This window comes from Syzygium oleosum, unplaced genomic scaffold (genome assembly GCF_021117445.2).
Source record: "Syzygium oleosum isolate NSW1041296 unplaced genomic scaffold, Sole_v2.1 Sole_v2.11, whole genome shotgun sequence".
Classification (NCBI taxonomy): Eukaryota; Viridiplantae; Streptophyta; class Magnoliopsida; order Myrtales; family Myrtaceae; genus Syzygium; species Syzygium oleosum.
Window position 1 is genome coordinate 7907547 of NW_026607495.1, and position 72089 is coordinate 7979635.

General features: G+C 41.1%; 1 protein-coding gene and 2 pseudogenes across 1 annotated transcript; 1 reads left to right on the top strand and 2 right to left on the bottom strand.

The window, feature by feature from the left end:
• Positions 1-18315: 18315 nt before the first annotated feature.
• LOC130139232 (putative F-box/LRR-repeat protein At3g18150) lies at positions 18316-26561 on the bottom strand (annotated as a pseudogene).
• A 5135-nt stretch (positions 26562-31696) lies between these two features.
• Positions 31697-36007, top strand: LOC115663528 (G-type lectin S-receptor-like serine/threonine-protein kinase B120). The gene is made up of 7 exons (XM_056315758.1): positions 31697-33376; positions 33961-34071; positions 34150-34379; positions 34458-34668; positions 34774-35011; positions 35115-35262; positions 35558-36007. Exons 1-7 carry the CDS (start codon positions 32017-32019, stop codon positions 35864-35866), a joined length of 2607 nt encoding a protein of 868 aa, XP_056171733.1. The 5' UTR covers positions 31697-32016; the 3' UTR covers positions 35867-36007.
• Positions 36008-39198: 3191 nt separating this feature from the next.
• On the bottom strand, positions 39199-47665 carry LOC115686672 (kinesin-like protein KIN-14B; annotated as a pseudogene).
• Between the last annotated feature and the right edge of the window lie 24424 nt (positions 47666-72089).

Sequence of the window (72089 nt, forward strand, 5' to 3'; positions counted from 1 at the left end):
CGGAGGATTGCCTCCCGTGAGGGGTATTGAGTATCAAATTGACTTGCTCCTGGGTGCTCCACTCCCCAACAAGGCTATTTATCGGTGTAATCCAGAAGAAACCAAAGAGTTGCAAAGGCAAGTGGATGAACTTATTGCTAGAGGATATGTAAGGGAAAGCATGAGCCCTTGTTCTGTTCCAGCTCTACTTGTGCCAAAGAAGGATGGTTCTTTTAGAAAGTGTATGGATAGTCGAGCCATCAACAACATAACCATTAAGTATAGGTACCATATACCTAGACTTGATGACATGCTTGATGAGCTCTATGGCTCCATAGTGTTCTCAAAGATTGATTTAAGGAGCGGTTACCATCAAATCAGAATGAGAGAAGGGAACGAATGGTAGACAGCATTCAAAACCAAAGGAAGCCTCTACGAGTGGTTAGTGATGCCATTCAGCCTATCTAATGATCCAAGCACTTTCATGAGACTTATAAATGAAGTACTTCGTCCATTTATTGGCCACTTTGTAGTTGTCTACTTTGATGATATTCTTGTGTATAGCAAGAGCAAGAATGAACATTTATCTAATTTAAGACAAGTCTTCGAAGTCTTGAGAAAATAGAAGCTCTATGCCAAGATGGAAAAGTGTGAGTTCTTCTCTACAAGCATCATATTCCTTGGTTATGTGATTTCCAAGGATGGGATTTCCCTAGATCAATCCAAAGTGGAGGCAAAGAAGACGTGGCCAACCCCTAAATCCATTTATGATGTACGGAGTTTTCATGGTTTCGCCTCTTTTTACCGGCGATTTGTGAAGAACTTTAGCACCATTATGACTCCCATTACTAAATGCATGAAGAAGGGATCATTTAAGTGGACCATAACTGCCCACAATGCCTATGAAGTCATCAAATAAAAGCCTTGTGAGTCTCCTATTCTTGCCATTCCAGATTTTGATAATGTATTTGAAGTTGAATGCAATGCTAGTGGAGTTGGCATCGGTGCTATTCTCATCCAAGCCCAAAGACCTTTGGCTTATTTCAGCGAGAAGTTATCAGAATCAAGGAAGAATTATTTCACTTATGATAAAGAGTTCTATGCCATTGTAAAGGCTCTTGATCATTGGAGTCATTATTTGAGGCCTAAACAGTTTGTTCTTCATTCTGATCATGAAGCCCTCAAGTATATTAGTTGCCAACATAAACTCAATTCGAGGCATGCCAAATGGGTGGAATTTCTTTAATCCTTATCTTTTGTCTTGAAATATAAACCTAGTCACACTAACATTGTAGCAAATGAATTCTCAAGAAGATATTCCATGCTTGCCATCCTTGATTCACGAGTTCTTGGCTTCAATTTGATGAAATAACTCTATTATGAAGATTTGGAGTTCTCATCCATTATCTCTAAATGTAAACATAGCACTCATGGTGTTTACTCAGTCCAAGATGGATTCCTCTTTAAAGGTGATGTAGCTAGCAAGGATCACCTAGAGGGGGGTGAATAGGTGATCTAAAACAATTTTAATAATTTATGCGGAAACAAAATAAATCACAGAAGAGTCTGAATAAAATTCAGATTCAAGACAGATTATATAGACGGTGCTCTTGATGTGCAGAATGTAAAGTAAGAGATAAGGGATAGAGAATCTGCACACAAGTTTATAGTGGTTCGGCTTATAGTAAGCCTACGTCCACTCTCCCACGCTTACAGCCTACTGGCTGGATTTCACTATGTAATCAAGAGGAATTACAACTTCTGAGTGTTAACACTCTTGTGTATGATAGGACTCTCTATCTCACACAATCACTCTTACAAAGTGTCCCTCAAGATCTTAATGTTTTGCTCAGAACGACAAGAGAAATGATTGGAGTATGCTCAGACTTTGGACTTGTTGATTCTTGATTCTGTGTACCTTCTGCTGCTCGTTGACCTCCTTAAATACTCCTCTACTTCCAAAACTAGCCGTTTGGACAGCATTCAGAGGATCATCTTCCAATCTTCACTTTGGACAGATTTATATATAAAGGATTGAGTAGCCGTTGGATGACAGATTCTGAATCCCGCTGATTCTGGTCGCCCATACAATCAGAATCTTGGTTTCCATAAGTAGAGCTTTGTCCGTTGTAATGCATTCCTGTCGTGATGTTTGATTGTCAATCAATTTGATTTAGATTGAGACAATCAGAACATTCCTTCTGTGAAATCCATGCTAGATTACTTGCTGTTGTGTTACGTTCTGAATTCTGCGTCTGCATCTGAAGAGCTTCTGCGTCTGCGTCTGAATAATTTCTTCGTCTGCATCTGCATCTGAATAACTTCTGCTTCTGCATTTGCATCTGAATAACTTCTGAGTTTGAATTTCAGAACTTTGATTTATGTGGGTCTTCATAACCATACTTGACAGATTGTAAAGTCTGAATAACTTTCTTCTTATCTTCCAGAATATACAGTCCTGGAATAAAATTGTTCAGAATAAGTATCAGATTTACAATAACATAGAAGGTTTTGTCATCTTCAAAATCAATAGGAGTTTTCCTCAACAATCTCCCCCTTTTTGATGGTGACAAAACTTTCTTGCAGTTTGAATTATTTTGAAAATGAATAAACATATTAAGCTCATGAAACACAGATTGAAAGAGCAAACTCTGTTGATATCTGTGTCTTTCTTTCCTTTTGAATATAACCTGCAAATCTGCATATAATTTCTCTCCCTTTTTGTCATCAACAAAAAGAATAATAATAGATAGAATAATGCACTGAGATTAAGTAATCAACCAATCTAACAAAAAGTATGAGATATATTACCGACCAATTTAAAAAAATTGAGAGAAAAGTTGAAAAACAGGCTATTTCTTAGGAGTACGAATCAGTTGAAAATTTTCCAATATTGAGACAGCCTCCTCAATCTTTGAACTGCATTGACTTATGGCCTTATCCATGTTGGATGAGCACATAGTAATGGTTCAGGAACATGTTCTGACCCTCCTGTTGCAAAGTGTTCAGCTTCTGCTTCATCATTTTCATCTTGCAAAAGAATTTTACGCTTTTTGCTATACACTTTTATTGGGGTAGGAGAATCAGGCTGCTTGCTGGCTGAACTTGTTCTTTTCCTTTGCTCATTTTCTTTCTGAACTTTCTTGCCAACAGATTTTGCCTCTGACTTCTCAGCCTCTTTTCCTTTTACTCTTTCCCTTACATCTTCAAAGTTCTTCATTTTGGAGAGCATTCGTTCTCCAACAAACATACGAGGAAGCATAGTTTCTTGCAACTCACCAGGAATAGATAGATTGAGAAACATGAAGATTCGAGAGATTAAAGCTCCATATGGCAAATGACCCTTATCCTTCTGTAGTGCCCTGTACATATGGAATATGATGAGGTGAGGGAGAGAGAAAGATTGACCTGTCAAGATAGCCCAAATAAGCTTGATCTCTGATTTTGATAGGTCAGTTTTTGAGGCATCTTTTGGCTTCAAACAGTTTATTATGATCTTATGCAAGATCACAGATCGTTTTGATAAGTCAGAATAGGAGAGATGACGCTTTGATCCTTGAGCAAAATTCGGATTTTCAGAAGCCACCTGAGAAGCCTCTTCAAGATTTACTGCCAATGGAGTAAAAGTGGAGTGTGTGGCTCCAATTATCCTTGCCAACTCATGCGCCTTTAAATCAACCTTCTTGTCACCAACAGTAAACTGTATCCAATTTGGTGACAGAATTGAAAGATTGGAATAAAAGTAGGCAGTTAATTCAGCATAAGTATGGGCAGATTGAAGACAAAATTCATAAATCCCCAACTTCTCAAACAGGTGCTGTACAGAAATGCCAGCCTTATTCAGATATTCGAAATCCACAGTTCTATTGTTCATTACTCCTCTAGCAAGTAACAACTTGTAGTACATTTGATGCGCAGTGCTTCTGAACAAACTTCCTGTTTCAGGCAAGCCAGATGCTATTCCCACTTTTATCTCAAAAGTCTCAAAAAATCGTGCATCATCGTCAGGATTAACAAATTTTGAAGCACTAGATGACTTAGGGCTTACTTGAACCGATTTCTTTTCAGAAGAAGTTGAAGCTTCTCCAACTTTTTCTTTGCCCTTTCGTGAGGAAGTCTCTTGTGGGGTAGAACGAGTTGGAACTTGTCCAGATTTAGTGCAGTAATCAGTATAAGTTTTCACAATGTGAGTTTCAGAGCGAAGATCGTTGTCTTTTAGACAAGCACGAAGAGCCGACTCAGAGGCATTATACTTTTTCAACCTTCGATAATGTTCCCACACACGTTTAATGCTTCTGAACCGAAAATCAGTTTTACCAGATGATTTTGGTGGAGACGATCGCTGAGGTGTGGACGCTTCAGAAGGGTCTGCAGGATGATCGGATTCTGAGTCTGAAACTTCCAAATATTCCGCCGATGCAGTAGGTTTCGAGTCTTGATTAAGAATACAAGAAGATCTTCTACGGGCCACCATCTTGACCGGCATTATGATCACCTTTGGAGACGAAAGTTTCGATCTTTGGAGGAAGAAGAGGAGACTCTCTGAATATCGGAAGGGTTTTGAGATAGAAAGGTCGTACTGATAGGGTTTTGAAAAGAGAAGGACGGATTTAAAAAGGATGTGGATAATTTTTGGAAGGAAAAGTTACTTTTAGAAAATAAAAAGATATCCCAAGCAAGTAGGAAGAAAAAAAAAATACTCTTGGAAGCTTAACAAAACAGGATGATATCATAACAATATATTAAGCACAATTTATCAGATAAATTAGAATACATACCTGATTTGCTTCCAAAAGTAACGATTATGAAAATATCATGCTAGACATGCCAAAAATATACCCGCCAAAATTTGAATAAGGAACGTACCTTTCTTTGTGAGTCTGAAAAATGTTCAGACTTAGAATACTTGAGTCTGAAAAAATTCCTGTCTATCAAACACTTCAAGAAAATGGATAAGTGATGCACAGTTTGTCTCTTATGAACTCAAATGAAGATTTGTCAAGAGGTTTTGTAAATATATCAGCTAATTGATTCTTAGAATCAATAAATTGAATATTTACATCACCATTTTGAACATGATCTCGAATAAAGTGATGCTTGATTTCAATATGCTTAGCTCGAGAATGAAGAATCGGGTTCTTTGTCAAATTGATTGCACTTGTGTTGTCACATTTGATTGCAACACTTGATTCTTCAATATCAAAGTCTTGTAATTCTTGCTTCATCAACGTAATCGCACAAGCAACTTCCCAATGCTACATATTCTCGCTTGTAGAAAGTGCAACCGTATTACGCTTCTTTGAGTACCGGGATACCAACATATTCCCAAGCAGTTGACATGTACCGAAGTACTTTTCCTGTCCACTTTACATCCAGCTAAATCAGCATCAGAATATCCAGTAAGAGTAAAATCTGAATCTTTGGAATACCAAAGACCTAACATTGGATATGTTCCAATGTATTTTACTGCAGAAAAATGAGATTCCCTTGGGTCTGATTGAAATCTCGCACACATACAGACACTAAAAAGAATGTCAGGTCTAGATGCAGTTAGATACAATAATGAACCTATCATGCTTCTATATACCTTCTGATCAACCTTTTTACCATTTTCATCTTTGTCCAGTTTGGATGAATGAGACATGAGAATGTCTGTCTTCTTGCAATTCTGTAATCCAAACTTCTTGATAATTTCCTTTGCATACTTCTCTTGGCAAATGAATGTACCATCTTTGGTTTGTTTCACTTGAAGGCCAAGAAAGAATGATAATTCTCCCATCATACTCATCTCGAACTCGTTCTGCATATTCTTTGAGAATTCCTTGCAAAGCAATTCGTTAGGGGATCCAAAGATTATATCATCAACATAAATTTGAACAAGTAGGAAATCCTTATCCTTTTTCTTAACAAATAAAGTTGTATCAACCTTACCTTTGGTAAAACCATTTTGCAGAAGGAAATTACTTAACCTTTCGTACCAAGCTCTGGGTGCTTGTTTCAGACCGTAAAGAGCCTTCTTGAGTCTGTAGACATAGTCAGTCTTTCTAGGTTCTTCGAAACCTGGTGGTTGTTCCACATATACTTCTTCTTTGATATATCCGTTTAGAAAAGCACTTTTCACGTCCATCTGAAACAATTTAAAGTTATGGAAACAAGCATAAGCTAATAGTAGCCGAATAGCCTCTAACCTTGCAACTGGTGCATAAGTTTCATCATAATCTATGCCTTCTTCTTGAGAATAGCCTTTTGCAACCAGTCTTGCTTTGTTTCTTGTAACATTCCCTTTGTCATCCAGTTTGTTTCTGAATACCCATTTTGTTCCAATGACTGGATAATTTTTGGGTCTTGGCACAAGCTCCCAAACTTTATTGATTCTGAACTGCTGAAGTTCCTCCTGCATAGCATCGATCCAGCTTTCATCTGATAAGGCTTCACCAACTTCTTTTGGTTCTATTTCTGATATCAATGCCAAGTTGCTGATGTTCTCTTTGTGTTTGGATCTTGTCTTGATGCCATCTTCTATTTCTCCTATAATGAGGTTCTTCGGATGACTGGATTTATGTTTCCAGTTTTTGTCAAATCTTTCCTTCTGAAAATCTGTAGATTCTGAACTTTCTGGTTGAGTCTGTATTGAATCTTCTTTTCCTTCTTTTCCTTCTGATACTGATTGTTGATGATCTTCTGATAGCTCTTGAATGTTTGCATGTGGTTCAGATTCATCTCTGTGAGTCTGAATGTTTTCTTCAAACTTTACATTCATTGATTCTTCCACAGTCTGAGAGTTCTTGTTGAAGACTCTGTATGCCTTACTTGTAGTAGAATATCCAAGGAAAAACCTTCATCTGCTTTCTCATCAAACTCATCAGTGCGGTCATTTGGATTTTTTAGAATATAGCATTTACAACCAAATACACGAAAATATGAAATGTTGGGCTTTCTACCTTTGAAAAGCTCATAGGGGATTTTCTCAAGAATAGGTCTGAGAAAAGCTCTGTTAATGATATAACATGCTGTAAAAACTGCATCTGCCCAGAAATGAAAAGGAATTTTGCTTTCAATCAACAGAGTTTTTGCCATTTCTTGCAAAGAACGATTTTTTCTCTCCACAACACCATTTTGTTCTGGTGTATAAGGAGTAGAAACATTGTGTTGAAAGCCATTTTCCTCACAAAAATCTGAAAAACTTTGATTTTCAAATTCTCCCCCATGATCAGTTTTAATGCAGGAAATGGAATAGCTCTTTTCATTCTGAACTCTTTTTGCAAATTTTGAAAAATATGAAAATGCTTCATTTTTATGAGCAAGGAAGAACACCCAAGTAAATCTTGTGAAGTCATCAACAATAACTAAACAATATTTCTTACCACCAATACTTTGTGTTCTGGTTGGTCCAAATAGATCCATATGAAGAAGCTGCAAAGCACGATTAGTGGAAACATGATGTATAGACTTGAAAGAACTTCTTACTTGTTTTCCAAGAGTGCAGGCATTGCATAACTCTGTTTTCTTGTATTTCAAATCTGGTAGACCTCGAACCAGTTTCTTGTTTGAGATCTTTGAGATTTGTTTCATACTGATATGCCCCAATCTTCTATGCCATAAATCTTCATCCTCTTTGATTGAGATCAAGCAATGGGTGGAGATTGGATTGACATCTAGAAGATAAATATTGCCATGTCTTCTTCCTGTAAATGTTTGAGAAGAATCTTTGCTTGTCCCTGAGCATGTATCTTCTTGAAAGTTGATTCTGAAACCTGTATCACATAGTTGGCTTATGCTTATCAAGTTGTAGTTGAGTCCTTTCACCAAAGAGACATCATTGATTGTAAGTCCTCCAATTTCAACTGTTCCTTTGCCAACAATTTTTCCTTTGGTATTTCCTCCAAAAGAAACTTTTCCACCATTCAGACTGTGTAGATCAGCGAATATGCTTGGATCTCCTGTCATATGTCTAGAACATCCACTGTCTAGGTACCACTTCCTTTTTCTCTCTGTGGTAACCTGCAAAAATCACAACATCTCAAGCTTTCTTTGGTACCCAAATTTGTTTGGGTCCTTGAGTATTAGTATACGCTGTCTTAACGAAATCTCTTCTAACAGGTCTCCAGACCTTAGGACATTCATTCTCAAAATGTTGTGGATCTCCACATTTTGAGCACCTGAGTGCACTTCGGCCAACAGGTTTTACAAAATTCCTTTTGAAATGATTTTTATAAGATTGTCGATGAGGTCTTTGTTTTAATCTCTCCTTGACCTTTGGAAAATCAATCAAACTATCACTTTCCTTCACAAATCCGAGACCAGATTTGTTATAGTAAGGAATTTGGATAGAAAGGATATGCTTCAAGGTTTCTGAACCCTTTGAAAACTTGGAAGTAATTTCTGAAACTTGCTTTTTCAAAACCGCATTTTCTTTGGAAAGAAAATCTCGACTTTCCTTGACTTGATGAAATTCTTTTTGAAGGAAATCGATTTTCTCTTTTTGTGAAACATCCTGTTGCCTCAGTGATGAATTTTCCTTTTTCAAAGAAGAGATGCATTTAAGAGCAGTCTTGAATTCAAAGCATAATTCATCAATGTAATTTGATACTTCAATAGGCATGTCAGAATGTTTTACCTCAATTTCCACTTTGGGATCAGAATCTGAATCTGAGTCTAAGTCTGAGTCTGACGTAGCCATTAGACAGAAATTTGAGATATCTTCATCACTGTCTTCACACTCTGTGTCACTCCAGGTTTCTGCTTTTAAGGCCTTCTTTGCTTTCTCAAACTTGGTCTTCTTTTTCAGAAGTGGACAATTTGGCTTGATATGTCCACGTTTCTTACAGTGAAAGCATATAACATCTTTCGATCTATCGGTTTCATCGAAAGATTTCTTCTTCTCAAAAGGCTTCTTACCTTTGAGGTTTCTTCCTTTGATCTTCATTTTCTTATACTTCTTTATAAAGAGAGCTAGTTCTTCATCATCAACGTCTTCATCTTCAGAATCTGCATCAGAATCAATGTTAGTCTTCAAAGCAATTGATTTATTACCTTTGGATTCAATCTCCTCATTCCGTTTCTCAATCTCATATGATTGAAGAGTTCCAATTAACTCATTCACTGATAGAGGCTTGATCCTTTGTGTTTCTCGAAGAGATGTTTTGATGGTATCCCACTGATTTGTCAGTCTTCTCAGGAGTTTGTTGACTTTCATTGCATCCGGAACTGGTTGTCCTTGATAAGCAAGACCATTTACTATATCAGTAAACCTGTCATACAAATCAGCAATAGATTCTCTAGGCTTCATTTTGAAGGATTCATATTGACCAAGCAAAAGATTGATTTGAGTTTCCTTGGCTCGATCTGTTCCTTCGTAAGTGACAAGGAGAGTATCCCAGATTTCCTTAGCTGATTCACAAGCAGCAATTTTTTTTATATTCAATAGGAGATAAAGCACAATAGAGAGAATAAATTGCTTTGGAATCTAAGGTTTCTCTTTTGGATATCTCAGTTTGAGATAATGGAGGATCTGTTGCTATGCTTGCTTCTGCCTTTTCTTTTGAACCAGAAGATCTTGGATTGACTCCTCTGATGATGACATCCCATTGCATGTGATCAATTGACTTTATGAATGCCTTCATCTTATTCTTCCAGACACTATATTCCTTGCCATCGAAATATGGTGGTCTGTTGTTGCTCTGTCCTTCAATGAGCCCTGGAGCACCATAGCTAGCCACATAGATCGTTAGCTCAGAAGTAAAACACTTCAATAAATGAGCAACCTGCTCTGATACCAATTGATATAGCTAGCAATGATCACCTAGAGGGGGGTGAATAGGTGATCTAAAACAATTTTAATAATTTATGTGGAAACAAAATAAATCACAGAAGAGTCTGAATAAAATTCAGATTCAAGACAGATTATATAGACGGTGCTCTTGATGTGCAGAATGTAAAGTAAGAGATAAGGGATAGAGAATATGCACACAAGTTTATAGTGGTTCGGCTTATAGTAAGCCTACGTCCACTCTCCCACGCTTACAGCCTACTGGCTGGATTTCACTATGTAATCAAGAGGAATTACAACTTCTGAGTGTTAACACTCTTGTGTATGATAGGACTCTCTATCTCACACAATCACTCTTACAAAGTGTCCCTCAATATCTTAATGTTTTGCTCAGAACGACAAGAGAAATGATTGGAGTATGCTCAGACTTTGGACTTGTTGATTCTTGATTCTGTGTACCTTCTGCTGCTCGTTGACCTCCTTAAATACTCCTCTACTTCCAAAACTAGCCGTTTGGACAGCATTCAGAGGATCATCTTCCAATCTTCACTTTGGACAGATTTATATATAAAGGATTGAGTAACCGTTGGATGACAGATTCTGAATCCCGCTGATTCTGGTCGCCCATACAATCAGAATCTTGGTTTCCATAAGTAGAGCTTTGTCCGTTGTAATGCATTCCTGTCGTGATGTTTGATTGTCAATCAATTTGATTTAGATTGAGACAATCAGAACATTCCTTCTGTGAAATCCATGCTAGATCACTTGCTGTTGTGTTACGTTACGAATTCTCGTCTCGAAGAAATTCTGCGTCGCATCCGAAGAGCTTCGCTGCAAGGCTCGAAGAATTTCTGCGTCTGAATAATTTCTTCGTCTGCATCTACATCTGAATAACTTCTGCTTCTGCATTTGCATCTGAATAACTTCTGAGTTTGAATTTCAGAACTTCGATTTATGTAGGTCTTCATAACTATACTTGACAGATTGTAAAGTCTGAATAACTTTCTTCTTATCTTCCAGAATATACAGTCCTGGAATAAAATTGCTCAGAATAAGTATCAGATTTACAATAACATAGAAGGTTTTGTCATCTTCAAAATCAATAGGAGTTTTCCTCAACAAAAGGTAACAAACTCAGCGTGCCAAAGAGTTCCTTTAGAGAATTATTAGTCCAAGAAGTACATGGTGGAGGATTGGCTGGCCACTTCGGCATAAACAAGACTCTTGAGGTTCTCGAAGAGCATTTTTATTGGCCAAAGATGAATGGAGATGTGCCTGCTATCATTTCGAGGTGTGCAACTTGTCAAAAGGCAAAGAGCCATTTCCATCAAGGGCTATATACTCCACTTCTGGTCCCAATGCAGCCATGGGATGATGTGAGTGTGGATTTCATAGTAGCACTACCAAGAACTCAAAGGGGGAAAGATGCTATCATGGTGGTCATTGATCGTTTTTCTAAAATGGCTCATTTCATTCCATGCCATAAAACGGATGACGCGTCTTACGTTGCCAAGCTATATTTCAAAGAGGTCATTCGCCTTCATGGAGTACCAAAGACGATCGTGTCGGATAGGGATTCCAAATTTTTTAGTTACTTTTGGAAGACCCTGTGAAGGATGCTTGGTACGAAACTCCTATTCAGCACCACTTGTCACCCTCAAATGGATGGACAAACGGAGGTAACCAACCGTATCCTCACTACTCTCCTTCGGGGCATGGTAAGTAAGACTTTCAAGGATTGGGATTTAAAACTTGCACGTGTTGAATTTGCTTACAATCGCTCTCTAAGCTATACCACGGGTCACTCACCTTTCGAAGTTGTGTATGGAATCAATCCTCTCACACCTATCGACTTGATTCCCATCCCATCAAATTCGCAAATCAGCTTTGAAGCTGAAGAAACTTCATGAACAAATTTGATCCAAGATCGAAAAAACAAATGAGTCTTACAAAAGGAAAGCCAACAAGCATCGGAAGAATGTGCAATTTCAACCAGGTGACCTCATATGGATACACTTACGGAAGGAAAGATTTCTATCTAGACAAAAGAACAAGCTAAAGCCTAGATCAGATGGTCCATTCAAAATATTTGAAAGGATTGGTAACAATGCTTACAAGGTTGAACTACCGGGTGATTATGGTGTGTCAGCTACTTTCAACGTTGGTGATCTCTCTCCCTGTCTCAAGGATGAACAAACCACATCCGATTTGAGGTCAAATCTTCGTCAACCTGGGGAGGATGATGTGGGAGCATCAGAACTTAAATCTTCCAATGAGGACATTACTATCCTAACTCAAGCTTCACCAATCAATCAAGCCAACTTGTCAATCATGGAAACACATAACAAATTCATCCTTAACTTGGTCCAATAGGTCCAGGGCACTAAAGATAGCATTTGCTGATGGTTGGTGGCTCAAATGCAACGTTGAAGAGGCAATAATATATTCCCCTTGTTTAGTGTGTCTTTTAATGTCTTTAATACTTTAGTGTGCTTAGTTTGTCTTCTTACATTAAAGAGGTAAGGTTAGAATGTCAAAGAGTCTTTATTGCAAGTTTGAAATACTCATCAAGACAAGTTGGAATCCAAAAAATTGGAAAATCCACTCATGATTTGGAAAAAAATAAATAAATAAGTAGATACAACCATTTTCTTCTTGACGTGAGGGAATTGATAATGTTCTTTTTCCTTTTAACAATTGAAACGAAGAATATATTACCTTCTATAGTTTGAGATAAGATATCTTCATTTCTTTTATGGTAAGCGATAATACTTTATGAGGTAGGTTGAATCGTGAGAATTGGTGTTTTGAAAATTTTAATAATATTATAAGTTGCTTTGCTTTGACAAATATCATACCAGAAATACAAGAAGACAATACTATACAACACAAGAAGAAATCATCATATAAAAAGCTAATAAAGAAAATGGGAGGTCATTCTAAATTTTGTCTTTCGGCCATAAAAATGTTGGCATTTTCCACTGTCCATCAAGAACAAAACATGACGAGCAGTAGACTATGTTCGCTCGCTGCAAAGTCGTATGATTTAGACTTTGTAAAACGCACCATTTTCAAAAAGTAGTTTTTCTTCAAAAAGCGGAGGAATCCACAAAGATTCCTTTGAAAAAAAAAACAATGTCCAAAAAGCAAAATGATTTTTATTTCTAAGTTTTCGAGCAGAGCATATCCAAAAAAAAAAAAACCAACGTCGAAATAAATTAAATTTACGCTTTTCCATAAATAAATAAAAAAAATCACAATCCTCATAATAAATGCTCCTATATTTCGGCAAACGCAGTCATGTCAACTATTGCCACCATCTATTAAATGCTCATCTATCCCCATACTTTCCTTCCTAAATTAATTTTGACCAACTTTTCTACGAAAAATTTAAATAAACAATTAGGAATAGGAATAGTCGATTTTGCCCCCGGGTCACTCGAATTTCTTCCCCCAATCAGTCAAAAATAACAATCGGAGAGGGGGGCAATGTGGTCTTTGTGCGAAGAGCACGACTTAACATAGGTTACACTACCCGCCAGAAATTGATGGATTTATTTGATGTAGTTCTTATTCACGCTCCGTTTCGTCTGAGACGGATCAGGGTGCGTCTATTTCGCGAAAAACTCAAGATTTGGAAATAATAGGTTACATCGCCTAGAAAAATAAGTCAACGGAATATATTTCCATTATCAACAACAATACACAACTAACTATTTTCGCGGTTGATAAAAATATTCCTGAAAGCGATACAGGCGCCATCATTTCTCGGAAAATATTTTCTAAAATCTCGAGTTTCCCGTGAAACAGACGCACTATTAATTCCTTGAAAAGACGATTACCCTATCGTCGAGCAAATTGTTACGCCACCCCTAGATGGAGCTGGTTCCATTAACTATATCGCTAAAAGTGAACGCATTCATCTTCTCTAAACTCAAATGAAATCTCCAATTTCTGCCCCTGCTACAATACCAGGACATAACCTTTTCAATAATTTCAACTGAGAAAGCCAAAACAGAAGAGTGTAAGTTATTAGGCACTCAGATTGATTCAAGTTTTAACGAAGCACACTGAAGCAGATGCTAAATACCAAGTGCTGAAATCTGAACAGAAAAATGTGGTGGTCATCTTTTTGTGGCATTCTAGTTTTTCATCGAGGGGAATCATTGAGAGGCTGCGTTTGGTCGACCGGATAAAAGCCAGGATAGGATATGTTTTATCCTATCCTGTGTTTGGTGGTGGTCCAGGATAGGATAATGTCGGATATAGACCGGATAAAAAAATCCGAGGGGGGGTGGGATAGACCTGGATAGGATTTCTAATGCCTATTTTTCCAGAAACCCTACGCTCCACTCGCCGTCATCTTCATCCCCACACCTTGTGCGCTTTCACCAAAAAAATTTCTCGGCTTTTTTTCTTTCACCGACTCCTCCGGACCCGTGAATAACAAAAAAAAAATTATCATATCCGACTTTAAAGCCATAGTCCACCAAACAGTTGACAAGATATGAAGAAATCACAGGATTTCTTATCCTATCCTGTTTAGAAATCCAGACAACCAAACGCAGCTTGAGAGTGCATGTATAATTCATTCGGCAGATCGGATAATGTATAATTTTATGTTCCAAGTTACGACATAGGAAAGTACTGTGAACCTTGGAGCTTCTTCCCTCCGTTTAATTTCCAATAAATGACTCGATTTTTGGGACAATGAATGCCCACTAAATCTGGGATCATTTAATTTCCAAGTTACAACATCCTTAGATGCTTGATTTTCTCAAGAAAAATGCATGAAGAGATCATTTGAAAAGGTTACTTTTTCAATTCGTTCTTTTAGTTTATAGACAAAAGTCAATTATTATGAAATACGACAAAGAGTGATGTACCTAGTCATCTTAGGTTGATAGAACCAGGTCATGCTCTCTTGTCACTATGAGCTGTTGTTCCATAATTATCTTACAGGAATATTCTCAAAATATTTTAGAACGGCAATGGACAAATTCACTTGAAAACTTCTGTCAATAATGAAGTTGCTATTTCATGTGACCAACTACTTGAATTTTCAGATCCTTCAAAGATAATGAGTTTTACGGCAAAAGTACACCAGAAGTGCCATAACTTGTGTACGGCGATCACTTTGGTGCCATATCTTTTTTTCGGATCACTTTGGTGCCAACTTTTTTGAAAAACGATCATTTTAGTGCTAATGCTGGCGTGGCTCGCTGGAAATTCGATGTGGCGCTGACACGGCTTGTCAGAGAGGTCCACGGCTCGCCGGAGAGGTCCAGTTAGCATTAAAAACCAAAAACGACGCCGTTTAGCCCGCTGACGTGTACTTTTTTAAAAAAAAATTATATTATATTAAATATAAATTATAAATAAAAAAAAAGCCTGCAGCAGCGGCGAGGGAGCCCTCGCCGCTGCTGCAACCTCTTTTATTATTATTATTTTTTTTTTTCTAAAAGTTAAAAAATTTGAAAAAAAAGCCACATAATTTCCACGTGTACAAGTCAGACCATTTTTTTTTTAATATAAATGCCAGGTCAGCTTTTTGACCGGAATTTTGGCCGGAGTCACTAAAGTGATCTATTTTCCTCCAACTTGGCACCAAAGTGATCCGAAAAAAAAGTTATGACATCAAAGTGATCACCGTACACAAGTTATGGCACTTCTAGTGTACTTTTGCCTAAGTTTTACATGAAAAGCATATGTTAATAGTCTTGATTTCTAAAGAGATTCACGTGTTCATTTATACTTGTGGTATCCTTATCTGTCTATTCCCGGCTGGGCGACAAGAAAGGATATGGTATTTGGATGGAATGTAATTTTGTTATTCTTTATTCATGTAAGATAGGAAAATAAATATTAATTAATTTTTTTGTTGCTTGTTCAATGTGCTTAGATTCTGTCCGTTTTGGAGATGGAAGGAGTGCCATCTCCATTGTCAAAATGTCAGTCTGATTCTACGCACACCAATTAGTCAATGGCACCTTCCTGGGATAGCATACATGCTACGAAGTTCACAGTGCCTCGAAAGATTAGTCATACGCCAGACTGGCACTTCTCGATTGAAGGTTTGTCCTTTGCTATATTATTTTCAGTTCGCTTCTTGTGCTGTCTTTGTCCTGGCATGAATGTAAACAATGAGCTAAAACTTTAGGAGCACATAAAGATGATCAATCTCGAACTCTTATTTGTTCCAGCAATTGAAATTTGCTCGTAACTCGGTCAATCTACTCAATATATGTGCAGGACCACTTTAAGCTGTTTTAGATCATGTCCTAAAGCAACTGCACTGTCATACTGGAGGTTCTTGTGCTGCCATGCAGCGTTAGGATCTTGAACTAATAGGTTAGCGATGAGCACCTAGAAAGAGAAGATGTTTTATTGTGTAGATATGAGTTTGAAGAGTTCAAATTCAATAATACTAAAAAAAAAAGGAAAACTAACTAGCATCTGCGGTGGGCAAATAAATTTTTTTTTTTAAAATTTTAGTTAGCAACGGATTCTTTTTTCTGTTGATCCGCATCTAATGTGAAGTAAGTTTATTAAATGGGGTATTCATGGCAGGAAGAATCGAAAGAAAGTTTTAACTATGATGAAGCAGATTTTTTTAGTTCGTGGAAGGGGAGCTTTCAATGTTTGGTGAAACATCTCGAGCTAGTTGAGATCATCGGTTTCACAGCTAATAGTTTAGGGTCGAAACTGTTGATTCCTAAATGTTCGTATTTGTAAAACAAAGTTGTTCGACAAACCTTAAAGCGCAGATAAGTAATCCGAATGTTGACGAATGATCCGAGCCCAACGAATTCACGTTGTGTCCTTAAGATAATTTGTCCCCTCCACCGGTACTCAAGGTTCTTGAACAATTGCCTCCCAGAATAGAACGGATTGCCTTTCCTATGAAGCGGCACTTCTTCAAAGGAAACCTTTGAACGCAACTTTGCAGATTAATCGCACGAAAAATGACAATGATGAAGAATAAGAGAGTAGTAGAAAAATGCCGCGCCAAAACACAAATGTTTTTTGTTTTATTTAAACAATGAAGAGTCACGAATAACCGAAAAGTTTCGTTCGGTTCACGAACAGACATATTTGTCCAAAAAAATAAAATAAAATTCTAAAACAAAAATATATCTCCTCAGTGAAAAACAAAACTGTTTGAACCACACTTCTCATTCACTTTCTATGGGATTTGGATACCAAAATCCCAACAAAAACATCTGCTCACCCTGATTAAGTTTCTTCTTGGTGATACACTTGCGCTAGAGAAGATGATTATCAAGGCTGATTTGCGCACACGAAATGGACAAGAACGTCTTCAAGGTCTTTCGAAACTACTTGGTGTGAGCCGAAATGTGCTCAGCTATTGAAGAGCTTCCAAAAATGCTGAAGTTATCTTCGATTATCCTTTCAAATTGGTGTCCTTCTAGGAGTATATGAAAATCCCGGATTCTTGTTAATTTCATGGCAAGCTTATGTTGCTCTAGGCACTACACTGCTCATTCTTATTCACGCTCTTTTCACAGTAAAGTTGGAGGAACCATGACAGTATTAGGTATTTAGCACAAACCTAATTCACACTTCTTTCAAGTTTAGTTTAGTTTAGTTTAGTTGTAAATATGAACCTCTTAAGGAAAGAGGTTAACCGTAATGTTTTGGAATATTTACATACGAAAGGGTGCTTTGGTTAAGATATTGCTCATCTTTCTCTTCTTTTTCAAGCAAAATAGAAAATTTAGAGATATGTTGTTCATATGCACTCTTGGAATAGTAAGCAAAGCCCTGATTATAATGATTTGCATTTTGGAAATCTTCCTGTATTTGTGTGTAATTGACTAGACATCATTAGAGTTTGATTGTAGTTTCAGCACAACCCCTAGTTTCCAAGTGAAGAAACTCCTTGCACTGCCCGGAAATTTATGTAACCCCTTCGCTTGCGATGATTTCAATAACACAAACTTGAAATACTTCTTTTCTGCCCAAATGAAGATAAAACTCAAAACTTTGACATAACCTCTTTTGTCACATAAAGAACTCGAAGCACAATAATTCGGACAGGGAAAATTCACAGCCACAATGATTAAAAAAAGTGAAGGACAAAGCAATGTATTTAGGAAAAAGGACAGAAAATCGAATGGACCTCTTGAGTGGTAGACAGTAAAATTGGATTGACCAATGAATGAGTGAGAAGATGGCTCCGCGCGAGGGTTGCATGGGGACTGAGACGGTGCAATGTGGGGAACACTAAGCCTAATTCGCCCTCCTTTCGATTAAAGAAAAGCGGACATCATTACTAGGAATGTTAATTAATCAAAAGCTGTGTTATTCACTCAGGTCAACAACCTTATTAGTAGCTTTTTTAGACAGATGCACAGTGTAACCTCACGAAACAATATTAAGTTGAGCCAAAAGTCCAGTTGAACAAACATAAAGGGATGATATTTCAAATTTCAGCACCAGGCCGTTGTACTCTAAATGCATGCAATCAGAACTTCTGTAAATGCTAGGCTAAAATTCCGATGTCCAAAAAGGAGCAGTAGACGACATCCGGACTGATGTAAAAATCAAGCTTTATGCACGCTTTTAGAAGAGCATCCTTGGGAGGGATAACTATGAATGACCTTCAAGCTAGGAGAACGATTTGGGTGCGACAAAATTATCCGAGCCATGTCATTTGCGTTGGACAATTTGGAATTGTTACTATGGATCTCTATTTTGTCCAGCCAAAGTACATTCTGGAGGAGAAACTTGAGCATGGAAAGAATAGGTTCCCACGCCAGCCAATCGGCACCGGGATCAATAATCTCGACATTCTTGAGATGCATCGGTAGATCCTCCGGTTTGCAGAATTCCAAAATTCTTCTACATCCAAGTTGCGACATTCAACATTCTCCACAATGAACTTAGTCTGCAGATATAGAACATCATGACAAACGATGAGCGATACAATTGGAACAGACAAATATCCAAGTTTGACGGGATAAAGTAGCAATTGCTACATTAATAGAAATATAAATCGATAGAGAATCCCGAATGTTAACTAAAATGACAGAGGTGCAAAGACAATTGTCAATCACGAGAAGAAAAAAAAATGACAAGTTTATACGCGGCCTAGGGCTGAAATTCACAAACTATGTAAGTTCATGCAAATCTACTGTTAAAAGTGAACTGGGAGGGTTCTAATAGTTGTGTACCGCAGAACTGCGTGTGCAAGTCATTTGTATGAATAACTTCTCCAAGCTTGGTGAACTTTCGAGTATTTTCACTATACTAGGAACTCCCTCATGGTCCTCTGCGACGTGGAATGTCAAATGACGACATTCTAAGGAAGGAAGAAACACTCTCGCCTCCGTTAATGATAGCACCTGCACGTCAGTCAAGGGGGAAGAAGCAGAAACCAATCACTTTTACTTCTTCAGGCAATAAAGAAGACCAATCCAAGACGTGTCACGGTCAAGAGGTTTTTCATGCATTGAGGACCATGCAACATCGACAAAGACTAGTCCAAATCCTAATGGAGCTTCTAGAACACCTAGGGACGGGCGATATGGTAACTGCGCCATAGCAATAAATGCGGGTAGTTAGCGCGTAGGACGATACGATATCGGCCACTAGATCGATAGTCGATTAACGGATGTAATCTGAGTCCCTCTACTATATAAAGGGGTGCTCTCTCTCTCATTTTGATCATCCAAGTAATAGAAGTAATTTTCATTCTCTCCCAGAGCTTCTCTCTCTAAATTCTCTCTCTACAATCCGAGTGAGCGAGCGATTGAGAAAAGGCTTGGCCTAGGCGTTCTAACGATCCAAGGAAGCCTAAGCTGCCGCACGGGTCGTTCCCAAACTATCGACCCATGACACATGCATATAGGTCCAAGGATCTCTATAGACCAAACAAATGAGCAAACAAATAGCAAATGCTTGTCAAGAAAATTCTTTTATGGCACATCAGATTTTAATCTTATCAAAATTTGAATGTATTGCTGGATCCACAAGGGCGATAAGATGTCTATAAGTCCTAATACAAAAAAGGAAAAGCCCTCATCCAGTAAAAGTTTCACTGAATCTCTATAAAGTGATAATGTTTCATCAAATTAACAATTTATGAGCATGGCATCATCAAGTCACCAAACAAACAATAATACAATCTAACCCTAAGCAAATGGCATAGTGTGTATTGTCTATCCGCAACTTCAATCTAACAGGGCACAAAATTTAAAATTTAATTAAATAGGCCCGCACCTGAAGGCACCAGCTCCCTATCATCAATCTCGTGACGTGAAGCAGCCTCTCGAGAAGCCCCTTGACAAGATCGGCACGAGGCTTAGCATTATTGAGTCCAGAAATTATCATGCTGAAATTCAACTCAGCCTCAACTGCTTGTATTGCCCAATGGGCGCAACTTGAGAAGATGTGTCACGCCCCGCACTCCTCGGCGCGCCACATCCCTCGCAAAGGTCGATTCGTGTGCGACGTCCCAGGACTCGTCGTCGACCCAACACCCAACACAGAGATTTAAAGCACATGCGGAAGTAATTAAAACCACCCGTACAATAAAATACACATAATCCAGGATAGCCATACAACAACCAGCACGGATAAATATACACTTGTTTTGACATCGGGAAACATATACAATATTCATATACAGCCCACACTCAAAAATCAAAAGCGGGTACGTGGCTCGGCGATCAAACACTATATCTAGCCGGGGCTCCTCCCAAAACGTTTCAATACGCCTGCCATCCTCAGGGCCGGGGGTCTGAAAAATTGGTTTTCAACAACAGTGAGAATAAATCTCAGCGAGTAATTCCCTAAACCTAAATTAGGCTAAAGTGCACCTCCTGACGAGTACTAAATCAACACTCCAAGCAAATCATAATTGACTTAGGCCCTCGGGCCCAAATCCAACACTCACCTTGCCCTGCAGGTTAGGCACTTACAATTCAAGCATAAAACATAGGATCCAGTCGCAGCACATGTACACATCATTTGGTCACAACGCATGTCATGCTTATGCTCGTGCTCATACGCGTGCTCACGCCTCATCAATGCATTTTCGCACGCTTACACTCTAGCATACTTGCCATTTATCAATTTCTCCTCCGACCCGCGTTAAACGCATCAGGTCCGACCCGCGTAAAACGCATCAGGTCTATCACTATCCAACACTTCCTGGCCCGCGTAAACGCATCAGGCCCAGTGTCTCTAGCCCGCGTAAACGCATCAGGCGCAACACCGATCTCCATATACGAACCGAACCCGCGTAAACGCATCAGGTTGGCCGTCTTCCGGCAATCCGGGCATCGTCCCGCGTTAAACGCCTCAGGACGGGTTCACTACCCCGCGTAAAACGCATCAGGGTTTATTATGATCACACATTCACAAGCACCAATTTTCATCTGAACCCCGCGTTAAACGCATCAGGGCATTTTAGGTGATCACAATGCACATGTCACTCGAGCACACTTGTAAATGCACATGCCGTGCCAATGCTCGTGATGCAAACTCATGGCTATAACGTTCACATATGGGCATTCACTTGCACCGCACCACTTACTCAAATCACGATGCAATCATGCGCATTTGCACCACGCATATTCAATTTCATAAATCAACATGCCCAATCAGACAATCAATTCAAATCAGCCATGACATCAACTTGACACACAATCCATGCACAATCCACACAACCGGGATAACAAGAACCCTCGCATTCGAGGCCCGCCAAGCTATTCCATTCTTAGTCCCGCTAAACAAGCAACATGGCATCCTAAAATCAATCACAACAAGGCTCATTTAGCCAGTCAATTGATCAATGCGATCATTCCCGATAATCACACAATCAAGCCTCAAATTGATCGCGCCTTGTCCAATTAAATCCCGGTATGGACAGCCACCAAGCAGGTCATTCTAGGCCAACAAATACCCTCAAAATACTCTATTAGACTCCCCAAAGCATCACCCGAATCAGCCACCATGAGGACCAAACTAGGCGCGCACTATAATCCACAATTGAACCCGAACTTAACCGAACTCGGGCCAATTCAATCCAATACTTCCAGCCATCGCATAGCACATTACGGGCCACTAATCCTCAATTAAATTGTCACACTAAGCCCGTAAAATAGCCACAAAATCAGCCACCATACGGTCCACAAATTTCATCCGCCAAGTCCACAATTTCGCCCAAATCAAGGCATCTATGCTTCGCCACATCACAGCACTCTATAGACCACTAAACCTCGATTAAATCATCACTCTCGGTCACCAAATGTGCCACAAAATCAGTCCCTAACAGCCACCGTTTGGATCACGAGTTTCTCCCGCCAAATCCACAAATTCGATCCGAATCGAAGCACCCAAGCTCAGCCGACTCACAGCACAATACGGGACTCTAAATCTCAATTAAATCATCACGACTCACCACCAAAACAGCCACGATAACAGCCCCTAACAGCCTCCACCGTTTAACCCCTAAATTAACCTAATTAACCCCTAAAACCCGTCTAGAAATGCAAATTGTCCTAATTAGGGCTTAGGGTCAAACTCACCGGATGTCCTAAGCTTCAAACCGAGCTGAACACGTGGTAATGGCGGCTGGACAGCGGCGGTCCTTCGCCGGAACAGTAACGGCGGCGGCGGCTCCGGCGAACGGCGCGAGCGACGGCGACGGTTTAAGCTAATCCACGGCCTAGAGAGGGAGAGAGAGGGGCACGGTCAGAGATAGAGAGGGAAATGGAACGGCTGGACGGCCGGGCGAGGCGACGGATCCGCGCCGGAACAGTGACGGCGGCGGCGGAGCTCCTCCGGCTCAAGGCCTCTCACGGCCAAACCGAGAGAGAGAGAGAGAAAGGGGAGGGAAGGGGGCTTGCCGGTTGTTTGTGGTGGAACACGGCGGCGACCGGGCAGACGGAGGCGGCGACGGCGCGACGCAGGGGCCGGCCGGCGAGCCGGCGAACAGCGGCGGTCGGCGCGAAATCAAGCGGGCGAGCTCGGCTGCTGCGCGCGAGTGGGAGGAGAAGGCGACGGTCGGGCGGCGGTTGGCGGAGGGTGCGACGGCGGCCGAGCTTGCTGGCGGCGGCGACTGGTGGAGCGGCGACGAGCCGAGCTCGTGCGCTCGGGAGGGGAGGAAGCAGCGTCGAGCGGAGCTGCCGCGCGGCGCGGCGGCGCGACGCCGGTGCGAGGAGGACGGCGGCGTCGGCGACTGGTAGGGTGGCGTCGGGCGGAGCTGGATGGGCGGTCGAGCAGCAGCCGGTGAGCAGAGCAGGAACGAAGCAGAACCAGGCGAGTTCGGGGAAGGAAGAAGGAAGAAGAAGAAGAGAAAGAAAGAAGAAAAGAAAAAGAAAGAAGGAAAAGAAACGAAGAGAGAGAGAGAGCAGGTGGGAGTGGGTGAGCTGAGGGGACGTGGGCAGGGGGAGACGTGCACGGAGAGGACATGCGCAGCAGAGGAGAGAGAGAGAGAGAGGGGGAGAGAGAATAAAAGAAAATATTTGAACATTCAAATATTAATCGCGATCCGATGGCCCAAATTAAAAACCGAAAGTGGCCTACGGGTCCAAAATAAGCCTCGCACATAAAAAGGGACAAAGGCCAAATTAATTAGACCAAATCATAACGAGGGAGGTCTACTAGTCCAAATTCGCACGTGGTCAAAAACTCCCATTTTTCCATCATTCCTGACAATCTCAACGTTGGCTACCATAATATTGACACCGTCCAATTTATTTTGTCCCGAAACTCCCGGAAATCGACTGCCAAGTTCGGGATCCAAATAACGGCCAAATTTGATCGAGTGCGATTCTAGCGAAATCTCTAATTTAAAATGATAACCGGGAGTGATCAGTTCCCGGGCGAGATTTTACTATAAGCACACTGACAAATTACGCGTTTTATAAATCCCAAAAATGGGCCGAAATTCGGGATGTCACAAGATGAGGCACCCTAATATTCAAGATCGAACCATCCCTAGGAAGTAAAGTGGGAGAGTTAATGACCAACTCTCTTAAACCTCTAGATTCAACACTCATCAGCTTCGAGCCTTGGTACCCTTTCAGCTCAAGAAATTCTAAAACAGGACAGTCACTCAAAAGTCTCTTCAACACAGGATTGAACAACCAAGCATATCCAATACAGTATCTTTAGCGAAGACCAATTCACGACGTCCATAAGCCAAAGATTGCATCGAGACAATTGCAAACTCACCAACGTAGTGAGTTGGAAGAAGTATGGCAGCAACACATAAGCCACCAACCACTAGCTATGCAGGTTCAATGATAACGGTTGAATCCAAGAAGGGGTGATAAGCAGCATCAAAGACAAACCTCATCACCTCAGCTGTGGTGCAGCGTGATAGCACCGAGTTGACGAAATGGATGAAGTTGTCCAACTACGAAATACAGTCCTTGGGAAAAGAGAGAGTGATATGTGGACTAGAGGTCCAAGTGGAACACCATGCTTGGACAGAACGCTGGTTTTGACGGCGTCTTCTGTGGTCAAGAAGGAGATGATATAATGGATTAAGGCATCGGGCAATGAGCTAATGTAGTCCACCGAGTTTCGGGTTTCATCTCGACCGGAAGGAGGAGAAGATTGTGGATGTTTCCCTGGGCCAGCCACATATGGAGAAACTCTTCAAAAATTTTCCTTTTGCCTGCTGACGAAGATAAACAGAGGATTATACACAAACCCAAAAAACTTTTCTTCGAGAATCAAAGAAAAAAGAAAGTATGAAGAGCAAACCAAGAGAGGGCTCGTGAAGGGTAGAGCCAAAAACCCAAGCTTGAGGCTACTTACGGGACGGAGGTAGTTGGAGAGTGTGGAATGGAAGAGCGAGAGAGATAAGCATTTGCAGAGAAAATTTGGAGACTCTTCAAAATTTTGCCGTTTGCTTGCTGACGAAGATGAACAGAGGATTACATACAAACCCAAAAAACTTATCTTCAAGAATCAAAGAAAAAAAAATGAAGAGCAAACCGAGAGAGGGCTTGTGAAGGGTAGAGCTGAAAACCTTGAAGAAAGCTTAAGGCTATTAAGGTGACGGAGGTTGAAGAGTGTGGAATGGGAGAGAGAGAGAGAGAAGGGGGGTGGTGGTTATGTTTGTTTGATGGTGGTGGTTATGTTTATTTGATTAACAGGTCATTTCAATTTTGAATTTCTTTTCTAACAAACTTCGAAAATTCAAACTTTAGAACATGCATGCAATGTGCAAAATTAAAAGTTAATCTCATCAATTTTAATAGAGATATATTTTTTGCTATGTAAATTTCATATTAATTTTTTGTATATTATTTGACTCTACCACTTACGCGATTAATTAAAAATAATAATATATACTCTCTTCATCTTCTTTTCCATTAGAGCAATAACTAATTACAAGAAACTAAATATCGTGATAGTAGTTATATTAATATATTATGTACTTTTTACTCTACTAATAGTAACTTGAAACTTTTTTTTTAACAATAAAGTCTTAAACCTTTTGTATTTGTGCAAATTCAATCTATCCAGTTAATTTTAGCAGGCCAGCGCTGATGTGGACGATGGCCGGCGTTGGCTGTTCGGCCAACGTTGACATGAAATGGGCATGTGGTCAGTTTGTAAGTGTTAGGGGAAATCTCATCCTTTGAGCTAGCTTTTGGGATGAGAGAGGTCCAAGACCACCTAACAAAGATTACAAATTTATAATCCCTAGTAGGGGAAAAAACATGAAGTAAGGCATTACTCAATGGGTTCCAAATCCCAAGCCCAAGAGTTATCTGCCTCTCAAAAGTTTAGATAAGAGGGGCGTGGACTACGTCAACTTGAAAGTGTTGAGTGTGATAGTGAGATTAAAGAGTAACTTTAGCTACTCGAATTTAGATATATACGTAAAATTAAATTGATTTACTAAGTGATGTAAATGAATTTGTACCAGACAAAAGCAAGTTCTCTCGACCCACTCGAGACATATTCTTCCTTCTATTCGAATTAACCTGATTGCAGTGGTGCGCAGAGACGTGATAATACGATGAGATGACTTACACACTCTGAGAGATTCGAAGATTTAAAGTTGTTGAAAAACGTAGTTGAAGTTTGCTATAATAATTATTGGAGAGAATTTAGTTTTGTTATGCACCTAATAGAAATTTGAATGACTTGGCATATGTGGGTCGCTTTAACCTTAGTCTATATCAATATCTCTAAACCCAAGAATATATAGCTATGTTAACCTACAGATTAAAATTTTTATTTGCTTATAAATATTATAATTGTACAGCATGCACACTTTAATTTTCTTCAAATATGAAATTCCTATGGTATTGGCGGGTAAAATTCGCAGAAAAGTTCTTCAAAATGTTTTAAATTCGATTAATAGTTTAGATTTTGATGAGAATAAGAAAGTTGCATTTTAATTGGTTTTGATCCAAAAACAGAGCACGATGTTTATGCTTTCTTTAGCATTTGAATTTTGATTTCAATTGCATAAGGAGCACCTCAAATTTTTCTACAAATGTAGATACCGACACTCGAAATGATCTAAGATCAGGAATACTTTCATAATTTTTGTAGAAGATAAGAAAATTATTTTATGTCAACAGGAAAATAAAAAGAAGAAGAAGAAGAATGGTTTTCTTAGAGTCAAACAAAGTCCGGCTTTCATGGGAAAGTTCCTCTTGTACAAAAATTCCGTCGTTGAAAGAACTCTGCCAAAGTCGGCTCTCAATTCCTCTTTTGCTATGTCCCCATCGTATTCCCACACGCACTCCGGTCCAAATGCAACAGCGACCACAGTGTTCCCCTCGTGGTTCGTGCCTGGAAAGCAGAGCATAGCTATAAAAAATCCTAAATTAAACCTGTCCTAATATTCTGACCCAAAAAAAAAAAACCGATCGTAATATAAACGTCTTACTTATTTTTTTCCAAAATCCCTAAATTTGTACTGTTGTGATAAAAATGAAAACATAAATTTCATCTAATGTGACACCCATATCTCAAACTTTTTCTTTATCACAAGTACCTCAATTTATAATAACGAGACTAATATGGGATACGTGTGATTAAGGGCGAGCAACTAGACCAGTTCAATTCGGGCATTGGCCTTATCAGGTTTAGTCTCTGATTTAGGGCCTTAACGGGGTATAACCAAGACAACCAATTTTATATCGGGGCCCAATTGGTTTTGTTGAGCAATTAACGGGAAAATTTTCTAAACAATTCAATCCTGAACTTTTAATTTTGCCAACTGAGTTTAAACATTTCCCTTTTTGCCAATTGAGTCTATTCGCCAATTTTGGTCGGAAATCTCTTACGTGGACGATAGTTAGAGCTGTCAAAATGGGTCTTAAACCCATATATGACCCATTTAAAAATAAATGGGTCATATATGGGCCACTTTAATTTTAAAGAGTCAACCTTAAATGGGTTTTAAATTTTAAAGCTTAAAGATAAATGGGTCTAAATGGGTCATATATGGGCCACTTTAATTTTAAAGAGTCAACCTTAAATGAGTTTTAAATTTTAAAGCTTAAAGATAAATGGGTCTAAATGAGTTGAGTTTGGAACCCATGTCTAACTCACCCACTAGACCCATCCACACACTCTCTCCCTCTTTATAAAAATGTTTTAAAAAAATCGAAATTTAATTATTTTTTATTTTTTCTCTGTTTCTTTTATTTTTTCTTTTTTCTTTTCTCTTCTTTCTTTTTCTTTTTTTTTTATTTCGGCCAGTGGTCGGCCACGGCGACCGGCCACCGGGGCGAGACGACCTCGCCGGATCTGGCGAGGTGGAGCCTTGCCCGAGGCTGGCGAGACTCGAGCTTGCTGGCCTCAGGCGAGCTTGACCTCGCCGGATTTGGCGAGGTGGAGCCTCGCCCGAGGCTGGCAAGGCTCGGCTCGCCGGAATCGGGCGAGCTGGAGCCTCGCCTAAGGCTGGCGAGGCCTCGGCCTCGCTAGATCGGCGAGAACGAGCTTTGCCGGTCTCCGGCGAGCTCGTCCTCGCCTGTGGTCGGTCGCCGGCCACGGCGGCCGGCGATCGGCCAAAAATAAAGGAAAAAGAAAAAAAATTAAAAATTCGATTTAAAAAATAAAATATTAATATTAATATTATTAAAATGAATGCACAAAGTAAAATCAAATCATATTTTATATACTAAATATCGAAAAATATTTTCTAGTTTATTTTCAGGTTTTAGCCAAACGTCAGAAATATTTTTATTTTCTTGGATAATGACTTTATGGAAAATATTTTCTAGAAATGTCGCATTTTTCGTAAAACAAACAGAACCTCAATTTTAAAAAAAATTATAAAATTTTTTCACTAGCTTTGTATTGCATAAAATGTTTTAGCAGTATAATTTTAAAAAAAATCATAAGAAACAAGTATTTCTAGATTATGTTAAATATAAAAGTGTTTTAGCAATATGTGTCGGGTTGGATATGGATTGGGTATGGGTCGGGTCGGGTATGGGTCAGGATATTTACACTATGAATAAATGGGTCATAAACGGGTTAATGCGTCAATTTAGGTCGGACCATTTATGACCCAACCCAAACCCGACCCGACCCACCCGTTTAACAGGTCTAACGACAGTCGTCCTATGCGGCACGGTCGATGCTAATGTGGACAATTTTAATATATTTTCGATTTTTCTTCGTTTTCCTTTTTTTTTTTTTCTCTTTTCTTATTTATTACACCTCTAGTTGGCGAAGTTGCCGGCCACGGGCGAGGGCGTTGGGCCTCGCCTGGTCTAGACGAGGGGGTCAGCAGGTGAGGGCTGCAACCCCCTCGCCGACCAAATGGCGAGGGCCATGACGCCCTTGCCTAGACTAGGCGAGGGCCGCTGGCCATCGCCTGTGGCCGACGAACATGATGTGAAAAAAAAAAATTAATAACAATTCAAAAATATAATATAATATTATAAAAAATTATCCACATCAGCCGTGCCCATGTTACGTAGGACGTCCAACATTGACGTCAGCAATTTTTGGCCAAAATTGATCAAATGGACTCAATTGACAAAACGTGAAAATGTTTATGACTCAATTGATAAAATTAAAAAGGTTTAGGAATGAATTGACAAAAGTGCAATAGATTGAAGACTTTTTTGATAATTTTTTCTGTAATTAATGCCATCATAATGGCCACTTTCTCTTCCACTGCTAATTATCCGCAATAAACAAAACATCTTTCAATGGTAATGTTGAAAATCAATGTCTGTATGGGACCGACCTTTCTTTATATACTGTGAATCCGTAGCTGGGGTTGGCATGCTGCGAAGGCATTTCGTCCTTTCCTGTTCACCAACTATTTTCTCCAGAATGGGTCTTCTTCTTACGTTATTTAATTGTGAAATGGAGAAGCTAGTATTCTGCCGTGATTGTCTCACAACTTCACTGAGATTTACTGTATTTGCTCAATTTGTGAGTATCCTTGGTCATATCTGATTGCGTCAATTGATAATGTTTTGGTTATGTGATAAAATGAAACCCATAAAAATAAAAAAAATACCAGCCGGTTCCAAGTTTAACGGGTTGGGTTCTTGATTCCAAAAATTAGAAACCAATATGATTTGGGACTTGCCCATCCTGGAACTAGTCACCTTTATTTATGACGTAAAAAGAATTTTTTGGGTGTTAGTGCTACAATGGGCACAATTTAGAATTTTCGGCGACATAGTAAAAAGTTTAGAATTTTGGTGGTATTAACCATTGAGGAAAATTTCTTGTATACACTCGAGATATTTGAGTCCACTCCATCTTAGCCATTGAATAATATGAGCTTTACATAAATATCACGGGTTAATTCTAAAAAAAAGCGCAAACTTTATATTGAGTAACAATTTTGGCCCGAACTTTCTTTTATCTCCTAAAAAATCATCAACTTTAACTTAAATCTCAAATTTGACCCAAACAATTTGACAATTTCACATCATGGATGTCGGATTTGGGATTCGAGTAAAAGTTTGTGCTTTTATTGAGACAAAAAGAAATTTGTGCCAGAATTGTCTCAAGATAAAGTTATTTTTTTTTTTTGAAATTAGGCCTAAAAATCACATGATCTGATGATTGAGACGTAGTGAGCTTAGGTGCACAAAATATTCACACTTCTTTTCACTTTTTACTGCTGCGGCAGGCTGGAATACGAAGAAAGCAAAATCCTCTCCTTTTCTTTATTTACTTTCCTCGACAAAGACTTTTTACTTCCACAAATAGATAAATATATATTTATAGAATATGCGGGTCCCTTAGATATAATTGTGAGCCCCGTCATTGGAAACCATCGATTACTTTGTCAAATTAACCCTAATCCAAATAGAAAAGTGGATTTCGCACGCGAGCTTAAACCCGAGACTTAATTCAACGAACCTTGTATACGAAACTTAGTCCGTCACATCACGTGAGCACAATAAGAAAGATGAAGCGAAGTAAAATCTTATTTACCCTGTAACGCGGTGCATGATCTATTAGTGAATTATTGAAGCCATCATCTTTGCCTACCAAATTGCTCAGGAGAGGAACTTTAAAGGCGATTTCAATAATCATAGCACTGGCTCAACGTTTGTATCTTTCTCGAACTCCAGCATGGACTGAACATGAGGTTGGTTGCCCAACATGAGGTTGGTCGACCAACTCGACAAACGTCGGAATCTTTTTTCCAAGTCAAATCTGGTGATCTCCGAATATATTACTAGTTTCTCAACTCAGCAGGGGGACTCCTGTCTTTGTTTCCATTGTTTACGGATGACAACTTGACTATAAAGAAACTTCGACTACCAGAAACTATTCAAAGAAAAGATATATCAGAAGAAAGGAATATGAGTTATCAGTTCATTTGGTTCCAATGATATAATAATGGGAATGTCAATGTAATAAAGTTTTAATAACTATCACGCAGTTTGGCTTGAATAATGTAATGTGATTTACACTGTTTGGTTTTGTGGGGTCCAGGCGCTGTGTTTAGGGGTCCTGGATCCGATACTCGGGCTCCGAGTCCGGTCTTCAATGTTTTGAGCTTGAGCACCGAAGTACGAGGGTCATAACTTGTGATCCTGAGTATGGTCTCGAGATCCTGGCTCCCTAGTTTGCCAAGTGGGGCGCGAATGTTATGTCTACTATTACTAGGGTTTACGGTCTTTATCACCCTAGTTGCCAAATGCGACGGAGCACGATGGTAGTAACGGTTGAGGGGTTTGACACTAGAGTTTGGGTATCTGAAATGATTAGGGTCTCTTGACTGATTTGTTTGGCACTAGAGTTTCTTTTTTTGAAATGACAGCAGTTTGGTCTTTTTGATTGCGCTGTTTTGTGTTCAGATCCAAAAGTATGCGAAGCGAATTTTTGGTCGGTGCAACAAAGGAGGAAACAGACCTAATAACAGAGAAGCATACTAGGTAATTCAAGCATGTCTCGGATTGCAACAGCTTGTAAAATGCAGCTGCAAGTTCTGCAACATTTCTTGGGGTGGGTCTTCCATAACTTGGTAGATTTCCTCATAGAAGGCGTCCTTTCTTCCTCATGATATCAGCACGTTGATTTGCTTCTCTGAACATGTGCTCCATCCTATGTTGGGGAAGATCTCCTGAGGAGAGACTCTGCATTCAAGGAACAAAGGTCGTCAATCGACATCATTTGGACCAGTGTTGGAGCATGCTTTCTGGTATTTTTATGCTTAAAAAACGGGGGACCGTTGACTTGTGGCACTTGATAGCCTTATTGACGCGCGCGGTTTCGATCTCTCCTAGGAGGAGATATGTACGGTAGAGATGTTCCATACACTCCTGAAAAACGAGATGAAAACGATGGAACTCCCATGTCGCCGGGTCCCACGAGTTGCTTTCTGCTGGAAAACCAGTCTGGACAATTATTCAGCAACCTCGCTTTGAATTGTGAAGGACGACGGCACCTCTATCGCCCTCTTCTTTGTCCTCATCTTGGACTGCTTCACATAAACAATTTTAAGTCGACGCCTCCTCCGCGTCCATCATGGGGTTCCACCCATCCCTTCTGTAGTTTTTGTTGGCTATGGCCCTCTCTGCACGTCGGGTCAACTAAAAAACCCGGAAAAAGAAGAGACAGGTTTCAACTTTCGATTCAATGCACGTTTTTGGTGTTGATTCTAATTCCAAGAAAGTCGTCAACCTCGGGTCATAAACCGCAACACCTAACGTGGGTCGCCATTAAAACTCCCTCTCTCAACCTGGAAAGTTTTCACTTGTGTACTTGATTCTTCCCCTCACCCTGAAAAGTTTCCACTTGTGTTCCTGATTCTCCCTCTCTCCGGAGCAATGCTTGGGGCATTTGTCAATGGTGGAACGCCCTTCACCGGCCGAAACAGAGCAAGTTTCTTCCTATTCTCCTTGTTTTTTGTGTCGTCGTCTCTGTTTTCGAGTTCACGTGCAGCAAATTCGATCTCGCGAGGGCAGTTTGTCATAGATGGCGAGACTCTGATTTCTTCTTCTGGGAATTTCGAACTGGGGTTCTTTAACCCTGCGAATTCGTCTCTTAGACATGTTGGTATTTGGTACCACAAGATAAGTGTTAAAACAGTCGTGTGGGTCGCGAACAGAGATAGCCCTGTTTCTGATGAATCTGGAGTTTTGACAGTTTCAAGTGATGGAAATTTGATGGTTTTAGATGGGCATAATCGCACAGTTTGGTCTAGTGGCATTAATTCTTCCTCTGTGCCCACCAACTCAACAGCTATTTTGATGGATACTGGAAATCTTGTTCTTTTGGCCAGTGCAGATGCTGACTCTGTTAGTGCTGATGGTGATATTACCAATTCATATTGGCAAAGCTTCGAACACCCGACAGACACATACTTGCCCGGCATGAGAGTGAGGGTGAATTCTGCGGCTGGAGGGAACCGTGCCTTCAGGTCGTGGAAATCGTCGGATGACCCTTCCCCTGGGAATTTCTCTATGGGCATCGATCCCCGGTTGCCGCTACAGATAGTGATCTGGGGCCAGTCAGGCCGGGAATGGAGGAGCGGGCATTGGAATGGGCTGATTTTCACCGGCGTGCCAAATATGACCCGCAATTATCTGTATGGGTTCAGGTTCTTGAGTGAGGCAGACGGAAGCACGTACTTTACGTACATGCCATTAAATAGCTCCAGTCTCTTGATGTTCCGTATACTTTGGAATGGGACGGAGGAGCAGTTAGGCTGGGATGAGACTATTAATGAGTGGACTGTGCTGCAAGAACAGCCTGCTAAGGAATGTGACCTCTATAATAAGTGTGGAAATTTTGCGATCTGTAATGAAACGGACTCTCCCAAATGTAGTTGCATGGAAGGGTTCAGTCCGAAGTCACCGGATCAATGGAACAGGGGTGACTGGTCCGCAGGTTGTGCTCGGAAGACCCAATTACAGTGTCGGGACAACAGCAGCATTTCGGTGGGAGATGGCGGCAGGATGGACAGCTTTTCGAAATTGGACCGCATGAAGTTGCCAGATTTCGCGGATTTAGTTCAAGACATTAGCAGGGAAGAGTGTGAGGCGAAGTGTCTGGAGAATTGTTCGTGCAATGCTTATGCTTTTGGAGTAATGGGGTGCATGCTGTGGAGTGAGGATTTGATCGATGTGCAGCAATTTGCCATGGGTGGACTGACCCTCCAAATTCGTCTCGCCAATTCTGAATTAGGTATGATCTCTTTTCTGTATTTCCCTTTGCAATTTAAAAATTGGATGATCTTCTCCCATGTTTCCTATTCCTTGTGATCTTCTTTAGTGTGATAAAGGCCAACCCCGATTGTGTGACTCAGCCAAAAAAAGCACCGAGATTCTCATATATAGAATTAGGTTAATGAAGGTCAGGGATTATAACAATTAGTATAACTGAATAACATGAATCTAGCCTTGTGTAGTATCAGAAAGGAATGAAATTAATCACTGTCAACAGAGATCACCATAAGATGTTTCCAGTCTCAAATAAAAACTCCGGCATAACCAGGTGTTTTCAAGCTTATATGAAGGTGAAGTATCAGAACATTGCGCATGAAAAGGTCCTATTCATCAGCATATCATGATTTTTTATATGGCTTAGCCGAGATCACTTTTGTCTGACCTGCCTGCGACAAGAAGTCGTGACCTGCCTGCGAATAGACAATACATCTATTGTCAGAGTTTATCTGTGCTAATTACTTTGGATATTTTGTTGAATACTTGAACTCTTTGCAACTAGTGATGAACCGTATAACGTAATTTCTTTCTCTTATCTATGAATAGGAACAAAGAGCAAACTATCGAACCTGTTCATAATAATTACTGTCTTGGTTGGAGCGTTTGTTCTCGGTGTAGCAGTATGGTTGTTGTGGAGGTTCAAGGACAATTTCAAAGGTGAGAATTTATCCTGTGGAGTGAATGATTTGTTGGTCCTTTTTTTCTTATTTACATGCTAGTGAATTTTAAATACAGGATTCTCGATTTTCTATTGGAAGAACAAGGAACTTCCCTTGTTTGATGATTTTGTTAAGAACGAAGAGCTATCTGCTGAATTATCCAGAGCAGATGGTCTTGGTAGAGATGCTAAGCAAGTAGGAGGAACTGATATACCAGTGTTCAACTTCAGTTCCATAGAAGCTGCGATGAACTTCTTTTCTGAAGGAAACAAGCTTGGACTGGGAGGATTTGGTCCTGTTTACAAGGTACGGCTAAATGATCACCTGTTGTAGATTTTAGATGTCATAGAGGCCTAATTAATTGTGTACGCTCTGAACCTGCAGGGAAAGCTTTTTGAAGGACAAGAAATAGCCGTTAAGAGGCTTTCGAGGAAGTCGAGCCAATGGCTTGAGGAATTTAAGAATGAGGTTATGTTAATTGCGAAATTACAACACAGAAATCTCGTGAGACTCCTTGGATTCTGCGTTCAAGGGGAAGATAAGATGCTCGTTTACGAGTACATGCCCAACAGGAGCTTGGATTGTTTTATTTTTGGTAAGATGAGTCAAAACATCTGAATTTGGTCTTTTGCATTCCATGAATGAATTGTCATGAAATTTATTCATGTGTTTTTTCTTTACTTTTCAAAATTTGACGCAGATTCAGTGAAGCGAGCGCAGCTGGACTGGAAGAAACGTTTTGAGATCATTGAAGGGATAGCACGAGGCCTCCTCTATCTCCATCGAGACTCTAGACTAAGGATTATCCATCGCGATCTAAAAGCCAGTAACATTTTGTTGGACGAAGAAATGAACCCGAAAATATCGGACTTTGGCATGGCGAGAATTTTCGGTACGAACGAAAACGAAGCGAGTACCAATCGAGTGGTTGGCACATAGTAAGTTGAATTTCTTCCTAGTGAGAAATATAAAGTGCATATCTGACTCCAAATGTTTGATCAGTGTGGAGTGGACTGATTCATCTGTCAATTTAAATTGTAGTGGTTACATGTCTCCAGAGTATGCAATGGAAGGTGTATTTTCGGTCAAATCCGATGTGTACAGCTTTGGGGTATTGTTACTGGAGATCGTTAGCGGCAAGAAAAACCTTGGCTTTCGCACGCCGGAACAATCTAATCTAATCCGCCATGTGAGTTCATTTTTATTTGCATTCGAGCTACTAGGCACCAAAACTCTCATTCTCGAAGATGTTTGCATCTGCTCAGATTGTTTTATTAAAAACTGGCCTTGATTAGGGTTGTCTCAGTCTGGTTTCCTTTTCTCCATTTTTTGTAGCTTAGAAACAGTCATTCACATCAAAAAGTATATGATATCAACAGATGTTATCGCACTTTAGGACAAGATACATTAGAACTCGCTATTCGTTTGTTTACATCTAAGGGGTTATTTGAACTGTTTTTCACACAAGTTCACTACGATTTCAGGCTTGGCATCATTGGAATGATGGGAAGGGGATGGAACTTATTGATCCCTGTATCAGGGACGCATGCTCTACGGATGAGGTGTTGCGATGCATGCAAGTCGGACTGTTGTGTGTGCAGGACTCCGCCGTAGATAGACCAGCCATGCCTTCTGTTGTGCTGCTATTAGAAAGCGAAACAGTGGATCTTCCCTTCCCGAAACTACCCAGGTCAACCTCGATCACGGGCTCCATAGATACTTCTTCTTTGTATGAAAGCCAAGAGATTGAGTCCTCGAATGGCGTAACAGTTCGCTCGGTGGATGGTAGATAGGGCCAATGTCATTCGTTCGTGTCGATTCGTCTGTTTGTTCTTGTGATCGTTACAATAAGAGAAGTGTCCTTAGAAGTGTGCGGATGTATTGTTGTCAAAAGGGCGCACGTGAAATAGAAAAATCACAACTTGATTCCCTTGGTCTTGTTATGAAAGTGTTTTCATTGCTTTTTAAACTGTAGTATCGCGTTTGATTGCATTTAGGACTAGCATTTCAGGTAAAAGTTGTTGCCGTGTGACCTCGTGGAAATAGTTTTCTTGCAAAAATTGCAAGGTGAGGCTGCGGACATTAGACCTGAAGTGGTCGGAACTGTCCCATCTTCCCACGCATAGCGGAAGCTCCATGCACTGGCTGCCCGTTTTATTCCACGCTTTTTGCAGTTTCCTATGCCTGAAGTGAGAATTCATCTTTTTGGGACGGTTCAATTTTTGGAGACAAAGTCGACCTTGCTTAACTAGGGCAAACAGTTCAAACTTTTAATACAAATCAATGCCTACATAAATCTACCAGAGCCGGAGGTCTCAAGTAACTCGGCTTAGGGTAAGGTTTAGCTGTAGGCAGCAGCAGCGATAACATGCATCTGTTGGCCGCCGCCGCGAGACTCCCGCCAAGAAGCTCATGATATAAAGTTAAATGGGGCCAGACTGAAGATGCCCTTCAACATAGTTCTGTTCCTATCGTCAGTTTCTATTTCGTTTTAGACTGGTGGCAGGTGTATCTTTCACGTCTTTCAAAAAACTAGCGACACTAAAAGAACAGCGCGAACCTGATCGACACCTCGAAGCTTTAAGACAACTGAAGAAAACTACAGTTGAAAGAGTGACAACAAGCACCAGGGGTAAAATGAAATGTTTGGTCAGATGTAAAAAAGTCCAGATAACATGCATATTATAAAATGCTGACGGCAGAAATTGGAGCCTAAAGGACGTATCAGAAATTGTTACCTCGATAGACTGCAGCTCTGGTGATCTAGCAAGCAAAGACCGAATATACAATATCCTGGCCTCTGAGACAAGCACGGTGTCCAAAACTCTCCACAGTTCCATTTTACGAATAAACATAAAAAAAGCATCTCTAATTTCAGGAAGAATATCATGCTCTCTGGAAGCACCGGCCTTGACGACAGCAGTCAAAACCTGCACTGCCATAATATTGGCAATTAACTATGATATAATTTAAGAGGTTCACCATTATTAACATAAACAACCAAATTATCCAGAATGGAATAAATACTAAATTGGATGAACAACATGTCATCAACAGCAGCATTATCTTTCTATTTTTGAAACATCCATTCACCAGCATGCTGTAATTCTTTCTAAAATAGTCAAAATTATCATTCAAGCCCAATTTGTGGAGACCAGAAATTGTATATTCATGAAATATACTGTACTTACAATTACTGCTTTTTAGCTTTTTGCTCATACTTCTGTTTTAGCATTTGAGCTTTGAGTTTTATTTGATATTGAACACATCAAATGTTTAAAGACATAAAATTGGCATTTAGATCATTTGAAGTCATGTGGAATCATTTAAAAATTGCAAAAACGTACTATTCAAAAGCGAAAACCAAAAGCTACTATTTGATCTTTCACAAAATGAATGGTAACACACTCAATAAGAAACGCAAATGAACAATTTTGAGATAAAAATTAGAAGATAAAGTAACAAACTATTACCAATCACTATTTTTCTTTAGCAAAGACAAAGCATACCAATTGACAATGATTCGATCATGCAAATACTACTTACAAAAAGATATAACTTTATACACATGGAATGACAAGCCGGCGATGAAAGATTCATCAGAAGTTTTTTTCCTTTCCACTTAATGAACACGTGATTAAGCCCTCATTATTTTTCAAATGCACAGGAATATCATTAAGCATACCAACATCAAAAGCTTGTTTGTTCTGACCAGAGCAAAAGAACCGGCAGACTTTTCAGCAGTTAATGGCAAAGGAACAACATCAAGAGTACGCCCAACAATGTTGTTATTTGTCCTGGAAAAACCGACAAAGGAAGAATGGACAATGTGTAGCATGCTGTAGGCTAGAATAACACAAAGCAAGGTTCATCTCAGAAACGTACCAATATGGCATATTTGCCGTTTCTTTTGATAATGGACTTGATGTCTAAAAAGATTGACAAGCATGCCAGAAATCTGAGAAAGAATTCTTACCAAAAGAAACAAGTCAACTGAAGAGCACCTTGCATAGTCACCCAAAACTATAGAAAAGCTTAGTCAATGGAGCAGAAGCCTCCAAATATGAAAAGCCAATACAGCCCTTGAAAATAGTAGAGAAAGCAGACAAGTCAAATGCCTTTCACTTTAGCCCGCAGACTTAAAAGAGGCCGAGTTGATTCTTAGTCAGTATGGATGAACTCAAATGAAATTTTACCGCGTGTTCAAACGGTTCATCTAAACGAATTTTAATTTCCCTACACATATTATTGCCAAATTCATTGTCAATGCAGCTCTAACCTAAAGATGACCCGAATTACACCCCCTTTTATGACCCGAATTATACACCCCCAACTCAAATAAATTGGACCGTGCAGGCAGCTATACAAATGAAGGATGTATTAAACTACCATGAGCAGATTTCACACTCTCACTAGTATTTCAAACCATGAGCTCCTAATGCTATCAAACTGACACCCGGTAAGACTTGACATTCTCCTATCTGAACATTTGGACCTCCAGAAATTTTATTCCATTCTGCATAGAGAACAGAAAACACTTTCTCTAACCGGAGAGAGCAAAAAAAATTGTCAATTGATGCACACGACGATATATGCGTATGCTGCAATAAATTTCATATTATAGCTTCTGCAAGTATCTTTTCATCCATCGCATCTGCCAGTTCAGCACCCATGAGAACTCTACAACTTACAAACAAGTCACAAGCGGATTACCAACATAGATCTCATCTTATCACAATGGAAAGCTGCTGAAAGCAGAAGAGCAAAGGTTCAACAATATCTTTTCAGAACAATGACTACAGGCAAACCTACTGACTCGCACTGGAAATTATAAACACGATAACTGAGGCAGTGAAGATTAGGCACAACTGGGCTACTCCAATCGAAAGTCTGAACAACTGTGGATCCACTCAAGCCCTAGGTGGGACCTCACAGTGGTCTACAGCTGCTATGCAACCCGAGAGCCATTGCAGCTCTTAAAAAGAGTCAAGGAAGAGGATAACGAGAGCAATAGTCATATATATGAACTGAATACAGCACTCAAAGAAACTGAGGTTGTACAAAAGTCCATCTACAGTTTTTCCCCTGCATCATGGCACAGCTAGTGCTAGGTAAAATTATAGTACTAACAGGAACAAGACTTTATTTAGGGTGAACTGGTCAACGAAACTTTTTCCGAAACTCTATCAAATAGTTTCTCATTTCCTCATGCATTCTCTGCAAGAGTAATTCATTGTTACAAGCATCAAGTCTTATCGACATCCAGATAGAGACTGCATAAACACCATGATTTATAAGAAATTAACTGCTTACGAGTGTGTTCTAAATTTGCCCGTTATGAAACTACAATTTTCCCAACATTTTTTTTTTTTGGTCAGATTTTTCCCAAAATATTGCCTACATAAAATTTAGACGTGTTGAAAACAAAGAAGCCCATTGTTGGGCAAACACAGTCACAGCTATCAAACTACACATGCATATAAAAAACAAACAGATCATTTCAAAAATATTATGATCACCTCAAGCCAAAGGGTCCATAAGATCAACTTATGCTTTTATGTTAGTTTCCAACATTAACAACTGATCTGCTTCGGTACTGTTCTATTGACATAGAAATTGTTCCATTTAGAATTGTTACAGCTGCTCCTTTTGCTGAATAAAATATAATCATATATTTAATGCTTTTAAAAAGTAAATTGGATTTGCTACGGTCACTAGCACTGGAAGCCACTAGCCCTGGTTCTGATTTCAGATTCAATTGGTTGTTAGCATCTTCCTTGTCGATATGTGAGCAACGCGACCGTAATGCCCATCTTTACCACTCTCACAACGCCTCCATCCCCTCCGAAACAAATAACATAAAAAATTCAGAAAGTGCAAATGAAAGAGAAGAAAGATAAACAACATAACTCCTTTAATGACTGCCTGACACATCACGGCAGAGGAAACCACCAACTGAATAGGCCGTTGACCTTTAACCAAAAAAGAAAAGGCAAAATACCAAACAAATCCTTTTCTGGTGGGATAATTTTCTCATGGAAAATAATTGAAAGAATTACAGGATCAGCATAAAGCAATTAGGCATATAGGCACACCGACTCCAGCTAGTAATTGTTACTTCGGATCACAAGAAAGTAACACCTAATAAGGGAAAAAAGATCGCGAGTTTTTCTCTTTTCTCGTGTGCGCACGACGGAAGGAGAGAGAGAGAGAGAGTATTTGAAGGCAGGAGGAATAGAGTAGCAAACTTAGCATATAGAATTGATCACACAACAGAATATCCATGTGAATGAGCATACCTCAATTAATGCATCATGTTTTTTTTAGCTCCTCTTCAAGTTTCTTGGTCACTATTGAAACCATTGTATCTTTCAGAAGTGACTGTACTTCGAGGCCTGAATCTACACCAGATTTTGACTTAGTTTCACTTGAATGAAGGGCGTCATTAAGCTGATGCTCAAGACTTCTAATCTTGGCCTGCATTATGAAAATAAGGGCAAAAGAAAAATTTCATTACAAGAGTTGCATTTAACCTGGAAGCAGAAGATGCCATATCACATATCTGACTTTCTAATATTGGATGACCATATACCCAAAGAATTATCACAGACAAGAAGTGCAGCATGTATATATTTTGTTGAAAATATGTCTCGAGTTTAAGCCCAAAGCGAAAATCTGAATATTCGGAATTGGTATTTTGCGGACGTCCAAAATCGAGCAAAAGGAAATATTGGAAATTTGCTTTTCTAATATGCAAGAGTTGGCAGCAAACAAAAGAAAAGGAAAATAGAATGAATATTTATTCTTTCCTAATTTTAGTGGGAGTCACGGTTTGCCAAAGAAAGAAGAAATAGGAAAGTCCAAACTTGGACTTGTTGACCGCATGGAATCTCTTTCCAAGTTGGAGTTGGCCACTGTACGTGGGCATACAAATATATACATATATATATTCTTGAACTTGGCCGCAAGAAGAAGAAGTCTTGATGCGCCATTGTTGATAAAGAAGTCTTGAAGCGCCGCGGTTGACGTGAAGACGTTCGTGAGTGCTTGGCGGTGGGTGTTTCCGTGGATTCTCGTTCGTGAATTACATCCAAGAAGAATTAGTGTTCAAGCGTAAATCTTGTGTTAAGATTTGTGTATAATTCTTTTGCGAGATTGAGAGATTATTTCGTGAGGAATTGTGGGGCTAAACACTGCGTGAGTTATTGGGTGTAATTGTGGCTTGAGAAACACCGAGAGTGTTTGAGTGACTCGAGTGTGGTTGTAATCTTCGTTGTATCGCTTGATCTATGGTGGAATTCCGTGCTGCTCTCCCCGTGGACATAGGTCTCTATGACCGAACCACGTAAATCTGGTGTCCGATTTATTTTCTTATTCTGTCAATTTTATTGTTCGATCACTTGGCTTCCGCAACAATTGGTATCAGAGCCTGGTGGCTGAGTTAAAGCGAATCGATGGCGGCAGAAGAAGGAAAAGTGAGAATCGATAGATTTGATGGGAAAGATTTTGGTTTCTGGAAGATGCAGATTGAGGATCATCTATATCAGATGAAACTGCACTTGCCTCTGTCTGGGGAGAAGCCAGAGACGATGAAGCAAGCTGATTGGGAATTGCTGGATAGACGAGCTTTGGGTGTTATTCGGCTGACGTTGGCCCGTAACGTCGCGTTTAACATCGTGAACGAGAAGACCACTGCAGGTTTGATGAAAGCCCTGTCGGACATGTACGAGAAGCCCTCTGCGATCAACAAGGTCTATTTGATGCGACGTCTGTTTAATTTGAAGATGAGCGAAGGTGCGTCAGTTGCTGATCATATTAATGAATTCAATGTGATCGTTAGTCAATTGAGTTCAGTTGAGATTGACTTTGAAGATGAGGTACGTGCTTTGATTCTATTATCCTCATTGCCTGATAGTTGGAATACTACTGTTACTGCTGTTAGTAATTCCTCTGGGTCAACAAGTTTGACGTTTGATGGTGTTCGAGATTTAATTCTGAGTGAAGACATCCGTAGAAGAGAATCTGGCGAACATATATCTGCTGCTTTAGTAGGTGAAAATAGAGGAAGATCTGGTACACGTATTAGCAGGAGTAGTATGAACTCGAATAGACGAAGTCAGTCTAGGACTGGTGGTGTTGTCTGTTGGAGTTGTGGCAAGAGAGGGCATCTTAGAAGGGATTGCCTTAAGCTGAAGAATAACAAGGGTAAGGAAATTAGAATTGATCCTGCGGATGATGTTGCAGCTATTGCTGACAGTAATTCGGATAATGCTGATTTTGTCTTGTCTGTCACTGATAATTCGTTGTTTGGCGGATGGATTATGGATTCTGGTTGTTCTTTTCACGCTACACTAAACAGGAACTGGTTTACTACTTATCAGTGCACGGATAGTAGTAAAGTGCAGTTGGGGAACAATTCTGAATGCGATGTTGTAGGTGTTGGTGATGTTAGAATCAGAATGCATGACGGTATTGTGAGGACATTGACTGGCGTGAGGCATGTTCCAGAGTTGAAGAAAAATCTGATTTCCTTGAGTGCCTTGGATTCAGCTGGGTGTCGGTATTCTTCAGAATGTGGAGTTCTGAAAATTCTTCGAGGTGCCATGGTGATAATGAAAGGAATCAAGCATAGTAGCCTGTATGAGCTTCAAGGTGAGACAGTGACGGAATTCGCTGCGGAGACATCGAAAGCATCGGTTCGAGAGTCTGAATTGTGGCATATGAGTTTGGGGCACATTAGCGAGAGAAGCCTGAAGGTTCTAAGTGAAAGAAATTTGCTATGTGGTTATATGGCTAACGAACTGAATGTATGCAGGTGCTGTGATATAGATCAATGGCGGAAAGTGCAGTTTAGTATGGTTGTCAAAGAAACCACGGATATTGCAGAATTGATTCACTTGGATGTTTGCAGGTTGTCGCGTGGTACACGTATTAGCAGGAGTAGTATGAACTCGAATAGACGAAGTCAGTCTAGGACTGGTGGTGTTGTCTGTTGGAGTTGTGGCAAGAGAGGGCATCTTAGAAGGGATTGCCTTAAGTGAAGAATAACAAGGGTAAGGGAATTAGAATTGATCCTGCGGATGATGTTGGGCTATTTTGCAGTAATTCGGATAATGCTGATTTTGTCTTGTCTGTCACTGATAATTCGTCGTTTGGCGGATGGATTATGGATTCTGGTTGTTCTTTTCACGCTACACCAAACAGGAACTGGTTTACTACTTATCAGTGCACGGATAGTAGTAAAGTGCAGTTGGGGAACAATTCTGAATGCGATGTTGTAGGTGTTGGTGATGTTAGAATCAGAATGCATGACGGTATTGTGAGGACATTGACTGGCATGAGGCATGTTCCAGAGTTGAAGAAAAATCTGATTTCCTTGAGTGCCTTGGATTCAGTTGGGTGTCGGTATTCTTCAGAATGTGGAGTTCTGAAAATTCTTCGAGGTGCCATGGTGATAATGAAAGGAATCAAGCATAGTAGCCTGTATGAGCTTCAAGGTGAGACAGTGACGGAATTCGCTGCGGAGACATCGAAAGCATCGGTTCGAGAGTCTGAATTGTGGCATATGAGTTTGGGGCACATTAGCGAGAGAAGCCTGAAGGTTCTAAGTGAAAGAAATTTGCTATGTGGTTATATGGCTAACGAACTGAATGTATGCAGGTGCTGTGATATAGATCAATGGCGGAAAGTGCAGTTTAGTATGGTTGTCAAAGAAACCACGGATATTGCAGAATTGATTCACTTGGATGTTCGCAGGTTGTCGCGATTTCCTTTGAGGAAGAATGCCAGATTTATGCTAACAGTTGTTGATGACTACTCGAGGAAGACTTGGGTGTTTGTGCTAAGGCACAAGTTTAATGCTGTTGTTAGGATCATGCAGTTGAAAGCTTTGATCGAAAAGGAGACTGGTAAAACGATCAAGCAGGTGCGGACTGACAGTAGTATGGAGTTTTGCTCGAAGCTGTTAAACGAATTCTGCATGAAGGAAGGCATAGTGAAACACCGCACTAGTGCCATTGAACCACAACAGGTTGCAGAGTTGATGAGCAGAACATTACTAGAGACGGCCCATAAAATGCTCTCTAGTGCTGGTATGGCTAGGAGATTCCTGGCGGATGCGCTTAGTACGGCGAGCTACCTGCAGAATAGATCCCCATCGACTGCGATTGAATGTCGGACTCCTGAAGAAGTGTGGTCAGGTAACGTTGCTGATTATTCTGCTCTTAGAATATTTGGTTGTCCATGTTATGTTCGAGTTAGTGATGGTAAGCTCGATGAAAGGACAATGAAGTGCATGTTCCTAGGTTATGCACAAGGTGAGCGGGGCTATAAGTCGTGGTGCCCGGAATTAAATTCACCTATTATCAGCAGAGAAGTTACATTTGATGAGTCTCCAGTACTTCTAGCTAGGAGTGTTAGTAGCAGTGTTTATACGGATCTGGACGGTGTTCAGCTTGAGGTGGAGTTGCAACCAGAAACTCCCGAGGTAGCGGGTGCTAGCGAAATAATCGACACGGATGGTGCTTGTAGCGAGGTGGAGCGTATTGAGCCAATAGTTGCTGTAACTGCTGATATTGACAAGGTGCGTATTCGATCTCCGAACAGATATGGATGCAATGATGGTTTTGCTTTATCTGCGATTGAGGAGGTTGTGTCGGAAAATCCTTGTGGAGCGGTTAAAGGTGCATGTGGAGTTGGTGTTCTGATGAGGTCCACGGCTATGGCGAAGTTCAAGCGAGGCTTGGGCTTGAAAGACGTCTGTGGCGGTTGAGCCCATCGAGGGCTATGGGAGAGTAGTAGCGGAATTCGGATTCTATCAAAGCGATTGTGACATGGCTCAAACGTCGAGCCAAGGTGGAGATTGTTGAAAATATGTCTCGAGTTTAAGCCCAAAGCGAAAATCTGAATATTCGGAATTGGTATTTTGCGGACGTCCAAAATCGAGCAAAAGGAAATATTGGAAATTTGCTTTCCTAATATGCAAGAGTTGGCAGCAAACAAAAGAAAAGGAAAATAGAATGAATATTTATTCTTTCCTAATTTTAGTGGGAGTCACGGTTTGCCAAAGAAAGAAGAAATAGGAAAGTCCAAACTTGGACTTGTTGACCGCATGGAATCTCTTTCCAAGTTGGAGTCGGCCACTGTACGTGGGCATACAAATATATACATATATATATTCTTGAACTTGGCCGCGAGAACAAGAAGTCTTGATGCGCCATTGTTGATAAAGAAGTCTTGAAGCGCCGCGGTTGACGTGAAGACGTTCGTGAGTGCTTGGCGGTGGGTGTTTCCGTGGATTCTCGTTCATGAATTACATCCAAGAAGAATTAGTGTTCAAGCGTAAATCTTGTGTTAAGATTTGTGTATAATTCTTTTGCGAGATTGAGAGATTATTTCGTGAGGAATTGTGAGGCTAAATACTACGTGAGTTATTGGGTGTAATTGTGGCTTGAGAAACACCGAGAGTGTTTGAGTGACTCGAGTGTGGTTGTAATCTTCGTTGTATCGCTTGATCTATGGTGGAATTCCGTGCTGCTCTCCCCGTGGACGTAGGTCTCTACGACCAAACCACGTAAATCTGGTGTCCGATTTATTTTCTTATTCTGTCAATTTTATTGTTCGATCGCTTGGCTTCCGCAACATATTTTTCTACATCTAAGTGAAGTCACTTACAGATTAAACCAAAAAGAGGGAAAACAATTCATGGCAGGACAAGAAGATGCAAAAACTAGTTTCCAAATGACTTGGGTGCATTATCCCTCTTTAAAAAAGTAACTAAGTGACCAGATAACATGAAACACAGATAGGGCTTACAGATCATGACATAAAAATGAAAAGCAACCGGCCAACTGAAACGATACAAATTGTCTAATGCATTCCCATTAAATGTTATTGCAGCAGAACTATGTGTGCCAAACTGAGGTACATAAGAACACCCTCACGCACTTTTGTGGATGCTGAGATAGCATCTGCAAGCCCACAAACACATACACCAATGAGAAAGCATGGGCACACAAGCACATGCTCCCACTTAAAGGCACACAAAGACCACATGCAGACACCAATATCTCTGTACTTCAACAAAACATTGGAGCCATATCAATTGTCTCCCATCATATACAAACTAAAATTATATCGACTTTTTTCAGTAATATTTGGTGGTTTATTTGACAGAAATAGGACCATTGTCAAAACTTTCCAGGAGCAACTATAGCCATAAAAAGCATGTTTCAAGAGTTCCAAGAGGCAAATCCCAAGAATCCAAGATCTATAAAAGAACAGCAAAGCATATGATCAACTTAGTGTTGAGATAGATGAAAAAGCACGTGCTGAAAAGCATTAAGTTTCAAATAAGACGAACTTGCAAAGACTGAATAGCTGAATCTTGGTGCTGTATCTGCAGCTTCTGATCCTGCTGCAGCTGTACCAATTGAGCAAGTTGATTTCTGAGCTGTGCATTCTGCTCCTTGCTGTACCAATTGAGCAAGTTGATTTCTGAGCTGTGCATTCTGCTCCTTCTCAATCTTATGCTTATCTGCCAGCATTATGTTCTCAGACTGCATCAGAAAAGTTACGATTTCAGTACATAATCCTCATTAAAAATCACAGATGCAAATCATTTCCAAATTAAAACATGACATTTTCCTGGATTTATATTGAACTGCTCATGCACATACTAGAGATGAGGAAAAAGTTAATTATGGGTGTTAACATCATAGAATATTTCCCATAAACTTTATCATGACTAAAAACTTTGATAATCAGGAGTGCAAATGACATGTATCAACCAAAGTAATTGATCATCATACAAGTTCCACGCAAAACTTGGAGAAATGCCACCATGAAGTTGCACACCTTCGAATCTGACTGCAGAGTATAAGAGACCTTCCATGCCTTCTGAACTTCATTAAAAAGGACACATTGATCATTTGCATCTTTCAACCCTTGTTTTAGCCCCTGAACCTCTTGTTTAACATCTTGTAATTCTCTCTTTTTCATACAACTCCTTCCTCGCATCATTGACCTAAAAAAGATAAAGAAACCCACCTGCAAAATTTCAGTGCTTTTTCCTCTTTTTCATGACAAATAATAGAAATATGTTATCGCAGAGGCCAGGAATTCTGTATTAAAGTGCTTTTGCATTCTATTATGATGACAAGATATCGAACAAATCACATCACAGGGGACAAGCTGAATAGAGTATACTCGTGATAACTAGAAATTTAATAAAAATTGACAAGTCACTTAGTCAGGCAGCAGGCGACCGAAAGGTGAAGTCAGACATCGACACCTTCTCACGTCCACTAAAATCAAAAGCTTTAAGGGGAGAAACAAACAAAATTTTCTAATGTGGGTTTGTGCCCATAGACCATAGACACTAGTTCAACCAAAAATCCCAACTAAGGTTCAGTCTACCAGGGAACACAGAACATACAACGTCCCGCCATTTCTTTATCGTATCTCTGTTTCCAAGGCTTAGCATAGCATTTCGTGCTCTGGAAGCAAAATTAAGGGATGATAACGTCTCGGATACATTTGATGCATCAGGAGACACATTAACAATCAGCAGAGTCTTGGAGCTTCCGCCTGTAGAGACATTTAGCAAAATAAAATGAACAAGCCATTAGAAATTAATGTCTGTCACTGCAAAGTTTCTTTGCTCAAATGTTTTAATTGAGACTCAAGGAAAAAAGAAAAGGTGCAACCTTCAAATACGATCACAAATTCATCAGCTGAAACAAGGATACCATGAAAACATTGACAGCATAAGCTCACACGACATTCTAGAACGAATAGTCGATATCTTGTGAATAAGCATCAAATTCATAATGGTCCTTCGTTGCCATAGGAGTGGAAATGAACTACTTTTTTTTAGGCTCAAATAAAAAATATGTAAAAAACAGTCATTCTGCAAAGATGAGACACTTCTCCAGAAAATGGTGCAGGTATTGTCATGAACACCTCTCTATCGAGCCAAGTATTCTCGCCTCGGTGCCCGATACTTCTTCCGTATGATCCAATCAGCCATGATGCACTCGACGTCTCGGTCATACGAGGTTTTTGCCTCAAGCGATTCCTGCTGCGATTCCCCTCAATCCGAATCTCCCTCATCTACATGAAAAGGCTGGAGCATACTTACATAGAACATCGGGTGTAGCTTAAGCTTAGATGGCAAGTCCAGTTTGTATGCGACCTTCCCAACCTGTTTGACCACTCGAAAAGGCCCCTCGTAGCGACGGATCAAGCATTTATGCACGTCTCTGTATCGGAGGACCGCATGTAGCTTAGCCAACACTAGGTCCACGTACTGTCACTTCTTGTCGGCCCATTTCTTCATGCGTTTAGAGGCCTTGTGTAGGCACGTCCGCGCCAAGTCTGCTTGCTCATGCTCCGGTATTTGACGATGTGCTTGACGAATAGTTTGGCCGCCTCCTCGGCTGGACAATCCTTTGTTGCGGGCACGAATGTCGTGTACTTAGAGAACATGCTCACTACGACCATGAGGGTCCGACATCCTTCGGACTTGGGTAAATTCACAATAAAGTCCATGGAGACACTCTTCGATGGATGTTCTGGGACGGGAAGTGGCTCGAGGAGCCCCAACGGCGAACATTAGTCGATCTTATCTTGTTGGCACACAATACATGTTTTTCACATACGCCTTGATGTCGTCCCGCATGTGAGGCAAGTAATATTGGTTCTCAACGAGCGCCATGGTGCGGTGGATCCCCGGATCTCCCACCCATTTGGAATCGTAGCACTCTCGCAACACTTCCTTCCTTAGTTTCCCATAGAGTGGCAGATATAGACGCCATCCCTTAGTGTAGAGGAAATCGTCCTCCCTCCAAAATTGCCTGGTTTTGCCTTCCAGCGCGTACTCAAGGAATTGCCGAGCCGTTGGATGATGCTTGAGCCCCTCCTTGATACAGTCGACCCATGGGCAGCTGGGTTGACTTATGATGTTAGACAACTCCATCTTTCAGCTCAAGGCATCGGCTACTGAATTAACCTTTTCTGGTTTATACTCCAGCACGTAGTCGAACTCGGCCAGGAAGTCTTGCCACTGAGCTTGTTTCGGACACAGCTTCTTTTGGGTTTGAAAGTAGCTCGTGGCCACGTTATCCGTCCGCACGATGAGCTTCGATCCCAGGAGATAGTGTCTCCATGTACGAAGACAGTGCACCATCGCGGTCATCTCCTTTTTCTGGACCGGGTAACGTCGCTCGGTCTCATTCAACTTCTGAGACTCAAACACCACCGGATGTCCCTCCTGCATGAGAACACTACCTATCGCAAAATTTGAAGCGTCAGTCTCTACCTCGTATGGCTTGGCATGATCGGGCAGCACGAGCACTGGCTCCTCGGTTATGGCCCGCTTTAGCAGATCAAATGTTTCTTGGCATCGATCCGTCCACTCCCATGGCCTTCTTTCTTTAACAAGTCTGTGAGTGGCACGGTGATGCTTGAATATCCCCGAACAAAGCGTTAATAGTAATTTGTGAGGCCAAAAAATGACCTCAACTCAGTCACCTTGGTCAGGGGCTCCCACTCGACAATGATACGAATCTTGGCCACGTCCATCCGTACTTGTCCATCCCCAACAAGATGCCCTAAGAACGGTACCTCCCGCTGGGTAAAGGCACATTTCTCGAGTTTAACGAACAGGTCGTTCTCACGCAAGATCTGGAAGACTCGCCTCAAATGCTCGACGTGCTCCTCAAGCGTCCGGCTATAGACCACAATGTCATCAAGGTAAACCACAACAAACCGATCAAGGAACGGATGAAGTACCTTGTTCATTAAGGTGCAGAATGTGGCTGGCGCGTTGGTCAAACCAAATAGCATGACAAGGAACTCATATGACCCGTATCGCATTATGTCACACCCTGAACCCCATCGGGCACGCGACACCCTTACCTGGTCAATCTATGCGACGTCCCAGGAATGTCGCCGACCTCAAAACGCCATCAGAGATTTAAAGCCACAGCGGATACAACAAATAATCCCGAACAATATAAAACTGGGGAAAACATTCAGGGAGAATGCACATATTTCTTTTCATTCCAACTTATAGAATATTCACAATTACAATCTTAATATACAAGTGCACACCGTACTGTCCACCTCCGATAACAAAAGGACTAGATGACCTGGCGTCCTAACTTCCAAAAATGGTACACCTCAAAAACTCTGATTAGACCCATGTACTAATCCCTACGGCCCTTACTCGGCGTCCACTCCGAGTCTGATTCATCATCATCTGAATCCGAACTCCCTTGAACATTTTGCTCCTCTGAGGACTCCGGTTCTGCTTCGATCACAATCGGGTGATTGATGTCGCCCGACTCAGCTGGAGCTGCGTTCTGATACTCCTCAGCCAGAAAATCGAAGAAATTATACTCAGGCACGTAATTGGGATCCATGTATTCCTCAAAAGGGAGTATATACTCCGGGTCTCCTACCGGCTCTTCAGACTCGCCAGGTTCGTCCTCGGGTTCCACTTCGGGTTCTACCTCAGCCTCCGCTTCCTCTGGTTCTTCCTCGGGGATCAGTTCCAGATCGATGTCCATTGGATCGTCTTCAGCTTGCGACGCTTCGGGCTCAGGTTCATGCTCAGCCTCTGAAGATCCCTGAGCTGCAGCCGCTGATTGCAAACCCGACTGAGCTAAACTAATATCCACACTAGTCAACTTTCCGTCTATCGGGGGTACGGCCGTCGGGTCCCAATCCCCTACTAAATCAAACGGAACATCGAAGCCTCTAACGGGCCCGAACTCATCCCCGGCTTAATCCCGGAAGAACCAGGCAGTGTACTTATGCTCTTCCCAAAGAGGCAAACCTACATCTATAAACACTGTAGATGTGTGCTTAATCCAGGTCATCCCATCTCCCATCGGAAATTCTGTAGTGTCAACCTCGGTGTGCACTGGGACCCCAAAACGTTCTGGTGGCGGCGGTGGAGGATTCATGGTTCCTATCGGGGTTCTGAAATGTTGGTTGAAACAACCATGAGAACACTTCTCAGCAAGTTCACCCCTAAACCCCACCTAGGCTATCACGTACCTCCAGACAATCACCCAAACACACAATCACACACATACCATCATCACATAGCAGGTACATCAACACAATCACAAGCATGCACAATTCTCATGTCATGCACTCATTCCATTCTCATCATATCTCATCCACATTCCTCGCCAGTGACCCGCGTACACGTACACGCCTCAGGTACACTGCGACCTCTTTTCACATCACTTCCGGGCCCACGTAAGCGTACACGCCTCAGGCCATGTTTCTTGCCCGCGTAAACGTACACGCCTCAGGCTCAACATCTACCACCTACTGCACAACCTGCGTTAAAGTACATGCCTCAGGCTGGCAGTCTTCCGGTAATACCGGGCATCGTCCCGCGTAAACGTACACACCTCAGGACAGCACAATTTCCACGATTTCACATATCGTACCACGCACTATTTCTCGTTCTTTCACACGTGCAACAATCACTTGCCACATAACTGGTCAATCGCACGTGACCCGTGCACGCAACAATTATACATAAACCATGCTCACTCAGCATTCAGCACGGCCAATTTTAATAATTAAAATAATCTGGCCCAAGCGTGCACCCAACAAACATAATTAACTCAATCAATCGTACAATCACACATTTAATTTCACCACCACAATTTAATTATTTTCAAATGCACGTTAAACACAGAAATCATTATTTTTCTCCCACCAAACGAAGCTAAATCGCTTCCGATCCTTCACGGGACTTTCTCACCATAAATTCTCGGTTCTAAAAATCCAACTCGCGTCCCAATTGGCCCATCACGGCCCCATGAACAGTAGACCACAGCCACTGTTATTTTCGAATTTCCAATAAATATTGCCCGAGTTAAATCCTAAGGCCCGCCATAAAATTTCCCCTCCTAATTCATGCAATTCCGCACCTAACTTATACCAGATTTCGCCCAAAAATCGCCCGTCGATACCCGAAGTCCTAAGTTGGGTTTAGAGCGCGACTTACCTGCGTTCTAGACTATCGCGGCTAGAACGGAAAGCGGTGGCACTTAATCGGGAACGGCGGCGACTACGTACGGCTCCCGGGTGGCGGCGATCAGCTTGGGTGGCGACGGCGTGGCTTGGGCGGTGGCCGGTGAGGCTCACGGCCAAGGGAGAACCGAAAGGGAGAGAGAGACGGACGGCGGGATGGGGGTGCGGCAACGAGGACGGCGCGGCACGGTGGCGGTCCGGCGGTGCGGCGGCGGCGGCGTACGGCTGGTGAGGCGTCCGGCGAGAGAGAAAGAGAGATTGGGGGGGGGGGGCTTCACGGCAAAAAGGGGGAAGGGATTTCACGATGGAGAGGGGAGAAAGAAGAGAGAGAGGAGAGAGAGAAAGGGGGTCAAGAGCTAATTATCTAATTTTGACCACTTTTTAAATAATTTACCAAAATACCCCTCTCTAATCTTTTTAATCTGACGGCCGAGATTCGATCCAATCTAAAAATCAACGGTTAGGATTGAATCTTAAAAATATCCAAGGGTAATTATGCCTTTTGCAACTTTGGGCCTAAGATAACCAAAATGCCCTTGTCCAACAAAACTAATCCTTTATTAACTCTTAGGGGCATTTTGGTCACTTTCTCCGTTTCTCATCGAAATCAAGTTTTTCTAAAGAATTCGGGCGCAACAAAAATTACACGCTACAACCGCAACGTCATCCTAACGCTCCGTTGTGACTTCCAAATTTTCCGGTGTCCGATTTGGGCTAAATTAAATAATTAAATTCTATTAAACGTAACTCGAGTGTTTCTCAAACTAACGGGCGGCTTGTTGGGGAAATTCGCTTATTCGACCCGTGACTGACATTAAATCGAGTCACGTGCAATTTATTCAGACCGTCACGACTTCGGTTGTCAATAAAATCGCGAGGATCAATTACTAGATCCGTGGGGCACGATCGTTCGGTATAGGTTCAGGATCGTTCGTCAATTCATTTCGTGGTCCAGCGGTATCACCCGCGATCCACTACTATGACAGTGGCGAACTGACCCCTGACTCTCCTTAGATCGGCCAACAGTGGCTCAAAATATCACCTCGACGATTTAATGGTCGAAAGTCAATCCACGATCGAATTTTATTTAGTCGTACGAATTTAATTTCCCCGATTAGCCTTTCCCTAATGGTTAGCATCCCAGGAATGATCAGTTCCGGGCGAGAACTAACTACGAGTACATTCATAAAACTCAGTATTTTACAAATCCCAAATGGACTATTTTTCAGGATGTCACAACTCTTCCCCCCTTACAGAAATTTCATCCTCGAAATTTACAAATCTCACCACTACCCAGAATTTACAAATCCTCCTACTGCTCAAACAACTGGGGGTATTGACGTTGCATCATCTCCTCACTTTCCCAAGTTGTGCCCTCAGTCCCGTGGTGTTCCCAAATGACTTTTACCATCGGGATCGTCTTGTTCCTTAGAACCCGTTCTTTCCGATCTTCAATCCTTACCGGCCTCTCGACATATGACACTTTGTCATCAACTTCGATCTCGTCGTAATTCAGCACATGCGTCGGGTCCGGTTCATATTTTCTTAACATCGATACGTGGAACACATTATTCACTTGCGATAAATTAGGCGGAAGTGCAAGACGATATGCCAAATCTCCAATTCTTTCCAGTACTTCAAATGGTCCCACGTACCTCGGACTCAACTTTTCCTTCTTTCCAAATCTGGATAGTCCCCTCATGGGCAATACTTTAAGAAAAACATGATCCCCGACTTGAAACTCCAATGGTCTTCGCCTTCTATCAGCATAACTCTTTTGACGGCTCTGCGCTGTCCTCAGCCTTTCGCGAATGATCTTAACTGCCTTAATTGACTACTCGACTAGCTCTGGCCCAGTTATAGTCCTTTCTCCTACTTCATTCCAGCACACGGGCGTTCTACAAGCCCTACCATAAAGTGCTTCAAAAGGCGCCATTTCAATGCTCTGCTGGAAGCTATTATTATAAGCAAACTCTACTAAGGGCAGTTGCTCTTCCCACTTACCCTGAAAATCCAGCATACATGCCCTGAACATATCTTCCAGAGTCTGAATTGTTCTCTCAGACTGACCATCCGTCTGAGGGTGGTAAGCTGTACTGAATTGCAGCTTCGATCCCAATGCCATTTGCAAACTTTTCCAAAAATTGGCGGTAAATCTGGGATCACGATCTGACGTAATTGTTACTGGTACCCCATGCAATCGAATTATCTGCTGCACATACAACTCTGCATACCGCTCCAATGCGAAATCTTTTCGCACAGCCAAAAAGTGTGCCAACTTGGTCAACCTGTCGACAATCACCCAAATAGTGTCATGGCCTCTTTGGCTTCTTGGCAATCCCGTCACAAAATCCATGGTTATATGTTCCCATTTCCATTCCGGGATTTCCAAAGGTCGCAATAATCCCCCGGGCTTACAATGTTGCGCTTTCACTTGCTGACATGTCAGGCACTTAGCCACGTGCTTAACAATATCCGCCTTCATACCATTCCACCAATAGTACTGTCTCAAATTTCGATACATCTTAGTACTACCTGGGTGGATACTGTAACTGCTACGATGTGCTTCCGACAAGATTTCTTCCTTAAGCTCAGCATCATCAGGCACACACAAACGTCCACGGAATTTCAATATTCCGTCTTCGGATACCTGAAAATCCGGTTTCCTCTTAGCCTCCTCCGTCTCTACAATCCTTTGAATGTCCTGATCCGAAGATTGCAACATCTTGATTTTAGCCTGGATCTCCGGTTCAATCCTAAGCGTAGCCAACAAGCTCAAGACTTGACTCACTTCGAATCTGAACTCTGAGTCTCGAACTTTTTCCAACAGTGTCCACTCCTTGACCATCAAATATGCTATACTCGACTTACGACTCAAAGCATCAGCTACCCGGTTAGCCTTTCCGGGGTGATAAAGAATCTCACAGTCGTAATCCTTCAATAACTCCATCCACTGACGCTGCCTCATGTTTAACTCCTTTTGAGAAAACAAATATTTGAGGCTTTGATGGTCGGTATAAATCTGAAACTTCTCTCCGCATAAATAATGTCGCCAAATCTTCAGGGCGAACACAATTGCGGCCAATTCCAAGTCATGCGTCGGATAATTCAACTCATGCGGTCTTAACTGCCTTGACGCACAAGCTACTATTCGTCCATTTTGCATAAGAACACACCCTAACCCTTTCAACGACGTGTCACTATATATTTCATATCCTCCAGGTCCTGAAGGAATAGTCAGTACTGGTGCCGTTGTCAATCTATGCTTCAATTCCTGAAAACTTTACTCACATTTATCTGTCCAATCAAACCTTGTTTCCTTTTTCAACAAATGCGTCAACAGCATTGCTCTTGACGAAAATCCTTCTACAAAGCGACGATAATATCCTGCTAAACCCAGAAAACTCCGAACCTCTGTTACCGTCGTTGGTCTAGGCCACTTCATTACACCTTCAATTTTCGATGGATCCACTGAGATTCCTTCTCCGGAAATCACATGTCCCAAAAACGCGACTCGATTGAGCCAAAACTCGCACTTGCTAAACTTCGCATAGAGCGCGTTCTCCCTTAAAGTCTGCAACACTCGATTCAAATGAAATTCATGCTCCTCCAAGCTCTTCGAGTAAACCAATATATCGTCTATAAAAATGATCACAAACTGGTCTAAGAATTTTTTAAACACCCAGTTCATCAGGTCCATAAAGGCAGCAGGAGTGTTCGTTAATCCGAACGGCATTATTGTAAATTCATAATGTCCATACCTCGTTCTGAATGCCGTCTTCGGGATATCCTCCGTCCTAATCCTCAACTGATGATATCCCGTTCTCAAGTCAATTTTAGAGAACACCGAAGCCCCTTATAACTGATCAAACAAATCATCAATCCTCGGCAAAGGATATTTATTCTTAACCGTAACTTGATTCAGCTGCCTATAATCAATACACAGTCTCAGTGATCCATCTTTCTTTCTCACGAATAACACCGGTGCTCCCCACGGAGATGCTCTCGGACGAATAAATCCCTTATCTAACAACTCCTGCATCTGTACTTTTAGCTCCTTCAACTCCGACAACGACATCCTATAAGGTGCCTTCGAGATTGGCTCAGTTTCAGGTGCCAACTCGATTACAAATTCCACCTATCTTGCTGGTGGTAGTCCCGGCAATTCCTGAGGGAACACATCGGGAGACTCGCACACCACTGCTATGTCCTCAAGTCTCGGCTCTTCAGCCGTCGAATCAACTATTGCCGCTAAAAACCCTTGACAACCTTCACTCAGCAACTTCGTCATTTTTAGCGACGAAATCCATGGAATCGAGGGTCCTCCTCGACTTCCCACAAATTTAAATTCCGGATGTCCAACAGGATTAAATTGGATCACCCTACTACCACAATCCATTACGGCTCTCTGCTTAGCCAGCCAATCCATACCCACGATTACATCAAAATCATACATATCTAGAACCGCTAAATCAATCTTCTCCTCCCTATCCCTAATCACGATCTTACAATCTGGACACCCCATTAAGACTAACATCTTTTCATCTAAGGGAGTCGTCACGCATAGCACAACATCAAGCAATTGCGGTTCTATTCCAAGCAACTCAACAAACTGTCTCGATATAAAAGAATGCGACGCCCCGGGGTCAAATAAAGCATACGCAGCATGGTTGCACAGAGAAATCGTACCTGTGACAACCCCTGGTGCGTTCTCGGCTTCTCTTCTGGCCATGGCATACACTCGTCCTTGTGCCGGTGGCCTATTCTGATTTGGTGCTTGAGCCGCTCCAGCTTGATTCCCATTTCGAGGTGGCGGCAACGCAGGCGGCCTATTCTGTCTGGGATTGGGGCAATTCCTTATGTGGTGACTGAATCCCCCACATCCAAAACACGCTCCACCCCGGGTTGGACAAGGTCCATTCCCGTGTCGACCTCCACAAATCCTACACGGTCCATTCAGATTCCGGGCCGGCTTCCCAATATTTCTCCTAACAGAAGGAGTGAAACGCCTATTATCTATCATCGGCCTCTTCCCAGGATTGCGATTATCTCTACCTGGGTTAAACCTCGACCCAGAAGCGACGGCCCTATCCATCTGATCTCGTTTTAAATTTGGGCCCTATCAAACATTTTCTCATAAGTTCCCAAATTTACCAGTAACAACTGGCTACGGATATCAGCCCTCAATCCGTCCCGAAATCTTCGCGCCTTGTCATCGGGGTGCTCTACCATTCTCGGCGCAAACTTCGATAATCTAGCAAATTCCGCCTCATATTGATCCACCATCATCTGACCCTGGCGAAGCCTCATAAACTCTGCTAGCTTCTTCTCCCTAGCACTTGCCGAGAAATATTTTTCATAAAACTTCTCAGTAAAAATAGCCCAAGTCCAGACTGTACCTTCCGGAAATATTCTATCTTTGGTGGCCTTCCACCAGTCATTCGCGTTATCCTGCAACTGGTAAACCACCAGAGTTACTCTTTCATTATCGGTACACTCTAGTACCTCAAAAGCCTTCTCAAGCTCCTCTACCCATCTAGGTGCAGCCTCAAGGTGACCTTTCCCAGAAAACTTGGGCGGTTTAAGCTTCATAAACTGTTCTACCAGTTGATGCATTGGCCTATTCATATTCATTTGCCCCTGCCCCTGGTTCTCATTATTATTGACAGCAGCAGCGGCCTCAGCGGCCTTGGCAGCTTGGGCAATCGGAGCAGCTCTTTCCTGAGTCTGCTGTTCTAACAGATTTCCAATCCTTTCCAACGTCCTCATAACAACTTCCATTCGAGGATTCTCAGCAGGTCTAGCTTCCACTCTAGGTTCCACTGCAGCTCTAACATCCACTCCTGGATTCTCTACTGCTCTAGCACCCATTCCGAGGTCCTCAACGGCTCTAGCTCGAGCACGACCTCGACCTCTTGTTCCCCTTCCAGCGCCCCTTCTTGGGACTCTTCCTACGCCTCTTCCTTCATTGCTCATTATCGCAATTCTACCACTCTCCTACCTGCTATAATTCCATTTAGGAATTAGCATTCTAGGCCAACTAGATCAATCTAGTTCTAGGCAGTGAATTAACACAAGAATTCACTAAACAAACAATTCCTCGCTACCAATCACAAGACCACAATCACAAGAGTCTGAACACTTACCTCAGGTCCAGACGCACCTGCTTCGGTTATAACGACGTTGATAGTATTCTCTTCGAACAAACCATGCAAAATAGATTCTTCCACTGCATGTAAGTCTTCTTCTTGAAGTAGCTTGGAAGATCCAGCAAAGGTTTCTTTGATGTGAACCTGGTGATAGGGAAGCTCTTTAGCTTTACCCTTCCACACGGATGGATTAATGATGCGATCACCTCGGCTTCCATAGCCTCCATGTTTCTTTCGATCTCGGCCTTGGCCTCAATGGTGATCTTTAGAACTATTCGGAATATAACCTACTCCGTGTTTCATTTTCATGGCAAACGGACCGATAGGTTCCTTGATCCCTTGGGATTTCAACCCAAGACCATTACCGGGAGTAAATTCATATTGGCATAACATTCTTCCAGACATAATGGATGATGTTGAGAACTCTGGAGATTTTATAATGCAACCGGCAGGGGTTTGCACAATTGAGATCATTTCAAAGGAATGATAGCTTGGTTCTTCTTTCACTTCAGGTTTGACATACGGTATTGCACTCTCTTTGTAAGTGATGAAATCCGTCTCCCCATGTACGGTGATCATCTTGCCATTAATGACGAATCTAACCTTCTGATGGAGACTTGAAGGAATAGCACTAGCCATATGAATCCAAGGTCTTCCGAGTAACAAGTTGAAAGTCCTCGGAATATCCACCACTTGGAAGTCAATTAGGAAAGGCACAGGGCCTATTTTTACCTCGAGCTCGATGTCGCCAATAACATCCTTCTTCATTCCATCGAATGAGCGCACAGTTACCTTAGAAGGTTTGATGAGCTCTTCGCTAATCCCCAAGCGGTGTAATGTGCTTAACGGGCACAAATTAAGTGCGGAACCATTATCGATTAGCACACGTGATACTTCTTTGCCCCGCACTTGCTGGCGATATATAAAGCTTTGTTATGGGAGCGCCCATCAATTGGAAAATCTTCATCGAAGAAGGCAATTTGATCTTTCAGCAGAATAGCGCCAACAAAGTCTTCCAATTGTACTTCATTAATCGTCTCCGGGACATGCACTTCATTGAGAAGCTTCATAAGCACCATTTTGTGGCTTTCTGAAGTCTTGAAGAGATCTAACAGAGAAATCTGGGCTAGCATCTTTCGTAGCTAGTCAATTACTTCAAATTCGCTTGTCTTCATGACTGAAAGCAATTGCTTGACATCTTCTTCGGTTACTCCTTTCTTTTCTCGCTCACCCTCTTTCGGGACATAGCATCTTCCCGATCGGGTTATGGTATCAACTTCTTTAGGAGAGTAATCCCAGGGTACACGCCTAGTATCAAACTTTTCTTTTGGAGGAAGAGTGATGATCATAGGTTGTGCTTCTTCTCCTTCAATTTTTAGTTGATCAATTGGGAGTTGGATAATGATGGGTTCGACAGGACCTTCTTCTTCCTTATATTTATCCACCTCATCAAGCTTGATCAGAAATGGTGTAACCATGGACACCATGGTTCTATTGGCTTCATCAGTATCCATTCCACCCTAGCCATCAGGTGTGATTATTTCATTTTTGAATGCCCATGGAAGAGGTGTATATTTGACACGGTAATTGTACTAGCCGCTATCTTGACCCAAGAAATCAACAACTTCACCTCGCTTCTGTGCTTTACGGACGAACCTCCTATCACCTTGGCGAGTCTTTTTCTTCTTTTTCTCTTCTAGATCTTCATTCTTTTCGAGATTTAGTTGGCTGATCGGGACCTCGTCCATGCCACCCCATCCATCGGGTACAATGTCTTCATTTTTAAATGCCCATGGTGGTGGAGTATATTTGACACGGTAATTGTATCTACCGCTATCTTGACGGAGTAGGTCTACGGTTTCGCCTTTCTTGGATGATTTCTGAGTGAAACGCCTTTCACCCTGTCAGACTTTTTCTTTCTCCTTTTCATCCTCATTTGTTTCGTCTTGGAGTATTTCCTTTTTAGACGAAACTTTCTCCCCATGACAGATTTCATCATCCATGCCACCCCAGCCATCAAGCACAATTACTTCATTCTTGAATGCCCATGGCGGTGGGGTATATTTCACTTGAAAATTATACCTTCCGGAGTCTTCTCCTAAGTTGTCTACAATCTCGCGTTTTAGGAGTGCTTCTTAACGAAAGCGGGCATCTCCTAATCAAGAAGCTTTAATCTTGACTTCATATTCATCTTCATCATTGTTTCTTCATCTCTGATCATGTTTACTGTATTGTGCTCAGGAAGAGGATTCTGATGCACATTTGGTTCGGGCTCTTGGAAGTTTAATATCTTCTTGTCAATGAGCTGTTGAACCTTGTACTTTAGAGTGGGACAATTATCCACATCATATCCCCTTTCTTCCATGTGATAGGTGCAAGTTTTTGATTCATCGTATCAAGGAAATCTTGTAGGATTATCCCTCGGTACCTCTTTGGCCACCAAATGCCTTTCTAGAAGCATTGGTAATAGTTTCGACAGGGGTCGGGGCAACAGTGTGTATTGCCTCGTGGGCGTTTTCTTCGGCTCGAACTGCCTTGGGTTTTTCCAAGCGACATTTGATTGTTTTGGAAGTGATGCTTGATGAGTATTTGGGCTAGACACTATAGCCACTTCTCGGATGGGCTCTTTGCCTTTCCTCCTAGGATAAGGCCTTTGTGTTGCTGTTTCTTATGCCTTCTTTTCTTTCAATCCCCATTTAATTCTTTCACCCACCTTTACTAGCATGGTGAATATTTGACAGCCTGACACATGAAGCTTATCATAATACTCAATTAGCAATGATTTTAGAAAGAGCTCAATGAGTTCATCTTCACTTATGGTAGGCTTTACTTGTGAGGCAACAGCTTTCCATCTCTAGGCATATGCTCTAAACCCTTCATTCCTCAGTTTCTCGGTTCTGATGAGATCTTCTCTAGTTGGGAGTACTTCAACATTAAACTTGTATTGGCGAAGAAATTCTCCCGCCAAATGGTCCCATTCAATGAAGTCTTCTATATCGAGAGCGGTGTACCATGTGGGAGCCGCTCCTCTCAAACTGTCTTGGAATGTGCTAATAAGAAGTGGCGTGTTATCTGAATACCTCTCCATCTTACGGAGATAATACTTCAAATGGTTTTTAGGACAATCAGTGCCATCATACTTGCTCACGAATTCCGATTCTTTGTAATTCTCCGGAACAATAACTTTCGCGTATGGCGAAAACTTGTCGAACCTTTGAAGTTCATAACCTTGACTTGCTAGGCATTCTTCAATTTTGGCCAATCTCTTGGCCTCTTCTTCATCTTTTGTTTTGGATGCTTTCTTGGTTGGGTTATCTTCCAAATTCACTACCTCGGGCGTAGTTTTTGGAGGGTTCTCTCGAACTGGTTCTTGATTTCTGATTGGGTCCTCGATTAGTGTTTCAGTAGCGTTCGAAGTTCCCACATTTGGAGAAGTAGGATAAGATCCTCGAGATGCAAGAATAAAAGCCTTCATTTCTGCCATCATAGCGGCCATTTGGGTCATTTGGTTCTCAACCTCAACTAGTCAAGTGCGAATTTCTTCTTCCGCCATTCTTATTTGCAAGCGAGTCCGGGGTCTTCTACCTTCCGTTGCTAAACAACCTGCTTTACAAAAAGACCCATTGTTAATATAGTAAAAGAATCATAAAACCCTACATTCTTTCAATTGTATGATTTTTTTATGATTAACAAGGATAAGAGCTTTTATGCAAGCCTTAGCCTTGCATAGAATTTCTTATCAATATTCTTCTCAAGCAATCATACAATTCAAAGAATTGTAATCCATGGTGATTTTTTTTCAAAATGTACTTTGAAACTTCATCAAACAATTCATCAAGCAATCGTTTCAATTTTGAAGATTCGTATTACAATGCTTTACATCAAAATGGGGGAACACTAGCTTAAACAAGTCTAGGCTTCTTGATAGCTAAGGTAGCTTCAGCCTCTTCATATTCCTTGGCTCGTGTCTCCCATTCTTCCACATCGATTGCAACCTCTTCGGGAACGTACGGCTCAACACCTGGTGTGCTTGGCACAATGTACTCCGGAATGTACGGCTCATCAAAATGGGTAGTAACACTTAAAGGTACATATGGTTCGACGTCAATCGGTCGTTTAGCCTTCAACCACTTTATATACTCGTTAGATGCCAAGAAGAGTTTCATTTCTCCTTCCAAATCTTCAGGCCATTGCACTATTTGCTTGGTTGATTTCTTCAAGGAATGCATGATCCTTTCAACCTTTATTCGCAACTCCTTATTCTCCTTTTTCGATTGGGGCTTTTGTGGTACCTCAAATGTGAACTCCTCAGGATGCCAAATAGGTGGAACTTGCTGAATCATTCCAAATTGTCGTACGACTCTTAGTGGGCAATAAGCGGTCCTACCATTCAATCCAAGCAAAGGCACCATATTACCTTCTTGGCAAGTAATTTGAGCCTTCACTATCTTCGGCCATTGAATTCTCCATTGAAACTGGTCAGGAGTCAATGCTCTAATGAAGTTTGCCTACTCATGAAAGGAGTATTTTGGCAATTTATCTTGGAGCTTCAAATACTTCTCGATAGGGTTGGTAGATGAGTCGATCTCTCGAATGCGTATATGACGTTCCCAAGGTCGGATATGGGAAATAAACCACACAGAAAGTAACCCAGTTGAGGCTTGAAGTACACCTTTTTGCTGACTTTGGTATTTGTTCAAGGAAATTATGGTCTCCGCCAATAGCATATTGGAGAAATCCCATTTTAGGCAAGCTTGCCTAGCAATTACTGCAACAATAGGATTCAATCCGGTCCTTGATGTAGGGAACAAGACGAATCCGAAGAAGGCAAGGATAAAAACTCTTGCTGAAGTATTTCCAGTTTCTTTTGGTAATTTGGAGTAATTGCCCACCAAGTAGGATAAAGGAAACCTCCCGGTATTTGACTTGATCAACTTTTCCACTTGAGGGGTCTTCAAGTTTAAGAATTCGGCTATAACGCTCGTGGGTTTTAATCCAATTAGGAGCTCAACGATTCTTGACTCGAAATCAATCTCAATGGTTGCCTTATACTCTTCTAGTGTAGGTACCATCTCATGCTCGCTTAATTGAAATGTGGCAGTGGTAACTTCTAGAAATGGGATAATGCTTGAATTAAGTTCACTTGGTACTCCAGGTTGATGAGTTTGAACAAATACCCAAGCCTTTCCCTCACATTTGCTTTGTTGTCTCTTGTCATGTTCACCCACCATGTCAAAAGCTCTTTCCTTGGAACCGGGATGGCTTGTATGTCTAGTTTCCCCATTTCGATCTAAATCACGTAAAAGAAATTGATTATTATTCACCATGGATTACCGATTAATTTTAATGCCTCCATTCCAATTATATGTCCTTTTGAGGTAAAATGGAGGTAAAGTATACTTGCATACTTGAAAAGTAATGCAAATGTCACTTTAAATCCATTTAGGCATTAAAAGAGCACATAATTGAAATCAGGGATGAATTCAATGTTTGGTGTAAATGCCTATTTCGTCACACTCCATTTAGACCATAAAGACCTAAACTATGGCTTACAATTTCGAATACATCCAAATGAATGGATAAACAATTGAATACCTTGGATCTATACATTTCATCTAAAAATGAAAGAAGGATGGTCATAATGGAGTACGGTGCTTTAGTCATTCAATCTAACATGAAAAAGGGCATTTAAACTAATCATTGATCGTTATTTAGGCATTTTTTGAAAATGTGCCAACTAATTTGCAAAATTATAAAAGAAGGAAGTGGAACGATACTTGCTTACCAAAATATTTCGGTTTGGTTTTAGGTATGTCAACCGCAAAGACAAACGCATGCAACCAGTGAGGTTTTGACGCCTAAAAGGGTAAGGTATTCTAAAGGCTCGAGGTCACCACCTTAATGGATAAGGGACTCCATCCCAATAGGCAATCGGCCTAAAGTGAAGGAATATTATTCCATCTCGGTTATCGGTATTATATTCAAGCGATCCCATGAGCAATCGACTCACAGTTTCACCTAAACATATACCTCCTAAAGGTAGACCTAATTGTAGCCGGGGTTAGGCCACAGGTGGTGTGTGCCAATGGTGTAGTGATTAAGCTATTCAAATGCATACATAGCAATTAATAATCAAACAGCACTTCTAAAGTAATCATTTCACATTCATTCTCGACACCACCCTGCAAAATAAAGGTTAACACAGACTGCACCCCTTATACCTCCCGTCTGCAAAAAACATTTAACACAATTGTCAGCGGGACATACCGGGGATCCTTGCGAGCACAAATCACAAGCGCATCATTCTATCTAGGCCTAAGTCCACTTAGAAAGGTAACTTCCCAGCGGAGTCGCCAAGCCTGTCGCGCTGCGCTTTTTTGGGACTTTCGAGGTTTGCGCGCTAAGGAGGTATTTCCGTGTAAGGGTCTCTCCCAGACCATACCTCACGTGACAGTGGATGCTAATTTCCTATTTGATCTAAATTTTCAATTTGGAGTCGCCACTAGTCATTGTTGGTAGGTTGACTAGAAACCTAATCGAGGTATGGGAGAAATACCACGATCTTACGAACTAGAGATTCTAAGTACGAGGACTTGGTTACGCTAATGATTCTAAATTGAGATCCCTAACGCCCTTTTGGTACCTAAGAACGATACGATGTCTAACGTGTCACACGAGTTTCCGAGGCCTATCCACCAATTCTATTCATTCTAATTGTGGGAAAATCAAACAAGAATTAAATGCGCAATCAATGTCAATCAAATCAAAATAATCCTAATTTGTCTCTAGAAATCAAAATGCACCCAAAAAAACATTCAAACCCTAATGAAGCCCTAGAGGCTTGTTCATTTCATGATTTAGGTCTTTTTAGGGTTTTAGGGTTTTTTAGGGGTTATAACCCCTGAATTTGGGATTTTCTAAAAATTTCACTTGGGCACTTCTAAAATTCAAATTTCACTTTCCAAGGTTGACCACAATGTTTTTAAGCCATTATGTGAATTTTTGAAAATTTTTAATTTTTAATTTTTTTTTCGAAAATTGAATTTCTGGGAATTCTATTAACCGAGAATTGATTTTTTTATGATTTTTTGAAAATTTTTATGAATTTTCGAATTTTCTAAATTTTTTTTAATTTTCTGAATTTTTCACATTTTTTTTGTGTTTTCTGAATTTTCTGGATTTTTAAGAATTTTCTGAAAATTTTTGAATTTTTATGAAATTTTCTATTTTTTTGAAATTTTTGTGAATTTTCCGAAAATTTCTAAATTTTTTTTATGATTTTTCTAATTTTTCTAAGTTTTTTGGATTTTTTTAGATTTTTTTATTCTTTTATTATTTTCCTGTCAAGAAATGAACCGGACCAGTCCGGTTCAACCCAATTCGACATGGCCGAACTGGGCCTCGCCGGCGCCGGTCGCCAGTCGTCTTCTCCGGCGGGCACAACGCCAAAACGGCACCATTTCGCCCCTCTGTTCATTGGGGCATTATGCCGAACAGGTGTTGGGCATAAATCTGGACTTCATGTTCTTGAGACCGCCGGTTTGGGCCCTTCTCCGGTGACCTTCCAGTGACTTTTTGTCGATTCCGATTGATCCATTATACTGTCCATGTATTCTATTTTCAATCTAACCTACTTGGAACATCGGCGGACGTTCACCGGCCGGCGAAAAATCAACCTAAACACTATAACCTACAAACTGTTCAAACATGGATTTTCCAGAATACTAATCCTAATTCTAACTGCCTTAGCCGTCTAACTCGATCCTAATCACTAATAAAACACCAAACAAGGATTAAGGAAGACTGACTTGAGTGGCCTAAGGCCACGGGATGCACTCCGACGAGGTCATGTTGCTCCGGCAAGATTTTCCATAAATGGCCGACTCGGTTTATGCGTTTTTTAATGCCCAAAATGCAATTAAACAACATAAAAAATGATTAGAAATGTATTTTGAACATCAAGGACCTCAGAATCATCAAAGAAATTGTAAGATTGACAATATCAAGCTCAACTTCATTTTCTGAGAATTTGGAAAAACCGAGGTGATGATCGAAGTTCACCTGCTTTGTTTGATGATCAAATAGCGTTTTTGAGCTAATCCGCGACCGTAGAACTTTCCTTTGACACCTGAACTCCCGATCTGTGGTTTCCACTTCACCGGAAAGCTTCAGGGCTTCATGATCAGTTCTTCACTGATCAACAGAGGAGGAGGACCTCCTTGAACAATCGATTCGCCGGCGCCGTTCTGCTCACAGGCGCTGGACACTCGATCAGGGGACCTCAACTCCTTATTCTCTCTCTAGATTTTCTTTGATTCCGCATTGTTTCTCTCTCCTCTCTCTCTTTGGCATTTCGTCGAATACCTTTTTCTCATTGCGATCAGTTTTTTCTCTCTTTTGTTCATCCATTTTTCCCGCCCAAAGTTCGTTCCACCGACTTCCAATCGGTTGGATCGATTATCTAGTGCGAGCTGGAGATTCTCCAGCTGGCCAAATCGATTTTCACGTGTCAAATTGGCTGGAAAAGATCGGCAAAGTCGCGGGCTTGAAATGTTTTTTCTGGCTTTAATGGGCATCTGGGTGAGTCGGGTAAGGGAGATGAACAACCCGGGTCGGGTCGGGTTGACCCGGTCGACCCAGCAGACCCGAGTTGGTCTAAATTCGCAAATTAAGCTTAATTTTGATTCAATTTTCAGAATTAAACCCCAAAATTGAATTCCTCATCGTATTTTGAACCCAAATATATAATTTTCCCCAATTTTTGACAAAATCATGTCCTAGATTTTTAACTTTTTATAATCGGGTTATTGGGGTTTTGTTTAATTCGATGTCCTAATGACCTGATTAGGCAAAATTGATGCCAAAATTGAATTACCCACATCTGATTAACCCTAGAAATGATGGTCTCGTGGTTCGGCAATTTCGAATTGGACACGATTCCCAATTTGGGTTCAAAATTCCTAATTTTCAATTGAATTTTGGGATTTTCTGATTTCTTTGTTAAATTGTGCAATTGGACTGACCATTGTGTAATTCAAGGTTCCAGAATCACTTGTTGTGAAGACACTATGACTTAAAAATGACTAGAAAAGATTTAATTGCATTTTTGGTTCAATTCGGGTTTAATTTCGCCCAATTTTGGGAAAAACACATGCTCGATTGAGATTTTAAAAAATTGATGATCCATTAATGAAATTGGATTTAAAATAAAACTAATGACTATTTTTATGGAATTTTCTGATTCCATTTGCTATTTTTCTTGATTTTCTCATTCATTTTGACTAGAAGAAATTAAAGAAAAATTCAGGAAAATACTAAAAAATTTATTTTTGGTCTAGAAATAGGTTTCTAGGCTTGGCCAAGATTCCTAATCCTAATTTTGAGATTTTTGAAAATATGAAAAAAATAAGCTAAAAATTAGGTGTCAATAGTAACTCTGAGCGTCTCGATGCTTTTAACTAAATCTCCGGATAGTTTTGTAGCTAAAAGGCAGTCCCTGAAGGGCTTGAACAAGAGGGTCGCCCATGCGGGATAGCATACCTGTTGCAAACTAACCTTGTTTTCCCTGGCTCTCAACATAGATCCTCTTTAGCATGTCAGAGTCTAGCATGCTCCTCAATTTGTCACCTGCAAAAGAAAAGGGATAGAATGTCATTTCCAAAATTTGTTTAAGTAATAATACATACCCATTTCTTTCAAAAGGGGTAATCTCTTCTTGGTTTGCCCCCGACTTTCTTGTACGAAATGATGTTCTACTCATCATGGAGTCAAGGAATGCCCATCACTCTCTCTGACTCTCTGGGATTGATATCTCACACTAGTAATAATGAGATTTTCCCCACATTTCTTCTTGAAGTTGGATGCTCTTCGCCTGGACTGTCCCTATAAGATTAGTCGGTCTGCTATTACCATCAGGGTCTGATGTGCTCTTCAGTTTGTCACCATCATTGAGACTTGATGTGTTATTTCCAAATACCCCTTCGTAATAGCAAATCAAATGGGAGTATGCTCTGAAACACGAAGTGAACGAGTGAGAAAAACAAACAGGGCTATGAGCATGCGCGTCTTTCTACCACCATTCTTTCTTTGGTCTTTTTGAAAAATGATAAAACGTTCGTTTCGCTTTCAAAAGTTTAGAAACGAGGAAGCGTGAGGAAGCTCGGGCCTCATAATACTTTCCTTTACATGGTTGGATATCATCAACGGGCCGATTTGGGATACTTCCTCAAGCCCTCAAAACAGTCATTATTAACTTTTTACAAAAAGTGGATTTACAACCTTAGGGGAGGGGGGAGTTTCTATAAGGCATTTCTTCCAACAGAAATGATGCCAAGAAAAGACAAGATACAGGAACGGTCCCTTTTCAAGGGCCCATGCAAAAAGGGCGGAAGGGGTTCTACTCAAGCGGGCTTGCACCCATTCCTTCCACCAGTTCTTCATCTATTGCGTTGATGAAGAAGTCTCTCAACTTATCGCTCCAAGAGTCCAGCTCGTCACCTCTTCTTTTCATTGATGTCGGCATATCCATGCCATTCCATCCATCAGAGATGCTATTCTTATCAGGTAGTCCAGGGGCAGAGGCATGGATGCTAGGCATGACCAGGAGGTTGTTCCTGCCGTAGCATAGCCATGGGGCGTGAAAATTGAATGCCCCAACATCCAGTGGGTCTCGGACTCTATTTTTCAGGGGGCTGTAATCATCTAGCGAGTGCCCAACTTCTCCCTAGTGATAGTCACAAGACAAGGAGGGATCATACTTGATGAAGTACTCGGGGGTAGCATGTCTTGGCTATATTGTGATTATTTTCTTCCTTAGAAGGATAGGAAATATCACGTCCATGATTTGGGGATTAAGGAGTATTGTCGTACATCGCCTTGCCACTATAGTAACTGATCATCCTACTGTATTGTTTCGGCGGGGGATTTCTCTGACACAGAGCCTGTTTCACTTTCTCTGGCACTCAATGCCATGAATTCCTCCTCCCAATCGCCGATGGCCTGGGAGATGGTGGCCACTATACCGGTATGGTCGGCATACACAATCAGGCCTGCTTTCGCCATCTTGGCAATTCTCTCCTTCGTCAAGGTGAGGGGTGGTACCTCGTCTCTAGGATAGTATCCTGCCCACACTAATCCGTCATAAACGTCAGTGGTGTATACCTTCACGTTCTTAATTCGACCAGCGTCGAAACTGAATATGGCCTTTGGGGTGGCTGGCAGCTTGAGGTCGGCTGCTGTCCACTGCTCATCTAAATTGTTAGGGAAGGACGAACGGTTTGGGTATATACAACATCCACATATGTCAGAGGTTCTTTCTCCTTCCTCGTGCCAAGTCTCTTGCTTGTTGAGGCGGGGTCCGTGAAGCACTCGTCGCGCAATCCCGTCTCAATTCGTTCGCCTACTAGGAGAACCCAGTTAAGTGACTTAGCAGTGGCACCAACCAATCAGTGTCTGTATTCATACGGAAGAGACTTAATGAACAGCTTCATTTGTTCATGGTTAGGAAGTTCTGGGGTGATCTAGGCGGCCAAATTCCTCCATCTGGTGGCATATTCTTTGAACGATTTGCTCTTCTTTTTCTCAGTATATTCAAGGTCGTCATGAGAAAATGTGATGTCGAGGTTGAATTGGTACTACTTGGTGAATGCATCAGCAACATCATCCCAAGATTTGAAGGCGTTTATATCTTTTGACATATACCATGTCAACGCTAGCCTCGTTAAGCTTGCTTGAAAAGTCTGGATCATAAGGGACTCATTATCAACATACTGGGTCATTCGCACATGGTACATGTGTAAGTGGTGCTGGGGGCAAGAGGTGCCATTATTTTTCTCGAATTCTGGCATTTTGAACTTTTCTGGCACGTTGACCCTTTTGTATACAGATAGGTCAAGTTGGAGAGAATTTTGCGGGCTCTGTAACTGCGTCAACATTTCCTCAACCTTCATAAGACGTTTGTCATGTTCTGTCATTGGTGTACTTACGAGTTCAGCCTTCCTGATTGCAAGTGGGAGCGGATCCTCTTCTAGCATGGGCATCTTGCCGTTACTGGTTGTGGTTTGATCATTGCCAGCAGACGGTTGCGGTAACATCACCTCAATTGATGCAGGCGTGGGAGTGAGTTTGCCATGGATGGACTCCACTTGCTTCGTGAGATTTTCGATTGCATTGAAAACCATCTTCATTTCGTTTTCCATGTTAGTGAGATGATTCGGCACGTTTTCTTCAGCCATTTTTGCCTGGCAAACAAGTATAATCTGTAACTACTTGTCAAGAAGTGACAATGAATGAGTATAAGACCTCATAAAGGATCAGTCCATAACTTAGTCTAACCCTGTATTGTGATACATTGTTTAGTCAAATACTTTCCTCTTTCTTGCAAAAATAAAAGATACAATTTTTTTTTCTTTTACATTATTTTTTTTACAACGGCAAACCTAGTTGCCGTCTTCGGGGTTCGAACCCCGGCCTTTCAGACCGATTCATTCCTAGGGTACCACCAGGCTAAGGCCTTACTAGTGTCAATGGGCGTATTTTTTTTTATTTATACACAATTTTCTCCTTTATTGAAAACGACGGGAAATCCCTTGGGAAAATAATGATTTTAATATGTTTATAAAAATAAAGGCATGAATTGGAAGTAAATATTCTTGAAAAATTTTTAGTGGCTATTTCTTCCAAAATGGTCATGGTATTAAATCCACAACTAAACTAGACTAATTATGGACCGACCAGGATATACGAAAATAAATAAATTGTAAAGTACAGGAATAGAAAACTTACTTTACCGGGAACCATGGCAATCATAGAAATATGTGCATGAGAAGTGAGGTTCGATTCTACCTAGACGACTTAGCAAAGTGAAGCTAAAAGGATGTCTGAACGTCGCAGTCTCGTGTTGGTGTCAGGTCCTTCTAACCTCGGCTTAGTTGAAAGGAATACCTTATAGTAACGCAGATAGCGGCTAAAGATAGACACTTTACGACACTCAGAAGGAAATTTCGAGGAAAAGAAAGGTAGCCTCTACATTACGATCTTGCATTCGAGGTCGTATCTTTCTTAACACCATCCTAAGATGCCCTTTCGTAGCCCAGGTCCGGCGACATGGTTGTGTGTGCAACAATGTAGTGCTAAATTATTAAAGCATGCACAACAATTTATAAACAAGCACCGCTTCAAACGTTCAGGAAATAAACATTCATTCCCAAACTTGAAACCTGTAAAACAAGGGGTTAACAAAAACTATGCCCCTTATAACTCTCAACTGCAAGAACATTTAACACCTCAAAAATCAAGGATGTACCTGGAATCCTTGCTGCCAAATAGAAATGTTTTTGAACTGAATAAAATTTCTGGCCCAAGTCCACTTAATTAAAAGCATGATAAGCAATGTCCCTAGTGGAATCGCCAGTCTGTCGTGACCTACCTCTGATGTTTCAAAAAGGGGTCTCGCCTGGATGGCGCTAAGTCTAGGTCCAGGACTTAACACGGGGACTTGTGGTTTAATTTTTTATCTGCAAGTGATTTTTATCTAGGAATCGCCATTAATCAATTTGGGATGGGTTGATTAGAAACCCAAGTAAAGTGACAGGAGAATCACTATACTCCTACAAACCAAAGATTAAATGAGTTCGGGGACTTGGTTACACTAGTCGAGTGACTAGTGTCCTTTCGGTATCTTTTATCCTGTTCATTTCAGAACATATTTCATTAGGTAGTTTGGATTGATTTTAGGACTTATCTCCAAACATGTGAGGTGATCAAGCGAGTGCACAATCAGTAACGATTAGCAGTCAAGATAAATATG

Coding starts and splice junctions, on each gene's coding strand:
- LOC115663528 (XM_056315758.1), top strand. CDS start 32,017: ATGCTTGGGGCATTTGTCAATGGTGGAACGCCCTTCACCGGCCGAAAC. Junction 34,072..34,149: donor GTTCAAGGACAATTTCAAAG/GTGAGAATTTAT, acceptor TTTTAAATACAG/GATTCTCGATTTTCTATTGG. Junction 34,669..34,773: donor CTTGGATTGTTTTATTTTTG/GTAAGATGAGTC, acceptor AATTTGACGCAG/ATTCAGTGAAGCGAGCGCAG.